This window comes from Oncorhynchus kisutch, linkage group LG15 (genome assembly GCF_002021735.2).
Source record: "Oncorhynchus kisutch isolate 150728-3 linkage group LG15, Okis_V2, whole genome shotgun sequence".
Lineage (NCBI taxonomy): Eukaryota > Metazoa > Chordata > Actinopteri > Salmoniformes > Salmonidae > Oncorhynchus > Oncorhynchus kisutch.
Window position 1 is genome coordinate 33,619,519 of NC_034188.2, and position 70,089 is coordinate 33,689,607.

General features: G+C 44.7%; 5 protein-coding genes across 18 annotated transcripts; 4 read left to right on the top strand and 1 right to left on the bottom strand.

Annotated features, from left to right (window-relative positions):
• Positions 1-7,743: 7,743 nt before the first annotated feature.
• Positions 7,744-11,793, top strand: LOC109905976 (smoothelin-like protein 1). Its single transcript, XM_031791397.1, has 6 exons — positions 7,744-8,097; positions 8,920-9,390; positions 9,966-10,297; positions 10,394-10,508; positions 10,597-10,748; positions 10,941-11,793. Exons 1-6 carry the CDS (start codon positions 8,017-8,019, stop codon positions 11,317-11,319), a joined length of 1,530 nt encoding a protein of 509 aa, XP_031647257.1. The 5' UTR covers positions 7,744-8,016; the 3' UTR covers positions 11,320-11,793.
• Positions 11,794-13,627: 1,834 nt separating this feature from the next.
• Positions 13,628-15,970, top strand: LOC109905211 (zinc finger protein 135). The gene is made up of 4 exons (XM_020502466.2): positions 13,628-14,027; positions 14,128-14,222; positions 14,315-14,402; positions 14,504-15,970. The coding sequence occupies exons 1-4, from the start codon at positions 13,739-13,741 to the stop codon at positions 15,340-15,342; spliced, it is 1,311 nt and encodes a 436-aa protein (XP_020358055.1). The 5' UTR covers positions 13,628-13,738; the 3' UTR covers positions 15,343-15,970.
• Positions 15,971-16,947: 977 nt separating this feature from the next.
• On the top strand, positions 16,948-46,325 carry LOC109905210 (catenin delta-1). Of its 14 annotated transcripts, none has more exons than XM_020502461.2 (23): positions 16,955-17,074; positions 20,800-20,899; positions 34,822-34,973; positions 35,139-35,303; positions 36,681-36,749; positions 36,834-36,956; positions 37,078-37,343; positions 37,469-37,765; positions 38,827-39,067; positions 39,208-39,430; positions 40,712-40,904; positions 41,030-41,147; positions 41,281-41,437; positions 41,774-41,791; positions 42,066-42,134; positions 42,213-42,340; positions 42,523-42,673; positions 42,819-43,011; positions 43,146-43,345; positions 43,490-43,531; positions 43,637-43,713; positions 43,876-43,930; positions 44,360-46,322. In XM_020502461.2, the coding sequence occupies exons 4-23, from the start codon at positions 35,157-35,159 to the stop codon at positions 44,413-44,415; spliced, it is 2,823 nt and encodes a 940-aa protein (XP_020358050.1). In that variant the 5' UTR covers positions 16,955-17,074; positions 20,800-20,899; positions 34,822-34,973; positions 35,139-35,156; the 3' UTR covers positions 44,416-46,322. The 14 variants fall into 14 exon arrangements, with proteins under 14 accessions (XP_020358054.1, XP_020358050.1, XP_020358048.1 ...); XM_020502459.2 differs by having other exon boundaries at positions 20,821-20,899; XM_020502460.2 differs by having other exon boundaries at positions 20,821-20,899; positions 35,152-35,303.
• Positions 46,326-61,958: 15,633 nt separating this feature from the next.
• Positions 61,959-65,456, bottom strand: LOC109906138 (beta-crystallin A1-2-like). The gene is made up of 6 exons (XM_020503796.2): positions 65,229-65,456; positions 64,503-64,585; positions 64,248-64,366; positions 63,187-63,328; positions 62,873-63,015; positions 61,959-62,605 (listed from the first exon to the last, which is right to left on the bottom strand). The coding sequence occupies exons 1-6, from the start codon at positions 65,404-65,406 to the stop codon at positions 62,458-62,460; spliced, it is 813 nt and encodes a 270-aa protein (XP_020359385.2). The 5' UTR covers positions 65,407-65,456; the 3' UTR covers positions 61,959-62,457.
• A 1,218-nt stretch (positions 65,457-66,674) lies between these two features.
• LOC109906018 (beta-crystallin B1-like) lies at positions 66,675-68,739 on the top strand. The gene is made up of 6 exons (XM_031790179.1): positions 66,675-66,759; positions 67,036-67,130; positions 67,275-67,393; positions 67,580-67,712; positions 67,916-68,058; positions 68,215-68,739. The coding sequence occupies exons 2-6, from the start codon at positions 67,041-67,043 to the stop codon at positions 68,384-68,386; spliced, it is 657 nt and encodes a 218-aa protein (XP_031646039.1). The 5' UTR covers positions 66,675-66,759; positions 67,036-67,040; the 3' UTR covers positions 68,387-68,739.
• Positions 68,740-70,089: the final 1,350 nt, after the last annotated feature.

Here is a 70,089-nt window from a genome sequence, read left to right on the forward strand (position 1 = left end):
CATAGTTCAAGGGGGCCGAATACTTTCGCAAGGCACTGTATGTACATGTGTAGTGCTGTTAGTGTAGCTCCCTGTGCATACAGTAGCCTACATAGCCTATACCACGTCACGGTTGGAGATATGGCTTGCGCCAGCCCAGGCCCTCTAGCAGCGATAGGGCGGCAGAGTAGCCTAGTGGTTAGAGCGTTGGACTAGTAACCGAAAGGTTGCAAGTTTAACTCCCCGAGCTGACGAATTACAAATCTGTTGTTCTGCCCCTGAATCAAGGCAGTTAACCCACTGTTCCTAGGCCGTCATTGAAAGTAAGAATTTGTTCTTAACTGATTTGCCCAGTTAAATTAAGGTAAAATATATAATACAGGACCGTTGTTCAAGCCTTTGCTTTTGTATCTCTTCATCTGTTAAACTTGAGCCAAGTCAATCTCGTAATGAGGTTGTTTAGCAACTGTGTGAAACATGGCACTAACCTTGCGCTCAACTAAAGCATTACCTTTATATTGTCATTTGGGAGACTTGTTACAACAGCGCATTTGGAAAGTATTTAGACCCCTTGACCTTTTCCCACATTTTGTTACGTTACAGCCTTATCCTATTGATGAGGATTTAAAAAAAAAATCCATCTACACACAATACCCCAATATAACAAAGCGAAAACAGGTTTTTAGAAATAACATATTTACATAAGTATTCAGACCCTTTACTCAGTACTTTGTTGAAGCACCTTTGGCAGTGATTAAAGCCTCGAGTCTTCTTGGGTATGACGCTACAAGCGTGGCACCCTTGTATTTGGGGAGCTTTTCCCATTCTTCTCTGCAGATCCTGGTCTGAGAGTCCTTTAACTGCCTTTTGGCAAACTCCAAGCGGACTGTCATGTGCCTTTTACTGAGGAGTGGCTTCCGTCTTGCCACTGTACCATAAAGGCCTGATTGGTGGAGTGCTGCAGAGATGGTTGTCCTTCTGGAAGGTTCTCCCATCTCCACAGAGGAACTCTGGAGCTCTGTCAGAGTGATCATCAGGTTCCCTGACCAAGGCCCTCTGGAGCTCTGTCAGAGTGATCATCGGGTTCCCTGACCAAGGCCCTCTGGAGCTCTGTCAGAGTGACCATCGGGTTCCCTGACCAAGGTCCTTCTCCCCTGATTGCTAAGTTTGGCCAGGCGGTCAGCTTTAGGAAGAGTCTTGGTGGTTACAAACTTCTTCCATTTAATAATGATGGAGGCCACTGTGTTCTTGGGGACCTTCAATGCTGCAAACATGTTTTGGTACCCTTCACCAGATCTGTGTCTCGACACAATCCTGTCTCGGAGCTCTACGGACAATTCTTTCGACCTCATGGCTTGGTTAAGACAAAAATGTCTAAAAACCTGTTTTGATTTGTCATTATGGGGTATTGTGTGTAGATTGATGAGGAACATTTTATTCAAATGTAATACATTTTAGAATAAGGCTGTAATGTAACAAAATGTGGAAAAGGGGAGGGGGTCTGAATACTTTCTCGAATGCACTGTAGCTAGCCCCCCAAAAAATATACCAACCAATTGCGACATTATCTGTATTGTTGCCTAGGCACAGTATTCTTTTAAACCAGCAAGCGTTACAAAAGTGTGGCCTGCTAGGGTACCAGTCTGTTTGTGCCATCATGCCACTCCTTGTAATGCCAAACAATGTATGGCAAGGAGAGGAGTTGGAACGACAGCACAAACAGATAACCGACCAGTCTAACAGAAGTAATCCCTCCTACCATGTTCATTGTAAATGTTTCACCATGCGTTTTTACTAGCAAAAACTAGGTTGTGGTCTGTTGATATTATAAGCATTGGTCTGTTATTGTTAAAAGGGAGAAAAATAGGCCTCACCCAATCCGAGGGGTAACGTTACATTACAAACTTCTGTGGCTTGCACAATTAAATATGCAACTGGAGTGGCTTGACAGATAAGATCATAAAGGACGAAGACTGACAAACGTTAATGAGGCTGGAAACATGTTTCAATGAACAAAAAAATATTGATAACGTTAATTATTACTAGCTACCCAGCTAGCCAATGTTAGTTCACACTAACATTTGCGTGTTGCATGCTGGTTAGACACCAGTCAGACACTATACATCTTTCTATACATCTTTCTTGCTGCTTGGCAAGCTTTTTCACACCCATGGTGTAATTTAGCTAGTTGACTCGCTGCAAATAACGACAATCATGAGTGATATCTACATTTTTTTCATAAAGGTTCATAACTGTTTCTATTCCTAAACATGTCAAACATCATTTGTGGAACTAGACCTAGATAGCTAGCTGCAGGTCTAATTTACCTAGCTACCCCTCCTCAACTCACCAATTTGTATTTATTTAATTAACGTCTCAGATTTTAGCTAGCTAGTGGAACATTCTAGCTCAGGCATTCCATTGGTTTTTGCGGGATTTTTGACATGTGAGTGGATGGATGTTCAAAATGTGTTTGGCCAGAGATATTTTAGAAATACCGCCTTTGGTTTTAACTTTGACGTTGGATATCCAGTTCACACGTTTTGAGGTGAAACGTTTAGGCAGGGAGAGACAAAAGACGTTCCTCCATAACCTATGGCATGACTTTTGGTAATGAGAGAAACAGTCAACGGCTGTCTCCAAATCTGACAGCGCCCTCCAGTGGTCTTTCACTCCTGGTTTTATGGAGAAGTGAGATTACTATCTGATTATGATGGATTATTCCTGGATGTAAACTGGGTATATAATGTGGTGGTCAACAAGGATACTATATTCACTTATGTTATTTAGGAGGCAATATAGTAATGTGCATTGAGATAAACAAAGGGCATCTACTGAATATGTGGACAATGACCAGTGGTCTAAAGTACTCAAGTACAAATACTTTAAAGTACTACTTAAGTTGTTTTTTGGGGTATCTGTACTTTAGTTTACTATTTATATTTTTGACAACTTTTAATTTTACTTCACTACATTAAGAAATAAAATATTGTACTTTTTACTCCATACATTTTCCCTGACAACCCAAACTACGTGTTACATTTTGAATGCTTAGCAGGACAGGAACATTGTGAAATTTACACACGTATCAAGAGAACACGTGGTCATCCCTACTGCCTATGGTCTGGTGGAATCACTAAACACAAATGCATCTTTTGTAAATAATTGGAGTGTTGGAGTGTGCCCCTGGCAAAACATACATTTAAAAAAAAGGCAAATGGTGCCGTCTGCTTTGCTTAATATGAGGAATTTGAAATGATTTATACTTTTACTTTTAATACTTAAATATATTTGACCAAATACTTTTAGACTTTTACTCAAGTTGTATTTTACTGGGTGACTTTCACTTTTACTTGAGTCATTTTCTATTAACGTATTTATACTTTTACTCCAGTATGACAATTGGGTACTTTTTTCCACCACTGACAATGACCACCTTCACTGAAGACAAACCTCTCAAACCTGTTCAGATGAGAAGGTGATGAAAACATGACACTCAAAATCAGGTGCAGTGTGTGTTATAATCCCACAACAGCGACAGAGATAACACTGGAGCTCACTAATTTCTCTTTCTCTCTCACGCACATGCACACTGACACACACAGGCACACAGACACAAACACACACAAACAAACTCTTAGTTGCTAACACACTCTTTGGAATCAGCTCTGTCAACTGTAAAAAGAAAAACTGAAAGAATAATTTCCCTCTTAAGTCAGGTAATTACAGCTTTACTACCACATTTACATTGTGCGTCTTTAATTTCAGTGACAGCGGGCTGATAGATGTCCACCAGAGAATGAATCGGAGAGAGGGAGATACTCCAGAAGGTGTTGACTTATTTTTAGCCACTGAAATGTGGAGAAGAGAAGAGAGGGTTGGGGAGGCATCAGGGGAAGATAATGACGGGGAGAGAAAGAGAAGAAAGAAAGATAGACGTTTATTTTTAAAAGCCAACTGTTTTGCGTTGAATGAAAAGATACACTGTTAAGTGGGCAGGGAGTTGGAGAGTGGAGAAAGGCCGAGGGGACGTACATTTGATGGGACATCAGGGGTATATGTATATATATAGAGAGTTGCTTAGATTGGCATTGGATGATGTCATAAAACTGAAGAACAGAGTTATGAATATTATGTTTTGTCTTTGGGATTCTGTGTTATTCCATATATTGATGACTATTTTTCCATATTACTGTAAGGTGCACAAAGTTTGAGAGAAATATGCCTTTTGTGCGTATGGAACATTTCTGGGATCTTTTATTTCACTTCACAAATCATGGGACCAACACTTTACATGTTGCGTTTATATTTTTCTTCAGTATATACAGTTGAAGTCGGAAGTTTACATACACCTTAGCCAACTACATTTCAACTCAGGTTTTCACAATTCCTGACATTTAATCATAGTAAAAATAGGATCACCACTTTATATTAAGAATGGGAAATGTCAGAATAATTGTAGAGAGAATTATTTATTTCAGCTTTTATTTCTTTCACCCAGTGGGTCAGAAGTTTACATACACTCAATTAGTATTTGGTAGCATTGCCTTTAAATTGTTTAACTTAAGTCAAATGTTTCGGGTAGCCTTCCACAAGCTTCCCACAATAAATTGGGTGAATTTTGGCCCATTCCTCCTGACAGAGCTGGTGTAACTGAGTCAGGTTTGTAGGCCTCCTTGCTCGCACACGCTTTTTCAGTTCTGCCCACAAATTTTCTATGGGATTGAGGTCAGGGCTTTGTGATGGCCACTCCAATACCTTGACTTTGTTGTCCTTAAGCCATTTTGCCACAACTTTGGAAGTATGCTTGGGGTCATTGTTAATTTGGAAGACCCATTTGCGACCAAACTTTAACTTCCTGACTGATGTCCTGAGATGTTGCTCCAATATATCCACATAATTTTCCATCCTCATGTTGCCATCTATTTTGTGAAGAGCACCAGTCCCTCCTGCAGCAAGCACGCCCACAACATGATGCTGCCACCCCCGTGCTTCACGGTTGGGATGGTGTTCTTCGGCTTGCAAGTCTCCCCCTTTTTCCTCCAAACATAATGATGGTCATTATGGCCAATCAGTTCTATTTTTGTTTCATCAGACCAGAGAACATTTCTCCAAAAAGTATTATCTTTGTCTCCATGTACAGTTGCAAACCGTAGTCTGGCTTTTTTATGGCGGTTTTGGAGCAGTGGCTTCTCCTTGCTGAGCGGCCTTTCAGGTTATGTTTGATATAGGACTCGTTTTACTGTGGATATAGATACTTTGCACCAAAGTATGTTCATCTCTAGGAGACAGAACGCGTCTCCTTCCTGAGCGGTATGACGGCTGTGTGGTTCCATGGTGTTTATACTTGCGTACTATTGTTTGTACAGATGAAAGTGCTACCTTTAGGAATTCGGAAATTGATCCCAAGGATGAACCAGACAATTTTTTTCGGAGTTCTTGGCTGATTTCTTTTGATTTTCCCATGATGTCAAGCAAAGAGACACTGAGTTTGAAGGTCGGCCTTCAAATGCATCCACAGGTACACCTCTATCAGAAGCTTCTAAAGCCATGACATAATTTTCTGTAATTTTCCAAGCTATTTAAAGGCACAGTCAACTTAGTGTATGTAAACTTCTGACCCACTGGAATTGTGATGCAGTGAATTATAAGTGAAGTAATCTGTCTGTAAACAATTGTTGAAAAAATTCCTTGTGTCATGCACAAAGTAGATATCCTAACCGAAACTATAGTTTGTTAACATGACATTTTTGGAGTGGTCGAAAAACAAGTTTTAATGACTCCAACCTAAGTGTATGTAAACCTCCGACTTCAACTGTATATATAGTGGACATTTTATATATAGTGAGCCTTTGTCATGATAATCCATCCACCTGACAGGTGTGGCATATCAAGAAGCTGATTAAACAACATGATCATTACACAGGTGCAGCTTGTGCTGGGGACAATAAAAGGCCACTCTAAAATGTACAATTTGTCACAGAACACAATGCCACAGATGTCTCAAGTTTTGAGGAAGCATGCAATTGTCAAGATGACTGCAGGATTGTCCATCAGAGCCGTTGCCAGAGAATTCAATGTTCATTTCTCTACCCTAAGTCATTTTAGAGAATTTGACAGTACGTCCAACTGGCCTCACAACCGCAGACCACGCGTAAGCACTCCAGCCCAGGACTTATAAATACATAAATAAATACAATAAATACATCCAGCTTCTTCTCCTGTGGGATCGTCTGAGGATAGGGGGGGCAGGGTGCTGAGGAGTATTTATGTATGTAATTAAGCTCTTTTGTGGGGCAAAACTCATTCTGATTGGCTGGGGCTCGGTCCCCGTTGAGTGTGCCTGGCCCCAAAGTGGGTGGGCCTATACCCTCCCAAGCCCACCCATGGCTGCACATCTGCCCAGTCATTTAGAAATCATAGATTAGGGCTCAATGAGATTATTTCAATTGACTAATTTCCTTTTATGAACTGTAACTCAGCAAAATCTTTGAAATTGTTGCATTGTTGTACAGTATATTTTTTGCAGGACTTAACGGAAAGGGAAAGGGGGGATACCTTGTCAGTTGTACAACTGAATGCATTCAACTGAAATGTGTCTTCTGCATTTAACCCAAACCCTCTGAACACTGCTGTGATAAAAAATAAACCCTTCTCTCGCTTTCTAAAACTTTTTGAGTGAAATGGTTACTGATTAATTCAAATGTTTTTTGGCTGATGTTGTTTTGTGTCTTCTCACTTTTGTTTACTGTGTATTTCACTTGTTTTGGCAATGTAAACATCCTTCCCATGCCAATAAAGCCCCTTTGAATGGAATTGAGAGAGAGAAAGAAAGAGAGACTAACGGAGGAAAGAGAGACAGATTCACACCAACTGACTCACTGGTCACTTCAGTTTAGAAAGAGAGAGAGAGAGACCGAGTGAGAGAAAGCAGGACACGGTGACCAGAGTGAACCCAGAGGGCTACATGTACCACACAAGGTAAGGGCTGCACCTCTTCTACCACACAACTTACACTCTTTTGGCAGCATCAAAGAGTATCCGCATGAGTACATGGAAGTGTTGTCTCTGTATGTCTTGGACTCCATGTATATGCTTGTTGAAAGAGTGTCGGTTGGTGTGTGTGTGAAGTGCATTGATTGTTACTACATCTGTTAAAGATGGAATCCGCAGCAAGGGAAACAGCGCCACTCTCCACTCCGCGGCTGTTGTTATTGTTTTTTTGTTTTGTTGGTGGTGATTATTATTTTATTTTTTACATATGCTCTTTTTCTATCATGTGTGCATTGATGTCAGAGGGGGAAAAACAGTGTTCGTTGTTTGCAGTAACTTCGTTCCTGTTGTAATATCGAAAACAGACATTGCAGGTCCACCATTAAGGATTCAAGCTTTAACTCTTATGTCTGAATGAGTGTATTTACTTAGAGATGAAGTAGGTCATTGGGGTCATCGGGGTCAGGGTAAGAATTCAGTTTAATTCGACTACTGAGTCCTGACTATGCAAATCTGTTTGCTAGGGCTTGACTTGAGAGTGTGTGTGTGTGTGTGTGTGTGCCTGTCTGTCTATCTGTCTGTCTATGTAGGTGTGTATTCAGGTGTGTATGTATGCATATGTGTGTTTGAGTGTGTGTGTGTATATGTCTGTGTACCCATGGTTTCCAGAGCAGATGCAGCTGTCCTGGCTGTTGGACTGTTCCGATGTCACTAGCTCTATTTCTGGAACCTGTGTTGTTCTGAAGGTCAGATAAAGTGGCTCGGAATCCTCACAAGGAGGGTGGCAGGGGGCACTCACTAAACAACACACACCAGACAGCACTTTCAGAGAGAGAGAGACAGAGAGGTAGAAAGAGAGAGAGAGTGCAAGGGAGAAATCGGCCTCGAACAGAACATTGAGTCTAAACTGATTGCATGAAAGTTGGACCTTTAATGAACTTAGATATTGAGCGTTCAATCCAATAACCTTGGAGAGGAAGAGTCTGAATTGACTTTATGTTTCAAAGGAAGTTGGACTGACAAACACAGAAAGTCCACGGAACCATGGACGATGTATCACTCTGCCAGGACGATTCTGGGAAAGACGCAACAGCCAACCAGACGGAGGACAACAAAAACAATCAGGTATGTGTGTGTTGATGATGAAAGAAATAGACCCATAAACAGATACAGAAGACGAAATGCATACAGAGGCTAACCTCAACCACATACAGACAAACCAATACACACTTATTGGTATTGAGACAACGTCATGTAGCCTTACAATGAGGTGGCAGGCTTGTTAGATGTATTTGCGCTGTAGTCAGATGTAGTATACGGAGTGAAGATAGTGGGAGGGCTTGGTGGGTGTTGTGGCTGCCTGCGTATAACCTAAGCGCTGGGCTACACCTGTTCCTGTGGCAAACTCTGGCACAGGAATGTTTATCCCTTTCTCACTCTCAACACACACACACACGGACACACACACACATGTGCGTCTATCTTATTTCCACTGATGAGTCACCACTCTGAGTCACGACTTGATGTGACACCTGGGACAGTTCACTTACCTAACATAATTCCAACATACTATGCTATCTGCAACTTTATACATCTCAATGCATAACATAAAAACAACATAAACATGTCATATGTTTGAATCGTAATTAAAGCCATAAAACGTTATAAAAATGCGTGTGTAATATTACAGCCATAAACAACTCTACAGCCGGAGGTATGTTTTTTGAGTACCAACGTAACGTGGAGTGAAGTGGAGCAGACACATTTTCTCATTTAGTTTTGAACTAGTCATAATGTCACTTTACATCGTCTCTCCCCTAAACAACTGATTTAGAATCAGGTCTATGACAACAGTCCTGTACCATTTTGCTTTGTCCCTAACCCTAACCAAAACTACCTCAACTGCTCAGAATAACCGATTGTAATCTTATCTGGTTTGTCTCTCAGACAGAGAGAGAGGCTTCAGTGCAGGAGTGTGACCCCCCTAAGAGAGACCACCTGGCGGAGGACACAGTGGAAGGTCATGTGGTTAAGTCTGGGGCTAATACGGGGAAAGCGCCGGAACAGGCAGCAGGGGCTAGCGTTGGAAATGTAGAGGAGTCTCAGCCAGTAACCGACGCCATTGAGGTTAATGGTGAAGAGGCTTGTAAGGGTGAGGGAACATCTCAAGGTGCAGACGCCGGAGAAACAGAAGACTCCAAAGTGGTGAACGGAGAGAAGAAGGGGGAGGGAGAGAAGGAGGAGGACAAGAATAGAAAGGGTCAAGAGGTGGTCAAGAATGGAGAGATTGAGAAAGAGGGTGTGAAGGAGGACAAAGAGAAGGGGGGAGAAAATATTGCCAGGAAAAAGGAGAAGGGGGAAAAGGGAAAAACAGAAGAGAAGATAAAAGGAGATAAAGGGAAAGACAGAAAAGGGAAGGCAGGGAAGGGAGAGAAGGGAGAGGGAGAGAAGGGAGAGGGCGAGGCAGGGAAGGGAGAGAAGGAAGAGGCAGGGAAGGGAGAGGGTGAGGCAGGGAAGGGAGAGAAGGGAGAGGGAGAGAAGGGAGAGGGAGAGAAGGGAGAGGCAGGGAAGGGAGAGGGAGAGAAGGGAGAGGGAGAGAAGGGAGAGGCAGGGAAGGGAGAGGGAGAGAAGGGAGAGGCAGGGAAGGGAGAGGCAGGGAAGGGAGAGGGAGAGAAGGAGGAGAGACAGGGAATGGAGAGGGAGAGAAGGGAGAGGCAGGGAAGGGAGAGGGAGAGAAGGGAGAGGCAGGGAAGGGAGAGGGAGAGAAAGGAGAGGAAGAGAAGGGAGAGGGAGAGAACGTAGAGGCAGGGAAGGGAGAGGCGGGGAAGGGAGAGGCGGGGAAGGGAGAGGCGGGGAAGGGAGAGGGAGGGAAAGGAGAGGGAGAGGGAGGGGGAGAGGGAGGGAATGGAGAGGGAGAGGGAGGGAAGGGAGAGGGAGAGGGAGACGGAGAGGGAGAGGGAGAGGGAGAGAAGGGAGAGAGAGAGGGAGGGAAGGGAGAGGGAGGGAAGGGAGAGGGAGGGAAGGGAGAGAGAGAGGGAGGGAAGGGAGAGGGAGGGAAGGGAGAGGGAGGGAAGGGAGAGGGAGGGAAGGCACCGGAGAACAAGAGCAAACCAGTAAAAGAAAAGGAAGGGGCAGGGGCAGGGGGGGGGAAGGTTAAAGAGAAAAGCAAGGAGGTGGAGAAGCAAGGAAAGACCAAGAGAAAGAGTGGCGTGAATCACACCGCCTCTACCCCATCCTCTGTGGCCCGACCCCGGAGCTCTGCCCGCTCTGCCCGGCCTTCCACTAAAAAGGACATCATAGCAAAGTTCCAGAAAAATGACTCTGAGTAAGATTCTGAGTTCTGACATGTCCAATATGACAAACTGCAACATGCTCATGTTTATTATGGCAATAATTGCATTGTCTTTTCACTTATTTCCAGGACACCGGTTGTCTGCAACTTCAAACTTCAGAGATCATCTATGGCTGTGGCAAACGGGGGGTCAATCAAACAGAAAGTGCTTTCCTGGTGTCAAAACAAAACACGCAAGTACGAGGTGAGGGGATGTTGATGATCATGTACACCAGAGGTACTGACATTGGAGCACCATAACCCTACTTGACACCATACCCTCTCTTTCCCAGGGTGTTTCCATAGAGAACTTCTCATCATCGTGGTGTGATGGGCTGGCGTTCTGTGCACTCATCCATCGCTTCTTCCCGGACGCTTTCGACTTCTCAGCCCTGAGCTCATCTGAGAGAGCGAAGAATTTCACCCTGGCCTTCAATACAGCAGAGTACAAGGCTGTGTTTGTGTATATATATATATATGTGTGTTTGTGTCTGAGTGTGTGTGTTGTAAATGATTCATCATCCTTTCTCTCTCCCTCCATATCTATTTTTCCCTTTTCTCTCTCTCTCTCTCTCTCTCTCTCTCTCTCTCTCTCTCTCTCTCTCTCTCTCTCTCTCTCTCTCTCTCTCTCTCTAAGGACCATGGCTGACTGCTGCCCCCTGTTGGAGGTTGGTGATATGATCCTGATGGGGAACAGCCCGGACCCTATGTGTGTGTTCACCTATGTCCAGGCACTCTGCCATCACCTCTCCAAAATAGAGAAGGAGAGGAAGGACAAGGAGGAAGAGGAGAAGAAGAGTGAAAAGATGAAAGACGAAGAGGTAGAAACCACTGCAGAGAAGAAAGAGGAGGAGAATGAGGAAACTGGGAAGATAGATGGCCAACAAGAGGAAGGAGATGAGGGAAGGGAGAATGAAGTAAAAGATGGGAAAGAGAATGAGAGTGAGGAGAGCTCAGCGGTAGAGAGAGAGCAAGAGGGAAGAGAAGTTAGAGGGTTAATTGAAGCACAGGCTTAAGCTAATGCTAAAGACATGGAAAAGAGATTCAAATAAGCCACATGATGAAGTATAGTTTTACAGTTTGGAACACGACAAGTGTTTAGCATGTATGAGCATAATTTCTTAAAGAGTGACACATTACTACTGTATATTCAAAAGCTGGCTTTGTTAAGGTTGTGAATTATACTCAGATTCCAACAATGTGTGTAAATTGTAACCTGTTGTGACTTTTTAAACCATGTTTAACACATGCTGTGTTCTTTCCAATTTCATTATCACGTCTGTTGTGGAAGTTTGTGCACAGAAAAATAAAACGTCAATGTATATTATAATGAATTATTTTGATTTCTTTTTTAGAAAGACAACCTATGTATGTTTTTATTATGGGTAAAGTTATTAAGTACGGCTGCACTGCAGCCCAAATAAGGATTCAAAAGGCGCTCTTGGGTTCATGATGATCTATCTTGAATAAAAAAGATTTAAAAAAAGATTTATGACAATTGTGATGATATTCATTAACAGATAGTCTTGGAATACAACAATTACACTCTTATTCCATTCACTGAGCGTTATTGTGAGTTATGAGACTTGCCATCAAGGCATGACATTCCAACATCACATAAATCAGATATTCCTTTTGCTTGTCAGAGGAGGGCGATATTAACTTTCCATGACAGAATGCTTGCAACAACAAAAAGCAAGAGATTGAAGAGGGGCCTGTCCATACAAATTGCACTCGTTGACTGATTACATTTTGCTGTTACAATTAGTTCACGATCATGAATTCCAATTTCCAGTCACGAGCAAATATGAGTCTGAAGACACAGTGCCTTCAGAAAGTATTCACACCCCTTGACTTTTTCCACATTTTGTTGTGTTACAAAGTGGGATAAAAAATATATATTACATCGTCATTTTTTATTCAATAATTTACACAAAATACTCTGTAATGTCAAAGTGGAAGAAAAATGTTAGCATTTGTCTAAAATGTATTTCTGCCCTGCTAGAGCTGCCCCGGTCCATTGTAAGCTCTGTTATTGTGAAATGGAAACAACTAGGAGCAACAACGGTTCAGCCGTGAAGTGGTAGGCCACACAAACTCACAGAACGGGACTGCCAAGTGCTGAAGCACGTCTGTCTTCGGTTGCAACACTCACGACTGTGTTCCAAACTGCCTCTGGAAGCAACGTCAGCACAAGAACTGTTCGCCGGGAGCTTCATGAAATGGGTTTCCATGGCCGAGCAGCTGCACACAAGCCTAAGATCACCATGCGCCTGCTGGAGTGGTGTAAAGCTCGCCGCCATTGGACTCTGAAGCAGTAGAAACACCTTCTCTGGAGTGATGAATCACGCATCATCATCTGGCAGTCCGACAGACTAATCTGGGTTTGGCGGATGCCAGGAGATGCTACCTTTCCGAATGCATAGTGCCAACAATAAAGTTTGGTGGAGGAGGAATAATGGTCTGGTGCTGTTTTTCATGGTTTGGGCTAGGCCCCTTAGTTCCAGTGAAGGGAACTCTTAACGCTAGAGCATACAATGACATTCTAGATTATTCTGTGCTTCCAACTTTGTGGCATCCACCACCATGGAGAGTATATGAAGAATTATACTTAGTGATGGGTTGTTTTGGATTTCCTCAAACATAACACTTTGTAGTTAAAACAGTTCATTTTTTTTACCACGTTGCTTGCAATTTTACTTTAGTTCCTCATTTCAAGCAGGATTCGTTTTTTTGAATATTTTTATTCTGTACAGGCTTCCTTCTTTTTACTCTGTAATTTAGGTTAGTATTGTGGAGTAACTACGATGTTGTTGATCCATCCTCAGTTTTCTCCTATCACAGCTATTAAACTGTTTTAAAGTCACCATTGGCCAGATGGTGAAATCCCTGAAATCCTCTCCAGCAAAAGAGTAAGGAACGACGCCTGTATGTTTGTAGTGACTGATGCACCATCCAAAGCGTAATTAATAACTTCTCCATGCTCAAAGAGATATTCAATGTCTGCTTTTTAAAATGTGTTTATTTATCTACCAATAGGTGCCCTTCTTTGTGAGTCACTGGAAAACCTCCCTGGTCTTTGTGGTTGAATCTGTTGTTGAAATTCAAGGCTCACTTTGACATTATGGGATATTGTGTGTAGGCCAGTGGGAAAAAAAATCTACATTTAATCTATGTTAAATTCAGGCTGTAACAGAAACAAATGTGGAAAAAGTCAAGGGGTGTGAATTCTTTCTGAAGGCACTGTACGCATTCATCTGTGGCGCTCGTCCTCCCCAAAAAATCTGCGGAGGTCTTCTTATAATTACGGTCAGCACTGCTTTCATTCACCGGAAGTAGTTTTGTGTACACTGACAATAGCGTCACAGCTTGTCTGATCAATGATCTGATTTTTTCCAATTTCTCCCTCTGTCTTTTATCTCGCCACTGGAATCGATGTCAACAAAAATGCAGGCTCATTTGTCTTTACAGACCCAACTCGCTTCCATAATGGACGTGCTTGCTAGAGCGGCCGTTGTCGAGATCAGTCAACTCTTTTCCGAGAGCTCGGCTGATTTACACTTGGAGATTTCTCGCAGCTACAAAGACAACGAAGCGCTGAAGATGAAGATGAAAGGGATGAAGAGCGAGCTTTTCTCCCTGCGGCTACAACGGGCGAGTACACCGCGGGGCAGTCGTTTTTCTTTTGGCAGAACTTTGTGCAAGCCTCGGGCAAAACTCACAGGTTGGTTCAGGTTCTCGAAATGCTGCTAGCTGGGCGACCAGTCAATTGATCATAGTATGTTGGGAGTGGAACGGTTTTTGACCTATGCTCTTACTCATAGATAAGACACCTGAGCGCCACGCGGCTGTTAACAACAGGGATGACGCTTCTATTACAATAGGGGAAGAGGAGAGTCCATCCACAGTCAAAAAAGAGGTTTGGCAATAATAGCTCCTCACACATTACTGACATAGGCTACTACTACTCTAGAAATATGTACATATCTGACTGAATATGTGTGTTTTCAGTGTGCAGTTGTGGACAGTCCAGATGTCATCTTGATAAAGGAGGAGGAGGGAGCTGAGGATGACTTTGGAGGATGTTGGCCAGATGCAGGTGTGTGGAGGAGGAGGAAGAAGAAGAAGATGATGGACTGGTATATAGACAATTGACAGCCAGATAACAAACAGATGATTTAATAATTTTCTTTCCTGTAGGTCAAGACAATATTGATGGTGAGACTATTACTATGGCGACTCCACAGCTGGAACATGCCAGCCAGAGACTAGGTCACGATGAAGGGCCTTACAGCATGAGCGCTCATAGTCGAGGTGAAGGAGCTCTGTGCAGCGTGAGCAGTACTGAGAACTACCCTTTCTTCAGAACCCCAGAACAGCCCCAGAGATTGCCCTCACACTCTGGTCTGCTGCCGGACCACACAATCAGCCATCAGATACAGCTGAACACTCATTCTATTGGGGGACCACTGCCAGGCAGCCCTCCAATGAGGGGGGTGCAAAGTGACAGAGGGGGTCAGCCGACAGGGGATGCAGGAGGACGGGGTCTGAAAATCGTCGAGGTAGCTTCCCTAGAAAACACCCCAAAGACCCCAACAACAACCTTGGCAACAGGGGGTGCGACTGTGAGGCGCCCTGGTCTTGTAAACCAGTTCCAGCGCCACCACGTACCCCACGGTACCAAGCCGTTGCTCTGTAGCGACTGTGGGAAGCGCTTCTCTCGCCGGTTTGACTTGATCCGCCACCGGGCGGTCCACACAGGAGAGACGCCTGTCATATGCAACCTGTGCGGGAACTCGTTTGTCAACAAGACAACTCTGAGGGTCCATATGCGCATCCACACAGGGGAGAAACCGTACATGTGTTCCCTGTGTGGGAAGGGCTTCACCCAGAAAGGCAGTCTGACCATCCACCTGAGGACCCACTCTGGGGAGAAACCCTACAGCTGCTCCCACTGTGGCGCCTCGTTCAACAACCACAGCAACCTGCGCAGACACATGGTCACACACCTAGAGCAGGCAGGGACGCTGACACTCTGACACATACACACTACCTCCCCGGTGGAGGTTTAGGTTATTTCTTTCTTCAGCTCTCTCATTCTCTCTCTGACTGTCTTCCTCTTGATGTCTCACTTAGCCCCAGACTCTTCTCTCCTTGTCTCCCATCTTCTTCTCCCTTTCTCTGGTCCACTGTTGCCCCCCTCTCTGTTGTTTATGTCTCTGATCTAGATGCACATACTACTTAAAGGGGCAATCAGCTGTTGAAACAATAACCAAGCGGACTCCCCACCCTTGTTTCATGAAAAAGCTGAGGGATGGGGCTGGAGAAATGGAACCACTCTAAAATTCATAGCTATGACTGACCATGCATCAAATCAAAATTTGACCATGTTTTGAGGATGTATAGTGTTAGTTTACATTTACTTTGTTTACAAACATTGGAGTAAAACAAGCTTGTATTTTGCGTGTCTTATGGGGTGGACAGTTGAACTAAGCTCATGGGGCATTTGTAAGTTATATACTTCAAGAATCAATGGGTACATATCATTCATTTATAAGTAAAACATGTATGTAGCAACTGCAGAGATCCCCTTGAAAGTTACTGTGTGAATATTTTCAGTAAGTTTCCTACTCTGGCCCAAACTAATAAACAGTGTTTTGATATGAAGGAATGAATGAACAAATGTAGTTTTTTTCTAACTCACTGGCTGCACCATAGTTATTTATCATTTTTTCCCCTCGAGTGCGTCATTACCTTCTCTTTGTAATCTTGTACAGTGTGGGTTTTAAACCTAGAGATTCTTCACCATCGCGGGGGTCTCTTCAGGAAATTGGCCATTCGACTTAAAGCTTCCAGAGGCCTTTTAAGGCAAATAGCAGAGCATGAAGCAGACTTTGCCAGCTGTTTGATCTAAACGCTTGTCTAAAGTATCAGAAGGATATAAAGTATAATTTGGACCACATAATTGCTGCTTATTATCCTACTAGGAGGCAGACAGTGCCAGCACCAGACAGCCTACTGATGCAGTCATCCACTTATACAGGGAGACTTAGACAAATACTGTATTGGCAGCATTTGATTAAACTCCAGTTTTATGGTTTTCTGTTTGCATGTGCTAATGCGTTCTTGGGGGATACTGTTCAACTTCTATTTAGTTTTCTAAGACAATCAATGGGATGACATCAGAGGTATGTGTGTGGGGGACTGGGGGGAGAAGCCAGGGACATAACCTTCAACATTTATTTTATTTTGTTTAACCTTTATTTGACGAGGCAAATCAGTTAAGAACAAACTATTATTTACAATGACGGACAAACTCGGAAGACGCTGGATCAATTGTACGCTGCCCTATGGGACTCACAATCACGGCCGGATGTGATACCCCTTGAACCAACCCAATTGAATATATATATATATATATATATATATATATATATATATATATATATATATATATATATATAAATTAAATGTTAATTCAGTTGGATATTTGTGGAGAAGTTAATTTATATTGAGCTGTGTGATGCGGAATGTTCATTCTGCAACTGAAGACACACCATTACGGGAATTTTGTTCGGCTAACGCTTATCCGTAATTACGGTAAAATCCATCCGTTATGCCCGCCCTCTACCCCCCCCCCCCCCGCATATCTATTCATCTTTGCTCCCACCGAGCTTGACCGAGAAACCAGAAAGAACAAGGAGGAGAAAAGGTGGATAAAGCGAAGAAAAGAAATACGTTGGGAAGGGACAGGGAATACGAGACATATAGGTAAGTAAAAGTAAAGATACAAGCGGATTGATGAGATCATTTGACAGTTTTACTTTATTTCGCAAACCGCAGCGTCGGCAAGGAGTGGTCAACTGGGGCACAGATCACGACTTTTCCACTGCCCGTGAGTGAGTGGGGTTAAAACGCCCAAATGTCGCTCAGCACGGATAGCCAGTTTTAAGCCTGTCTAGTAGGCCAGTGTCTCCACCACAAGTGGAGATGGACGACCTGTTATCTAGCGAGCAAATATTTTAACAAGCGCAGAAGGTTTGTTTAAATGGAAACACAAGACTCGTCGCTGTGTTAGCAACTACCATTAGCTAGTTTGTGCTAATCTAGCCACGTCAAGCTAACTGTTAGCGCGGCTACGCGCAAAGAAATTGTTAGCCATACAAGCTAGCTAACTGGTCAAGCAACCAAAACTATCTCGACAGTTTTAGGAACATGCTGCACCCTTGCAACTCATAATTGGCTAACTATATAGCTAACGATTCCATTGTTTTGTTAGCTTGCTGAACATTTCAGCTAAATTAGCTAGGTAGCCATCGTTTGCTGAATATGCCATGCACCGATTGATCTGTTGTTCGAATTTTTCATTATTCTGGCCTCAATCGACCTCAGTCCACTTACAATTTTAGCAAGATAACATGTTTAGCTAGTATTTTAGCATGATTCGTAAGAATATGCTTTCTGGTTAATGTTAGGGAGGGTAAAATTAACATTACTTTTAGAACTACCCAATAATACAACATACTCCCAGAAGCACTTTGTTTAATATGTGTAGTAGGCCTTACCATTGCTGACATTACAATTTGTGTGTCTGATTTCTGGGTCAAAGGGTCGCGGGAGATAATTCACAGGTCACGATGGCAAAGCCTTTTCCAAAAATGTAACCAAAATGACAGGTGGACTCATGAATAACCAGAAACTCAAATATCTCAAGATAGCAATGTCCTATAAACATGACATTTTCCAGGGGTCATACAATAATGGGGATGTTCAAATTAAATATAATTGTGTGTATGTAATATGCATATTATATTTGAATTTATTTGCATATTTCATGTTGTACGCAATAAATTATTGAACAATTTAATATTTGACGTACTAATGCAACTATCTGTGGTCATGTCGGAAAATCGGAAGAGTCGGATCCCGAGTTTCCCAACTGCATTCATTTTAACTCTGAGGTCCCGAGTTTCTGACATGGTGATAATACTTTTAGTGTGCTTGTAACGTCAACACTTATGTATGTTCGACTTGAGATTCTCATTATTATTTTTCTACTGCCCACTCCTAAAACCTATGAGCTAAAGACACCAAACGAACATTAGACAGCTTCAGACTAGATTACCAGAGAATCCTTTTGACACTTTCTACATACACCATAGCAATACAATTCAATGCATTCCAATGGCCAAAGGCCTATTTGCAAATTCTCCCACAACTTATAGGGCTCCCGAGTGGCACAGCAGTCTAAGGCACTGCATCTCAGTGCTCGAGGCGTCACTACAGACACCCTGGTTCGAATCCAGGCTGTATCACAACCGGCCGTGATTTTCCGGGTTAGGGTATAGCCGGGGTTGGCTGTCATTTAAAACAATAATTTGTTCTTAACTGACTTGCCTAGTTAAATAAATGTAAAAAATATATGCTAGACTCAACACATTTTTACCCCCCCTTAGACTACACAGTGTGTTTGGTGGCAGCTAGCCATCCTGGATGCTCCTCTGGTAAAGGTGAGATTACAAGTGTTCATAAATGTGTGCACAACAAACCACTTTCCATTCAGATTCTTGGTGGGTCTTTTGTCATTTATTAGCAGCAACGGCAGATGTCATTACAGTAGGTGCGTATCTTAAGTTCCATAGTGAACATGCAAATAATACAGGCCTATTAATGTTAAACAAAAACAGAATGCGCATCTGTACTTTTCATACAACCAATAAACTGTAACATTATATCCAGACTGATTGGTCAGAAGAGGTAGACGAGGCCATCCAGACAAGCTTCGTACGTGTTAAAGGGAAATAAAGTTTAAAAAACGTTTTCATATTCATCATCTCCAGTAGAACATCAACATGTGAAAATGGCAAGTTTCTATGTTTTGTAGTAAGACAGAGGAAGATGAGTGTTTCCAATGACATCAAGTAGGCAATGCCTACTCATAATTGGTTAAAATCACACAATGCACACCAACGTCATTGTACACTTATGTGCCTCTTTTGTTTTTACTACAAAACATAGTAACTCACACTTCACGTGTTTGTGTTAGGCTGGTGCTAGAGATGAATATGAAGCTGACCTTGTTTTGAAACGTCCCTTTAAACAGGGGGAGAAGATGAAACAAAACAGAATGAGCATCTAATGTCACACAACCAATAAAGTGTGTGAGCGATGACATTTGATGGTTCCAATGTAGATGAGTTTAACCTCTGAACATAATGATCATGGGCTCACATTACCTTGATATCTGTCCCACTTTTTACCCCTACCTCACCTAGACTTGGACAACTGCGTGTGTGTACTTACAGTATAACAGATGAATTGGTCAAAAGAGGGGGTGATGAACAAGATTTCTGTAAACATGGGGAGCATAAAGGCCTGTTAATATCGAACAACCAAAAACAGAATGAGCCTCTGTAATTTAGTTTATGTGCACTGCAGCCTGGCAGTGCTTGCTGAGGGCATTTATCAGCCAGTAGTCTCATTTCTCCCTTTCTCCTCATCCCTCCCTGCCTACTAGTTTACCTCTCTCCCTACTCTCTTTACTTTCTCTCGCATGTGTGTGTGTGAGAGACATACACATGAGGGACAGGTGCCAAGCAACATTCCTCTCTCTCTTCCCCCCCAACTACATGGCTACCTAGTATACTTGCTAAAAACAGTTAAATCTTTTTTTTTTTTTTTTAACTTGCCATGATATTGAGTATCGCGATTCTGGAATCATCCCGGTCCTAGTGTACATGTTCAAACAATAGGTGAAAGCATGCTTACCTTCTCATTTTTGTGCTTGCCCCACAAAAACTCTTTCCGGACGTCAATCAACTTGTATACCTCTCGAGTTGATAGTCGCCTCGTTTATGATTGGAGAAGACGACATTCCAAAAGGGTAGAATGTGAAAGCAGTATTTTCAGGAGAGCGCTGAAAGTGGTTGTCGTCTTCTGTTCTGGCCCCACTCATACGTTATTCAGAACATTTTTAAGGAACATATTGATGTTTTTATTTCTGGATCAAAAAGGGGCTTAGGTGGTGGGCATGGCAGAGGATGTGTCAATGAGTGCGGGCAGATGTTGGCGCAGCCTTCAAATTTGTGTTTTTTTTCCCACTGTTTGGACTTAAACTCCCCCCAAAAAGAAAAAAAAACCTAGGCGGTTTGGGCTTAAGCGAACCCAAAAAACACTTGGGCGTGCCGCCTAAGGATTACAATGGCAGAAAAATCCCTAGTATTTATGCAAACGTATTTCAATTTAATTCACTTCATCAAAATATCATGATTTATAAAGGAAGCACCATTGTCAAACAGTAGAATTCTCACTCAGTGTCCAGGTTTTGTCACGTGACCTAACACAAGTGTTTTTTTATTTTTCTTAGTACAGGTTTTTTTGGGGCTTGTGCTTCCAGGGCAACTCATTTGTTTGACGAGCCACTCTGCAAGACTGAACTGTTTCACTCAGCCAGCTAATTACATGCTTCATTGACACTTTTGCTCATTAACTGGTAGCTTCTGTGTTTGTGTCTTTAGTACCTGAAGGGTGGTGACAACGTGTCTATTTCAAGTGAGGGGACCAACAAGCATACAGTGCTGACCACACCTGACACAGGTAAGGGTATTGCTGGTTGAGTTGTCCCAAGTTTTCTCCCCGTGTGAAAGATAAGTACAAGTTCTCCCTCTATCATTTTTAGTTCGAAGTGTTGGCAATGACCTTTTCTTTTGCAATAACCAGTTAGACAAAGAGGGTATATGTGTTTGTATATGTGTGGGGGATTGGAAATTACATAGATTGTGACTTCCATCAATCTGCAATGTTGAAGCTTTTTCCCTGTCAGCTAACCTGTTGGGTGGGTCCTGAGTGAACTTGTTTTGTTAGGGAAAAGGTTGGGTGGGGTTAAATGTCGACATGTGACTTGAATAAGAAGGATTCAATCTGCTACTGGACTGTAAATATTGGCATTTGTATTTAATATCTAGCCGAGGAAGCCAGTTAAGTCACTGTTTGTTGATTGTTCACGTGGTGGGAGGTTGGCTGTAATTTGGGTATCTGTCGCCTGTGTGTGGGGTGCAGGTGTTCCTTGGCCTGTACAGTCCGTAAACAAGGGATCTCCTTGAGAGCTTCACTGTGATGCAGTGCAGGTGAAACAGGTGCTGCCTCTAACCCTGTGATAAACAGGGCTTCTGTATTTTTATGTGTGGAGTTCACCTCAGTGGCTGCGTGTACACTAACAAACTGTTTTAGTTGATGTGAAGGTACTGAGATTGTTGATCTGCTACATGTTGCGTTTGTCTGTCCAGGTGAGGTGGGTAGTTAAGCTGTGCCTCAGGATAAGTTTGTGTATGTACACTGCAGTGATTTTGGGAGGTTCAGTTTGTGTATGTACACTGCACAGTGATTTTGGGAGGTTCAGTTTGTGTATGTACACTGCACAGTGATTTTGGGAGGTTCAGTTTGTGTATGTACACTGCACAGTGATTTTGGGAGGTTCAGTTTGTGTATGTACACTGCACAGTGATTTTGGGAGGTTCAGTTTGTGTATGTACACTGCACAGTGATTTTGGGAGGTTCAGTTTGTGTATGTACACTGCACAGTGATTTTGGGAGGTTCAGTTTGTGTATGTACACTGCACAGTGATTTTGGGAGGTTCAGTTTGTGTATGTACACTGCACAGTGATTTTGGGAGGTTCCGTTTGTGTATGTACACTGCACAGTGATTTTGGGAGGTTCCGTTTGTGTATGTACACTGCGCAGTGATTTTGGGAGGTTCCGTTTGTGTATGTACACTGCGCAGTGATTTTGGGAGGTTCCGTTTGTGTATGTACACTGCGCAGTGATTTTGGGAGGTAAGTGGATTAGAAATCTAATGCCCAGATCTCATTACCAGCCATGCTCAATTAAACCAACGCAAATGACCTTACCCCGACTTATTGGCAAACACAGGTGCAAATGACAGACGTGTATTGTTTTCTTATAATGTCCCACCACTCAATCACTCTTTGTTCCTGGTCACTTGCTGAAATAGTACAGTAGAGAAGACAGTTTCAAATGTCACATAGGGCTGTATTGTTTTAGATGGTGTGTACAGCCCAGTGGAGGCTGATGAGGGGACAAAGGCTCATAGTAATGGCTGGAATCAAACATCAAACGCATGGAAAAACTGCTGTCAGTGATTCCGCTCCAGCCTTTACCACGAGCCCGTTCTCCCCAATTTTGGTGCCACCAACCTCCTGTGGTACAGCGTGCTGATGCTTGAAAGGGAAGCTCTTTTCTCCAGACTAGGGTGAGTCACACTGACTGACTGCTGCAGAATCAGACAGGACGATATGACTTGTGGTGTACGAGCGCACAGATATTCTGTGTCATTGACCCTAACACTGCGTTCAAACAACTGGGAACTTGGCGGGGGGGGGGGTCTGGGTCTGGCTTCTTTCTAGAGCTCCGACCTGAAGATCACTTGTGTCATGATTTGACCTCGTATTTTTCTGAGTTCCCCTTTGTTTTGAACCTGGCACAATGCACTCGGCTTTAGTGTCTGCTGACCTGGAGATGACATCATAACGCGGTCGGAGTAATGGTTGGCTGTTGCGGTCTCATGATATTTTCCTTCGTCTTATGGGTTTTATAGATTTAGTTAACTTCCTCAACACTTGTGCGAGGCAGGTTAGGGGTTGAAGGTGGAAGCCTCAAAAGCATAAATGGAAGTGAAAGAACAGTGACTGGAAGATGTGGCAGTGAGCGAGCAAGGGAAAAACTATACCTCATAGAACAAAACAAAATGGGTTCTTGTGGTTTACCATACAGTGTGGTGCTGTAGCCTTGTCCTCACTCATCCCTAATGGAGTATCCATAACATCCTGTTTTTCAGGAAGGGCCTGTGAAGGGAAAAGGGGGGTCAGACATGTTTTCATTGTTCACCGAAACTCGCAGCTGACTTCCGATAGGCTTCAAGGCTAAAATATCTGACTCTTTACTTGGAGAGTTGAATGCAGTGGTAGCCATGGTCTGAGTTTTAGTGGGGTCCCCCCACCCAACCAAGGAATGTTAGGAGTTAAGCCAATTTACTGCACTTCTATACAATTTAAAAACTGTAAAATGCTACTTGGAGAACCGCATAAACCGACATGATCACATGGGTTCCTGTAGCTTCAGTCACCTCAGTCGATCTACAAACTCATAGCCTATTGGATATACAATTAACCACGACATTAACTCACATTAAAGGAGAACTGATTTGGCCTCCTTTTTTTTGGCTTGCTCTTCAGGAAATGCTGGTGGCCATGACAGAAGCCAAATGTGAGTTGGCTTGGGGGGGTTTTGATGTGGGTGTTTTTTGTCTGTTGTTGCCACCAAGACACACCCGTCTGTCAGAACCTTGCCTGCAGCTGTCTTGCCCCTGCAGCTGTCTTTGAAGTTTAAACAGGTCAGATAAAACCTCCCCAGTTATGGTCAAACTACTGAGGCTGCCGTCTGCCCACTTCTACAGATGGACTGGAGATGCTTTAGCCGGAGTTCGTCAGTGACACATGGAATGAAAAGGGTGTTGCGATTACTGGACATTTGTGCCGTACCGTATTATTAATAATAGTCTCGTTGAGGATGTGTCGAGTTCCAGGTCTCTCCTGAATCTGTGAACACTTAGTCACTGTTCTATTATCAATGCCAGGATAGGTGATATCTGACAAACCTATACTATGTTGAAGTTTGAACAAGTCAGACTTAGCCTGTTTCTCCTCCATCGATGACCGTTGGTGAGCAGGCAAGAGGTAGTGATGATGGGAATAGCAGCATAGATCAGCTCCTGGCCCCTCATCAAATATACTGGTCGGTCACACACACAGAGAGCGCACTGATTGCATTATCAATGGCGGTAATGATTAGCCTGGTGCAACCAACCTGATCGCTGTGTTCAGCTTTCAATTTCACTTCAGAAATCCTCAAATGAAGTGAAATGATGACCGCTGGACATATGTATCGAAGAAATAGAAAATAACCAACAAAATGTCAGTTTACATATTGTTTTACAATTGGTAATCAAATGTATCAAAGTAATGAAGTGGGTTACCTTCTGTATTTGTACAAAGGATGACCCTGTGAAAGCTGTTCCCGCTGTACAGGTGATTTGTTTCTGGCTGGATACATGTGGCTGACTGTTCCATTCATAGAAATTGAATATTTCATTTTCACATTTAACACACACTACTTGTTGTAGCTGTAGCCGGTCTGTGTAATCATTGCAGTTACTCAGGTCAATATCAGAGGCCTCATGAAGGCATCAACGGAGGAGGTGTCACAAGTGTACTTGTCTCATGACACTTATACTGAAATCTTGCTGACGAGCTGTGGAAAATGGCAAGTGGATAAATGATTTTTGGGGGTCGCTAAACCATTGCGATCACATTGCTGGGCATGTTATGCTCCTTCTGGTATGTTCCAGCATCCGTTCATAACAGGGGATCAGTCTGGCACCCAACTGTGCGGGAATGCCGAGAAATAGGGTCAATGATGGTCATCATCCCTCAATTATAAACACAGCTCGAGCAATAGCGTAATGTCGTTTGGAAGCTAACTCTATCCGTTAGATGTAGACAGACTGGCTCCAGATTGGATTTGTGGTTGTGGTTTGAGAATGATCTGTCAGACCGGATACAGTGATTTTAATTTATAGCGAATGACCGGATACAGTACTTTTAATTTATAGCGAATGATCACGGTGCATAAAATAATAACCAAATTGTAACAACAGGGTAACTGACAAAGAACCCATTGGTTATTATTTTATGCACCGTGATCATTCGCTATACATTAAAAGTACTTTACAAAAGTAAATCATTTTCATTAGAACTCACTGTATCCGGTCTGACAGATCATTCTCAAACCACATGCAAGAAGCCTACTTAATTGCTAACCAATTTTACCCCCCCAAAAAGGCTGCATTGAGCCTGTAAATTACAGTTTTTAAAATCGCTGTGCCGAGTTAGAGTAACTGGCCCTAAAAAACAACAAATCCCTATAAAACGGCCCGTGGCATTGATGAGTCAGAAACGCCAATTATAGTGTCAAAATTGTGTAAATAGGATAGTTTTGGTCATCAAGTCAGTCTGATCTAAAACGAAGTGAGTCACGAGTAAATAAAATAAAAAGATTGGTTTGAATTGCAATCGTCAACAACTCAAGCCTCCTTTTGCCAAGATCCACATTCAAATCGCCCCCTCCCACCCACCCACCCACCCACGTCGCTTCCCTTCATTCAAATGGGGCTCCATTGTTTCGTCGCCCCCAACCCGTTCAAAGGATCACGGCCATTTGAGACTGAAAAGCCCTATACGGATTGACCACGCCAATGCACGCTTCCGGCAAGATGCCTTCCCAACAACGGACCGTAACATGCAGAATAGGTGGTCGGAGTCCACAGTGGTGGAGAGAATGCTGGTAGCTAGACCATAGACCGCTGGTTACGTGTATTTTAATCATTGTCATCAATAGCATAGCTGACGTTATCCGAGTTGTATCGAGGCAGGCTTTGACTTGGAAACACGGTAACGTTTCAAAAGGCGGCAAATAATTTGTAGGAAAACCTTTAGTCATGATTGTGATGTTGCCAGATTGACTTTAGATGCAGTATAACTTCAGCCAGCTAACTACGATTTATGAGACCTCCATATTTTAGCTAGCCAACATTAGCATTGCTACCTATGTTTGACAAACTTTGATAGGAAACTAATGGCAATATTGCCATCTCTAAAGTAAATTTTAACGACATAGCAAAATTGTTAGGGAGGAGCACACAGCTATCAACAAAAATCCTTCCTAAAGAGAGGTCTTTGGGCCTGTTTTTAAAGGAGCCCAGAGTCTGTGGTGCCTTCGTGTGGTCCGGGAGGGCATTTGAGGCAGGAGGCGGTCGAGCTAAAAAAAAATTGGCTTGATAACTACAATTGTTTTTCTATGCTGTCAGTTCCATTGGAACAAAATGTTTTACACTTTTTGTGTGAAACTTCATCTACTTTTTAAGTAAATACCTCCAGTCAACTTGTGCAATACGTTAGGAGGTAAAACAGATTGCGTTCTTAATTTCACCTGTCACATTATTTTACATTATGAAGTTTACCGTAGTTCCCCAGAACAGTTGAGCCAGTCACGTGTTTAAGTAAATAGCACAACGGGAGAAAGCGGGAGCAGGGGTAAGATAACATTTTGGGGCTTCAATAGTGATCAGGAACGTGCAACTATAGTTTTCTTTCACATAAAATACATTAGTGCAACACATTTAGGCAGAAAATAGCTTTGTCATCAATGACAAAAGAGGTGCAACGCTGTTTGGCTGGCAGCCACACAAGGGAGTTCACAATGACAAAGCAAGGTATTTTTTTCAAAACGATGCAAGGCCATTTCTGTTTATCATAGAAAAAATGTAGGCAGCTACATTCCCTAATGTTTATTCTTGCATTTTACTAGAGAAGGGGGGGGGGGGGGCGTGAAAAATGAAGAATTATGCGTTAACGTGACAAGTTTAACTTGCTAGTTGTCTAAGTAGCTGAATTAATAAAGTGACGGGGCATCATTGTTTTAGCTTCCTGATGTGTTTGAGAAGTCAAACCCCTTTTGGATGAGTTATCTATACAGCTGCCACTGCCTTCGTGATTTCTTTTGCGTTCTTTTTCTCCTCTCCGTTTACTGCAGTCAGCTCCTCCCGTCTTCTCTGAGCATGGCAGGCCAGTTGTCCTAATCGACTCGACACAGTGTATACACATGATGCTCCAGACCCAGTACGGTTCTTCCTTCAGACAAGCATGGTTCAAAACTTTGTTCATTTGCACAATGTCTTCAGTTCACATTCACTTGTAAATGTCCAAACTCACCAAAAATTGCTTTCCTTATTTTTTACCTATATACAGTACCAGTAAAAAGTTTGGGCACGCCTACTCATTCAAGGGTTTTTCTTTATGAGTTTTTTTTTCTACATTGTAGAAAAATAGTGAAGACAGCAAAACTATGAAATAACACATGGAATCATGTGGTAACCAAAAAAGTGTTTTAACAAATCTAAGTAGATTTGAGATTCTTCAAAGTAGTCACCTTTTGCCAAGACAGCTTGGCACACTCTTGGCATTCTCTTAACTAGCTTCATGAGGAATGCTTTTCCAACAGTCTTGGAGTTCCCATATATGCTGAGCACTTGTTGGCTGCTTTTTCTTCAGCACTCTGCAGTCCAACTCAACCCAAACCATCTCAATTAGGTTGAGGTTGGGTGACTGTGGAGGCCAGGTCATCTGATACAGCACTCCATCACTCCTCCTTGGTCAAATAGTCCTTACACAGCCTGGAGGTGTGTTTTGGGTCATTGTCCTGTTGAAAAACAAAGATAGTCCCACAAAGTCCATTGCTTGTGTTTCTTGGCCCAGGCAAGTCTCTTCTTATTGGTGTCCTTTAGTAGTGGTCTCTGCAGCAATTTGACCATGAAGGCCAAATTCACGCAGTCTCCTCTGAACAGTTGATGTCTGTTATTACTGAAAATAAAGGAGAGTCGTACACTCTAGGAGCTCAGATGCAAAATTGTAATATCCAACGTTTCGACAGCCAAGCTGTCTTCATTAGGCTGTCAACATTGGATATTACGTTTTTGCATCTGAGCTCCTAGTGTGCGGCTCGGCTCTCCTTTTATTTTCAAGTTTTCTACTTTGCTAGCCTCGCCTAGGTGTGCGTTTCTTCTAGATTGTTACTTGAACTGAAGCATTTATTTGGACCATTCTGTTAATGGGTGTTTTTTTCCCCGGGTTTCTTTGGTGCCCCTTAGTACACAAAGCCAGCAATATTGTAAATCCTGGGATTTGTGAAGAATGGAATGAAAGTCTAGAGACCACCCATCCCTACTTTGCAACTCAGATTGGGCACTGAGAGGGAAGAGGGATGTTCTGTCTTGCAATGGTGATGTCTGATGGTGTGAAGTCTAGTTTCCTGGATATTACGAAAGGTGTACCGCAAGGTCGGTATTGGGACCTGTTCTATTTTAATATTATATGAATAATATCGGACTATTAAAATGTATAATCATCTGTATGCAGATACGGTTACATATGCCATTACCCCAACTGTAGAGCAGGCATTGTTTGAGCTGCAATCTGACTTTGTGCCTTTTATTAAAAAGATCTGGTTGGTTTGAAACTTGTAATTAATGTGGGCAAGATTAAATATGATCTCTAATTCTCACCAAAAAAATTCAGATGGACAACATATAGTCATTGAATGGTTCTCCCATCGATCGGGTTCCTGCCTATAAATACCAGGGCATTTGGATTGACATGGATTTAATGTTTTTTTGAATGTTTTAAATACTGATGACCTAGTTAAAAAGCTAAGATTTTAAAGTGGGCTTCTATTTTAGAAAGAAATCCTGCCTCCCTAAACAGCAGGAAACAATTTGTACAGTCAACTTTACTTCCAGTTTTCGACTGGTGACACCAGAATGCAGTAGCCACTACTCTTAAACCTTTGGATGCTGTCTACCTTGGCACCTTTGGCTTTATCACAGGTGACTGTTTTAATACTCATCACTGCATCCTGTATCAAAAGGTTGGCTGGTCATCATTAAAGTCCCGAGATCACTTCACTGTTGTTTGCAAAGCTCTACAACACATGCTTCCAATTTACTTAACTTCATTGCTGAAGTATAAATACCTGAGTTACCAAACCTGTTCAGTGTTGGTTAACTCTGAGGTTACTCAGGTCTCCACCAAATTAGGTAAATCTGCTTTTACTTTTTAATGCACCTCACTGCTGGAACAATTTACTAAACTCCTTACAATTGGATGTTTTTGTGATGCTCTGGCAATTTTTTAAAGTGAGAACCTAGTAGCTGAGGAATCTCTTAATTTGTGTTGTATTTTCTTTATATTGATTTGCTGTTTTGTTTCACATTTGTATTTGATTGTTGTATTACTGCAATCAGGGCACCCTTGAGAATGAGACCCTGTTCAAAATGAAAAACCCACTAACTAATTTGTAGTTTTGCAGAACGTGTTTGCGCTCGTAAATGTAACTATGACATGGCCAATGACTGTATAGCACCACTTTTGGATTTCACCATGTCTAGGAAACAAATGGTTTAGATCGTTTTGACGGACTCTAAGTGAGCTTCTCTGCTTCAACCATACGAAAGTGGTTGCTGTCCTGTTATACAGGGTAAAGTTGATCATTTCATATCAGAATAAAAATCGAATGTAAGCCCCGATCAGCATGTAACCTACCTATAGCCAGACGAGAGTTGTCTCTGGCGGTAGTTAAACTCCAATTTTCGAACATTTGAATGCTGAAGGTGACGCCCAGATGTGCCAGATCAGGAATAGGCCTACCTCTCGCTGGTCAGCGCGCGAAGCAGCGCGCAGTTTGACTCCCCTACTGATTTCGCCTGGAGTTGTTCTGCATGCAAAGTGACTTGTAGATCAATGACTGGCAACTTGCCTGAAAGCCCGACATTGCATTGAATTCTACACCGGGTAGGAGTTTCCTCTCACGACCTTTTACAGTACAATGTTGAATAAAGATATTTGAATGTACTTTACCAGTTGTCTGTACAGTTGGTCCTTTTGGCGTTAAGAATGTGAGACAATCTATCCACAGGAAAGGATAATTACAATCTTTTCAAAGCGCTGGTAGTGCGTTCAGATTTCTAGCAGCTGATGCATGTGCACAAGATACAAATGCATGCAGGAGACTCTTACTTGCTGAGCTCGTGTTTACATGGTTCCGCACATGCTTCAGCCGATAGAAACCTGAACACCATTACCAGCAGCTTTGAAAAGTTGATGTAATTATCATTTCTTGTGTCTATTGTTGGAGACGCACACATTTCATACCCTCAAGACATGCTAACTGCTCACCGTCACAATAACAGGGAAGGTTACCTGTTGGGGACAGGGTTGTTATATGTGCGTCTAACTTTCTCAGACGTCATTTACGGTTGATTATCCGTAATGGTACATAATTGGTCTAGCCTAGGGCTGTATTGTTATGCATACTGGATGGACTGGTTACTTTGCTACTTTCCAAATGTTCTCTCCATGAGTCTGGGCGAGAACGTTTTGGCCTTGGCCAGGGATTTCTAAACTCGGTCACGTACACACACTTAGCGGATGTTTATTGCAGGTGTAGCGACAGTGCAGTAGTATCTAACAATACACAAATCTAAAAGAATGGAATTAAGTAATATATAAATATTTGGACAAGCAATGTCGGCGTGGCATTGACTAAATAGAATAGTGTGAAATGAGTAAAGCAGTATGTAAACATTTTATTTAAATTGCCAGTGATTACATGTCTATGTACAGTGGGGCAAAAAAGTATTTAGTCAGCCACCAATTGTGCAAGTTCTCCCACTTGAAAATTACATGCCTCATATTTTTATCATAGGTACACTTCAACTATGACAGACGAAATGAAAAAAAATCCAGAAAATCACATTGTAGGATTTTAAATGAATTTATTTGCAAATTATGGTGGAAAATAAGTATTTGGTCAATAACAAAAGTTGATCTCAATACTTTGTCATTGCCAACAAAGGGTATATAAGAGGTCAAACGTCTTCACAAGGTTTTCACACACTGTTGCTGGTATTTTGGCCCATTCCTCCATGCAGTTCTCCTCTAGAGCAATGATGTTTTGGGGCTGTTGCTGGGCAACACGGACTTTCAACTCCCTCCAAAGATTTTCTATGGGGTTGAGATCTGGAGACTGGCTAGGCCACTCCAGGACCTTGAAATGCTTCTTACGAGGCCACTCCTTCGTTGCCCGGGCAGTGTGTTTGGGATCATTGTCATGCTGAAAGACCCAGCCACGTTTCATCTTCAATGCCCTTGCTGATGGAAGGAGGTTTTCACTCAAAATCTCACGATACATGGCCCCCATTCATTCTTTCCTTTACATGGATCAGTTGTCCTGGTCCCTTTGCAGAAAAACAGCCCCAAAGCATAATGTTTCCACCCCCATGCTTCACAGTAGGTATGGTGTTCTTTGGATGCAACTCAGCATTCTTTGTCCTCCAAACACGACAAGTTGAGTTTTTACCAAAAAGTTATATTTTGGCTTCATCTGACCATATGACATTCTCCCAATCTTCTTCTGGATCATCCAAATGCTCTCTAGCAAACTTCAGACTGGCCTGGACATGTGTCCCCCTGCTTAAGCCAGTACGTCTGGCACTGCAGGATTTGAGTCCCTGGCAGCGTAGTGTGTTACTGATGGTAGACTTTGGTCCCCCCGTGTGGTTCTGGGATTTTTGCTCACCGTTCTTGTGATCATTTTGACCGCACGGGGTGAGACTTGCGTGGAGCCCCAGATCGAGGGAGATTATCAGTGGTCTTGTATGTCTTCCATTTCCTAATAATTGCTCCCACAGTTGATTTCTTCAAACCAAGCTGCTTACCTATTGCAGATTCAGTCTTCTCAGCCTGGTGCAGGTCTACAAGACCTATTAGGGTTAGAGTTGAATACCGCTGGTGTAGGGTGTATTCAATTGGGTTGGGTCAATGTGAGCTATGCTTTTAGTCATCTTTCTCTCTTACTCCTCACCCTCATTAACCCTCCTCATTCCAACCGTAAGGTAGTTAACAGTTCTGTGCTGCTGTCCTGAGTTTGCCCATATAAGGGCATGTGTTACTGGACAGGTGTTTGTGCAGGTGGACAGTGGCTTTTGTCTGTGTGTGTGTTTTGAAATGTCATCAGTCCTCATAAATTCCCTTCACGTTTCCTGTCCACTTCTATTCCAAAATAAAGCAACCCGCTTGAGAAATATTCCTCCGCCAGTCATCCTCCCTAACTCCTTTTCTTTTTCTTCTCACACCCACATACATCGCTGAGCGGGAAGGGGGGGGGGACCGGCTTGTACTAGACGACAACGTGGTTGGAGGAGGTGCGTGTGAGTCACCAGATGAGGCAGCTAGAGGTCCTATTTCTACTGTTTAATGGGCAGTCCTACTCATCAAGTTCCAGTCTGTCCTCATCTCTGCCTCTGTCTTTTTCTTTCTCTCACTCATTCACACACTCACTGACCTCCACAGGTGAAACTGTGAGTCAGCCCCCTCCCCCGCTTCCCATGTCACAATACACCTCTGTTCCTCCTTATTACCCCTTGTCGACACGTCCCCATCGCGGTGTAGATCTTATCTTTTTCACACACCTGCTGCACAAAGTGTATATGCGGGTCCTTGTTTGGGGTGACTGTTCGGTTCGGTTTCAGTACAGCTGGAAAATAAAATGCCAGCCGTAACTGCTAGTTAATTTTTGTTTAGGTGTTCCTCATTGTGAAAACACACGATTTACTCATCAAAAACACGAAAATAAAGTGCATTATGCGTGTGAAATCGATATATAATCACGGCGAAGACATTGTTTAGGTCTATACTATAATGTTTTTCTTACAAAGAGAAAAATATGCATACGTGTGACTCATAAACGGGGCAGGTCTGTAGCGCGATGCTTCTCATCTCCCACTCCGGGGTAATGTGATGGTCTGTCACTATTAAGTAGCTCTCTGAAGCGCTGGAGGTACATCCATCTGTAGTGAGCGCAACACAGGGTGTATTGGCCAACTCATTGATAACTTCAGTTTGGCTTGCTTGTATAGAGAAGGCACTACCTATTTGCTGGAATGGGTGCGAGAGAAGTTCGCAACGTGGCTCGAGCACTTTCAGGAGGTACTGCCTGACCCCCCCCCCCCACGGGGGAATGGGTGCATATCCGCGGCAATAAACACCTATTGTGTTTAAACACCTAGGCTACTCTAGTTGAGTAATGGCGACGCACTGTTTCAACGTTCTATCCAGAACACACTGGCCATCGACATTGCAATCTCCTGGGAAGTCAAAATGTTCCCAAACTGGAAATTTAACGATGATTGAGGATCCTCCTGGTCAATCTGCCCCCACCTCTCGCCATCGTACAGAACTGGGCCCCCGGCTGCGCCTCACAAAAGTACCGTTTGAAATGCGGCAGTTAAGATTAACATTTTTATTATAATGCGCGCATAGGCATAGCCTATTTTTTTTGTGTGTTATTTTTAGGTATTCATTTGCCTTGATAGTGTGGACCGAACAAAGGTCCCCATACCGAACGGTTCGGTACAAACAAAGGTTCGGTATGTGTACCGTTACATATCACTTCGACTGCAAGTAACGTTTTGTAAAAATAAGTAGCTAAGTAGCATTAGCTAGCAGATTTATAGTGAGCAATATGTTTGGAACATCAAATCGCAATACATATCGTATTCGCACTTAAGGATCGTGATAATATTGTGAGGTCCCTGGCAATTCCCAGCTCTAGCAGTGATGTAGCAAGAGTTGTCTGTATCAAGATGGTGAAATGTGTCCCTCCTTACCCAAACCAGTTTGACAGGTGTTTGTCTGTGCTTGTTTGAATTCAAAGGCGCCACACACAATCATTTTTTGACGGTATCCCTTTTGATTTAAACACAACTTTTCCATGCATGTTTGCCAATGGAAGAAGTTGTCAGAAAGTAAGGGGCTTTATGGAACTGAATGCCAAAACATTTGCGAGATAAAGGTGCTCTTAAGTCGACCCATTTTGCACACCCCAACTTACCATGTCTTCATCACTGGAAAAGAAACAGTTTGCTATCATCTCAAAGTTTACAAGCAGGGTTGTCAAACTTATTTTTAAATGACGTTTTGTAACCACTGATCTAAAGCCCTATTTGACATAATCTGAGATTTTATTTGTTTTGCCCTCCATCGGTTGAGACCAGATTCTCTTGAATGCAGGGTGGGTGTCGTGTTTTGGCTAATAGTCACTTTCTGACAACTTAAAGGAATTCTGAATGGAAGGTTTTGTTCAAATCAAATGGGGTGCTGTCAAAAAGTGACTGGATTTACCCCATAGTAACTTTTTAAACCACGAACCAGGTGGTGCTTGATATGTTCTGTCAGCAGATGAGAGGAATTACTACTGCCTGCCTGAGCCTGTCTGCCTCTGGACTAGATGTCATGAAGTCTAATCATTCTATTGTATGCTCTGAACAGAGGCTGGCAATAGAATGAAACTGACACAGAGATGGAGAGGGGACATTTGCAGAGGGGGTGGGGGGGATTGGAGAGAAAAGGGCTGATGGGGAGGTTTTGGAGAGTGAGTGAGAAATAGGCTGGGGGAGAGACGGGCGAGCAGTACTGGAGGGCATCAAACAAAGGAAAGGAGAGGAGAGGAGGCTCCTGGGAGTTGGTGTTCTCGTCTCTCTGCTGACTGTGTGTTTCGTCTGGCCCAGAAAAGCGCTGCAGCCTCAGCTGAGCCACAGCTACTGTGCAATATAGGTGTGTCCGTTGCTTTGTGTCTGGAGGGATAGCCAATGCACACACAGGTAGTATTCGCATAACTGTTTTTTTTTTTTTAGGAGTGCGTTTTCTTTTCACAGTAGAGTGTAACGTCATACTCAAGTGTTGTTTAGCAACCCTCTTACTGCAATATTCAACTGTAAATATGAGATTTTCACTCTTTACTTCTCTTTCTCTCCGTCTCTGTCCCTCTGCAGTTTATTTATCCCTGTACATCCTCTTCTTTCTGGGCCTTGTGGTTTGGTGACCTACATCTACTCTACCCATGAGCCCCTGCAACTAGGGCTCAACCGTTTGACCTTGGCCTGACCTCTCACCTCTTCTCCAAAGCCACACCCCCCTGGTGAAGGTCTGTATCTCTGTTCTTCTGTCTTTGACAGCTGGTCAATTTGAGGCGTCCTGCACTTTGCTTTAGAGCTGTATGCTATGGAGGAGCCTGTCGTTTTCTCTCTGTAGTGTATGGCGTGTCCATGTGCAACGTCTCACTGTAGTGGGCGCGTCCGTGTGTGTAAAGCTGTTCTCTCTAGAGTGTATGGAGCAGTGTGAGAGCGCCGCGGCTCTGCTGGAGTCGGTGAGGGAGCAGGAGGTGCAGTTTGAGCAGCTGACCAGAGCGCTGGAAGAGGAGAGGAGGAGGGTACGCCTCACCAGCCCCCCGTCCCACACCCTCCCACACACACAGGTAACACCCCATTTCCCCAGGGGAAATTTCCTCCCAGCCCCAAATACACTTTGTTAGTGGCCTGCGCCTTTCCTAAGCCTCTTTCTAGATTCAGGCGAAAGACCAGTCATCCATCTGTTCACATATCCCTCATCTGTCCTTCTATCCCATCCCTCCATCATCCAGTGATTACCGTTATCACCCTCCTCCACCCATCACACCCTCCACCCGCTCCTCCACCTCAACCAGCACTCTGGATTGTTTGGTTTAACTGCGTGTGTTGCAATTCAGCCCTTGTCCTTTAACACACTGTTTAGATATCGCTACAGCTTTAACATTACCGTGCGTTATACATCTCGCACCTCTGCATATCTCCAACATCACTTGCCGTACCCGCAACCCAAAGCCTTCATACCACCCTTACATACCATGGAATTCAAGCTATCGTCATCTTCGCTCCAGCATGTTGTCCAAACTGTACCTGGAAGGATGCTGTCAGTTGTCATGCATGCAGCCTTGTTCCACCACCTAAAATGTTGTGGAAGATGATGTCGTTTTAAGCCAGTACACAGTATCAACTCGATGCGGTGCCTCCTAATGTGATTCTCATAGGTGACCATGTTGATCATATGCTCGTATGCTTTACCATGCTATTAGAGCCCTGAAGAGACATGGAGAAGTGTTTTTACTGAGTACACATCAGGGAAGATGAATGGGGTTGCTGTTTTGCTTTTATAATCCTAGCAGGGCTAATTGACATGTTTTAGGTTGTCAGTCTCCTCTCCCATTTTTAGTCTCGCAGCGTGCTAAGCAATGTCTCATGACTAACGTTGGGTGTGTGTTGCCTCTCTCGGTGTAAGTGTCCCTTGTTTATAACAATGTATCATTCCAAGGTTAGACGCCAAAACACGCATACACAGCTCTCTCGACACTTAAGACATTTGCTGTTGTTAACTTGTTACCGTAACGGCTTTAGAATTTGAAGGGAAATATTCCTTTTCTCCCCGGTTCCTATATTGTGGTGGAACTGGCCTGACCCCTTGTGGACAGAGCAGGCATTACACCCAGCCACACATCTAAAGTGTGCAGCACATGCCCAGCATTTTTGCCTGTATCCTCCTGCCTTCATTAAAGTGATCTAACATAAAATGAGTGGTGAAAGGCAATGGTGGGGTCATTGATTACCTCAAAGAAGGCAGAAGGATGCATTATCAACATTTTCAGATATGGCCCATGACGGTGAGGTACTGAGAAACGGGGTCAGTTTGGTTAATGTGTCATGATGTCAGCAGTGTTGGGGTGGTTGTAAGGCGACAGCCCAGTTAGATCCTCTGTCTTTGAAGACGCCTGTGAATTTGATTGTGTTCTCTCGGTTGACTGTTGCTCTCTCCTACTCAGAACGGGCGCCTGGGGGAGGCAGACATAGAACGACTGAAACTGAGTGAGGGATACATCAACGGGACACAGGTGAGTGTATGTGTGTGCTGGTTGGGTGTGAGATGTTCTGTGTGTGTGTGTGTGTGTGTGTGTAACATTGTGTGTGTTTTACAGTACAGGATGGTGGACCCAGTGCATGGCTTTCTAGACGAGAGCTGCACACCAGAAGATGATTCACAGGACGTACAGTCTGTCTTCTCAGACGATGGAACAAATGGACGGAGGGCAGGGAACGCGGTATGAACACACACACACTTTCTACTGTAACTAACATGGAACTGAAAATAACTTCCTCCATGGCGAACAAAATATTATCTACAACTTCCTGTCTCATTGTGATGTACTTCCTCTTCTTCAGATGAAGAAGGTGATCGCCTCGCGTACCGTCCTTCCCTCTGATTCGATGTCCATCGACGGAGGACTCTCCGTCTCAGGTATGGGTGGTTACAGTGCCACTCTGGACCGTACCTACAGGCAGGCTGGAGGGGGGGACTACCCCACAGCCACGGTCCCCAGGAACTACCACTACGGCCCCGCGGGGGGATACGATGACTACAGGAGCGCCCCGCCCTCCGAGGCCTACGCCAGCCTGAGCAGAGGCACACGCATGGACGACCGCTACAGGTCAGACAGACTGTAAAGTTTGTAGACGTGCTAAAGAGCACTAAAGAAAGGCTTCTTGATAAGTATTCCTTTGTGAAGATTACCTTCTCTTTGGGATAAATTGATCTTCTCCCCCTTTTCTCCAGACCTGCGGATGGGTACAGGACCCTGGACTCTGGGTACCGCGCCCCCAGCAGACAGCAGCTGGACCCCTACGCAGCCCAGCCCCAGGTGGGGCGAGGGGTGAGGGGTGTGGGCAGTGCCCTGGAGCTGGGGGGCATGCGCTACGCCCACCAGGCCCACTTTGGTGTGGAGGATGACCAGAGGAGTCTGGGATATGATGATATGGAGTATAGTATGGCTCCTCCTCCCATGCACCCAGGGTACGGCACCATGCCACGACTAGGACCAGGCCCTGGAGGACTGGACAGACGCAGGCTCCGGTACAAACACAAACATACACACGGACAGAGACACACTCATGATCCCTGGGTAACAGCACACACCCAAATCACTCTGTGTGCATGTATGCAATACTCGGGTACCGACACACACACTAAACTATTACACACCACACACTCTCACTAAACCATTACACACCACACACTCCCACTAAACCATTACACACCGCACACTCCCACTAAACCATTACACACCGCACACTCCCACTAAACCATTACACACCGCACACTCCCACTAAACCATTACACACCGCACACTCCCACTAAACCATTACACACCGCACACTCCCACTAAACCATTACACACCGCACGCTCTCACTAAACCATTACACACCGCACGCTCCCACTAAACCATTACACACCGCACGCTCCCACTAAACCATTACACACCGCACGCTCCCACTAAACCATTACACACCGCACGCTCCCACTAAACCATTACACACCGCACGCTCCCACTAAACCATTACACACCGCACACTCCCACTAAACCATTACACACCGCACACTCCCACTAAACCATTACACACCGCACACTCCCACTAAACCATTACACACCGCACACTCCCACTAAACCATTACACACCGCACACTCCCACTAAACCATTACACACCGCACACTCCCACTAAACCATTACACACCGCACACTCCCACTAAACCATTACACACCGCACACTCCCACTAAACCATTACACACCGCACACTCCCACTAAACCATTACACACCGCACACTCCCACTAAACCATTACACACCGCACACTCCCACTAAACCATTACACACCGCACACTCCCACTAAACCATTACACACCGCACACTCCCACTAAACCATTACACACCGCACACTCCCACTAAACCATTACACACCGCACACTCCCACTAAACCATTACACACCGCACACTCCCACTAAACCATTACACACCGCACACTCCCACTAAACCATTACACACCGCACACTCTCACTAAACCACTACACACCACACACTCTCACTAAACCACTACACACCACACACTCCCGTCTGAACTTCCATTGGTCCCTTAGGAGTTGCGAGGACACTTTGGACGGGGACATGGGAGGAGTCGACCCCTACACCTGGGGCGTCAACATGGCGATGGAGAGGGGAAGCATGGCGTCATTGGACAGCACCCTGAGGAAGGGCCCGCCCACTTCCTGGAGACAACCGGAGCTTCCGGAGGTCATCGCCATGTTGAACTACCGACTGGACCCGGTCAAAACCAACGCCGCTGCCTTCCTCCAGCACCTCACCTTCAAGAACGACAAGGTAAAACGCAATGCTTTGTATACCTGCAAACACCGATTTGTTTTGAAATGATGAATATTGCGAGTGTTACAGCACTGCTGTCAGCGTGTGTTTTTAAAATGGGTTTGGTGTGTGACCATGCTGGTGGCGTGTGTCTGTAGGTGAAGTCGGAGGTGCGTCGTTTAAAGGGGATCCCCTCTCTGGTCTCGTTGCTGGACAACCCCAAGAAGGACGTGCACCACTCGGCCTGCGGGGCGCTCAAGAACATCTCATACGGACGAGACCACGACAACAAGATCGCCATCAAGAACTGTGACGGCATCCCAGCCTTAGTCAGGCTACTGAGGAAGGCCAGAGAGCAGGACCTCACAGACACCATTACAGGTAGTACTACCGTTATGTCTTATCATTTGCTCTACAGGTTTCTCCCCAGGTTTCTTTTCTCTAACGAGGTGGTGCTTATGAGTAAGGCAGGGGGAAGGCCCAGAAGGGCTTCTGTTTTTGAACATGTGTAACTGCCATTTCCTGCAATCTAGAGCCTTAAATGATAACAAATAGTGTTTTTAAAATGTATTTTTACGTAGTGGCGCAGCCTGTCCACAAGGTGGCGCAGCACCCAGTTTACGTTTCGGGGAGAATCCTGCCTTTCTATTCCTGTACTACTTGTGGGACAGAGACACCAGTACGATCATGTAGCATTCCTAGTCTACTTCAACTCTAGAACCTACACTGAGTATACCAAACATTAAGAACACCTTCCTAATATTGAGCCTCAATTCATCAGGGCATGGACTCCACCAGGTGTTGAAAGCGTTCCACAGGGATGCCATGTTGACTCGATGCTTCTCACAGTTGTCAAGTTGGCTGGATGTCCTTTGGGTGGTGGACCGTTCTTGATACACACGGGAAACGGTTGAGCTTAAACGCAGCTGCGTTGCAGTTCTTGACACCTTCAAACCGGTGTACCTGGCACCTGCTACCCCATTCAAAGTCACTTAAATCTTTTGTCTTGCCCATTCACCCTCTGACTGGCACACACACACAATCCATGTCTCAATTGTATCGAGGCTTCAAAATCCTTCTTTAACCTGTTTCCTCCCCTTCATCTACACTGATTGTAGTGGATTTAACAAGTGACCTCAATAAGGGATCATAGTGTTCACCTGGTCAGTCTGTCATGAAAAGAGCTGGTGTTTTTTAATGTTTTCTATACATAAGTAACTGCCAAAATAATGGCAACTACACGAGCCAGAACAGAATATATTCTACATGTCTGGAGACTCTATTGCAGTATTGCGCCATTTTTCCACAAAATTCCATCATTTGGTGTTTTGCTGATGGTGGAAAGGTTTCAGGCGCCGTTCCAGAATTGGTTTGAGATCTAGTGACCTGAGACGGCCGTGGCATATGGTTTACGTCATTTTCATGCTCCTCAAACCATTGTGACCACTCATGCCCTGTGGATGGGGGCATTATCATCCGATGGGAGCATAGACACGGTGGCCAAAATAATGGCCTGCCCATCATTTTATACATGACCATGACCCATTTTTAGAGATGCTGGCCTTGTTGACATTGTTTTGGCAGTTACCTGTACTTTGTGATTGGACTCCGAGAACAGAGAGTCATGAAACTGGCTCAAGAATGCGTTCTCTTCTTCCTCAGGCACACTGTGGAACCTTTCGTCTCACGACTCGGTGAAGATGGAGATCGTGGACCACGCGTTACACGCCCTCTCTGACGAGGTGATGGTGCCGCACTCTGGCTGGGAGAGAGGGCGTGACGGAGGAGAAGAGAGCCTCAAACCACGCCACCTGGAGTGGGAGACGGCCCTCACCAACACGGCTGGCTGTCTGAGGCACGTGGATGGAGAGGAAATGGAGGGCTGGCGATCAGCGGAGGAGATGAAGGCAACGGGAATAGCTGTTGGATCTGAGGGGAAATATAAACTATTTTAATGTCACATTTTCTTTTCTTGTTCAGGAACGTGAGCTCAGAACGTAGCGAGGCCAGGCGGAAGCTGAGAGAGTGCACGGGATTGGTGGACTCGCTCATGTACATTGTCCAATCACAGATCAACCGCAAAGATGTGGACAACAAGGTAATTTATTGCTTAGATCTGATTATGTAATTTTTGGGGTGGTACATAAAATAAAATAAAATGTATTTTGCAATATACATGATTGAATAAAGATGCTTTTAAACCTCCACTCTCCATCTCTCTCTGTGTGTAGTTGGTGGAGAACAGTGTGTGTCTGCTGAGAAATCTGTCCTATCAGGTTCACCGGGAGGTTCCTGGCTGCGAGCGCTACCTGGAGGCCGCGCCCCTAAACCAGGGCCCTGTCCCCGGATCCAACAAGGCCAGCTGCTTCGGCTCACGGAAGGGCAAAGGTCAGTAACCCGCCTGTTTTAAGGTGTATAGTATACACCCTGTGTGTTCTGTGGCTAGAGGTAGAACGTTTCCCTTAACCCAAGATCTAGGATCAGATTACCGTTGCCCCTGTCCTGACTCATTAACAGGGGATGAATCTGTGGTTAGTGGAAACGTAACCCTACTCAGTGTGCTTTTTTTTTTTTTTGATGCCCGGGGCTGAGTTTAAAAAATGTTTTGCTTTTGTGGATCTGACTGGTTTTGTTTTTGCTTGTTGGTGGCTGGGATTCATGTTTTTCACACTCCGTCCCTCCCTCTCCCTCTGTCCTCCTCCTTTTGTTCCCGTCCTGTTTTAGATGAGTGGTTTTCCACAGGTAAGATTCTCTTCTTAGTGTCCTATTGCGCTATGGCTGAACAAGGGCTTTTCCTAACGCTGGCTGGCCTTAACATTGCCTTTCCTTTAGTCCGTAGGTTTTGCAGGTGGGACTTGTCATACTGAGTGCATGCTGTTCAACTAGTGGCCACGTTTGCATGATACCATAATGTCATTGAGGGGAATTTGTATTTATTAAAAATGGCTAAGGTGGAACCGATTCAAATGTATTTTTTAAATCAGAATGATCTCTAGATGGTTGTGTTTCTCTCCAGGTCAGAAAGATGCGGATGACGGGAGTGCGGACCAGGTCGATATCCCAAAGAGGACGACGCCTGCCAAAGGTGAGTCAAAACGCCATATGAAAGCACAGCGTACATGCGACACACACAATCCGTTCCTAAAATCCCTCTTCCTACCAGGCTATGAGCTGTTGTTCCAGCCTGAGGTGGTGCGTGTCTACACTTCCCTGCTGAGAGAGAGCAAGAACCCCTCAGTGCTCGAGGCAGCAGCCGGAGCCATACAGAACCTGTGTGCCGGACGCTGGACTGTGAGTGGACAGCCTCTGATCTCTCTCACCTTTCACTGAAATCTCCACCATCTCTCGCGTCTCATTGTCTGCTTTCATCGCATTACCCCAATGGTGTTGGTTGCTGCTTTCTCCTCAGGATGACTTCTCTGTTCAGAATGGTAATGGTTCTAACCATCTCGCTCTCGCGCTCTCTCAATCAGTATGGCCGGTATATCCGGGCCACGGTACGTCTGGAGAAGGGCCTACCTATGATGGCAGAGCTGCTGGCTCATGGGAACGACCGTGTGGTCAGAGCCATGTCCGGGGCCCTGAGGAACCTGGCCATCGACAACCGCAACCGCGAGCTGCTCGGTAAGTTGGCGTTTGCATCAGTCGCCTGTTATCACAATGAGGAAAGACTGCTTCATTATCATATAGAAAGGTCTTTCCTTCCTGGATTGCTTCAGAGCCACTCTTTCGTCTGTGTTGTTGCTCATCTGAGCCGTCCTGTCCTCAGGTAAGCACGCCGTGCCCCACCTGGTGGCAGACCTGCCGTGTGGCCAGAGCCAGTCTGCACGACCTCTGTCTGAGGAGACGGTGGTGTCTGTGCTGAGCACGCTCACTGAGGTGCTGGGCAACAGCCTGGAGGCCGCCAAGACCCTCAGGGCCTCCCAAGGCATCGAGAGACTGGTGCTCATCAATAAGGACGGGTAAGAGTGTGTGTGTGTGTGTTGAACTGAAGCTCATTAACAAGCATGTTCTGTGTGTACGTTTGTTGAGACGGATAGGTCAAAGTGTGTCCATACAGCGCGTCTAACCGAGTGCATGTCTATTGGTCCTGCAGTAAGCGGTCCGAGCGGGAGGTGCGCGGGGCAGGCCAGGTGTTGCAGCTGGTGTGGGGGCATAAGGATCTGCGGCGCCCCCTGGAGAAGGACGGCTGGAAGAAGACTGACTTCACGGTGAACCTCAACACATCCGCCAACGGCCCCTCCGCACGCACCAACGGGACCTACGAGGAAACGACCATGCCAATGCTAGACAAAGGTGAGACTGGGAATAGTTTTATTCCATTTTTTTCTGCGTCAGACTTGCTTCTTTGACAGAAAGTTGAAGTTAGACATAAAATATACCGTATGTAGGAGTTGTAGGGAAGCAAGCGGGATGTAATGGCTTTTATTATTTCCACAGGGGCGAAGAGAGACATGATTCCACTGAATGACTTAGGCCCTGGTGAGTATCCATGGAAACACTGTCAAAGCTGAACCCGAAGATTAGATTTTTGTTATTTTTTTAATTTTTTTAAATCAATGTTGATTTCATGCTCTTCCACTTTAGAAGCCTACTCTACACTGGACCAGCGGGAGAGGAGACGCTCTCTGGACAACTCCCTCGACACCACAGACACTTTACAGGTAACACCCCCCCGCCGCCCAGTACACATGGTTTCTTTAACTTAAACACTCTTCCCTTTATTAACCTTCACACCTTTTTTGGGTTGACGACCGTCACCTCTACTCACGGTATCTCTTCCACCACCTCTCTCTTTCTCTCTTCTCTCTCTCATGCCGTCTCAGCGTGGGGTGTACGGGGGCAGAAAGGGTTCCCTGCCTCTGTTGGACTCCTACGATGGTTAGCCCCCCCTCCCCTCTCCCCCCTGCATGTAACAGCATGGTACGTTTCACCTCTTGTCCTGCATGGACTCTAAATCGCCATCCGTTCTCTTATAACTTATAACTTATGACCTTTTCTCTTGTAACTCTGTCTGTATTGTATTATTCCAGTACCTTGCTTTTGTACCCAGTATAATGCGCAGTGAAAACTGATTGAAGGCTTTCACACCGGTTTAGTATGCTGTGTGGACTTGTACTTGTGCACTGCGGTGTATCATAAACCCTAAAACTAACAGTATTCCATAGGCACTTGCATTTTGGCATATTGTGTATAGACTGACATACTCGTACCACAAAATCGGCTTGTGTGCGGTTTGTTTTACTCTTTTTTTTAAATATTACCACATGCACTGATAACATAGTATTTATCATCGTCTTCTTCCTCCAGAAGAACTGATGGTGTGCATTACCCAGGGTGAGCTGCCCCAACCCTGCCACTGCTGAGCAGAGAACACTAGAGACCCATGGACTTGCTCTCTCTCATCCCCCTCTTTCTCTCCTTCCATCGCAAGGCTATGAGGGTTGGCATCCAAAGAAAGTGGTTGTGTTGCAATCAGAGTGATATTAAACACTCAAACTGAACACACACACACACACACACCATAGTAGCGTCAGAAATATATTCCCTGTTATTTAAATTATATTGATATACCCTTTTCTCAAGGCAATCGTCTTTGTTTGACAATCATTGTTTATTTCTGTTTTCTGGTTACTTACATCCAACATTTGGCTCAATGAGTGTTTCCTGTCGTTTGTTAGAATCCTCATACTCATCCAAGTGTTGTTATTTTCATCGTCGTGAATCGGATTACTGCCATCTGCATCCTGAGATGAATTTATTTTTAATATCTGTAGGGTATGTGTTTGTATATAAAAAGAGGAAATGTTTTGATTGGGGAGGAAGGTGTCTATACCTTTTTTTAGGGTTGATTTTAATTTAAGTGGTACCCAGATTGGGATTGGTGAGCGGAAAGGTCATGCGTGGGTGCTGGACCAATGGGGCTCGGTCCTCATAGGTTCAGAATGTTTGTATAGGAGTTATTTTCACCTTTTTCTAGGTATATTACAGGCTGGTTGGTTTTGGGGTAGTTGGGAGGAGCGTGTGAGGTCGGTGTGTAAGTGAGGGCCATACAGGAGACCTGAGACCTGTGTGTGTGCATGAGTGGTTTTATTTAACAAACAAACAACCCATATGAGCCTGTTTTTATTTTTAAGGACTTCATATTGTGTGCTTTCATGTTTTGTTTTTTTTACTCCTTTTGCAAATATCATTTTTGTCTCGGTTCTTTTCAATTGTGGATTTTACAGATGTACCAAATGCCTCTTTCTTTTGTTGTGATACCTTATTTAATATTTTTTTACCTTGCTATTTTTTTGGAACCCTCCTGAGTCTGTGGTTAACGATGGCTGTGAGAGTGCGATCTCATACACCTATTGGAGTGTGGGTTTTTGCTGCTGCTGTGCCGGTAGCAGGAATACTACTGTTCACGCACGGTTAACAAGCACCACAGCTCTTAGTCCTACATTTTGCTCATACGCTCGATAACATTCCAACACTAAACTGTAACACTAGGGACGCATTCCCCACACTATTATACAGAACCCCACTACAGACCCAGGGCCTGTTCCCTAGGGTGGATTGTTTTGGAACACTTCCGTGATCAATCTTTTGCATAGAGCTGGCAGATTCTTGGTTCCGCATGTTAAACATTAATCGTCTGTTCTATCAGCAATGCTCTGAACCTCCTATACCACTAACAATAACACTAGTTCAGTCAGTACTTGCTGTTACACTAGCCAGAACAATGTGCTGTACGTATGGACCCAAAAGGCATTGGTTGAAAAAGAGGGGTTGGTTTTCTGTAGAAATTACACTTATGTTTCGGGAGAATTGGATTCCTCAGAGGTAACTCAAGTATAAACAGACGGTAGGACCAGACTTGAGCATAGACTAGGGGGGGAAATGAAAAGCACATTTTGTGAGCATTTTTTTGTAAAATTTTATTTTATTTTATATATACTATGACTTCATTTTGTGTCTGTTTTGTGTTTTTAATATTGTTTTCTGATTTGGGAATGGTTGTTGGGAGTGGTGGGTGAAGCATTATGCAGTCTCTATTCTACTTTTTTATTTTCTGCTTTTGTAACTTTTCTTTAATAGCAAAGGAGACTACTCAACTTTTTTGTTTGTATTTTTTTTATATCGTTGCCACATGTGTCGTTTCTCTGTAGCATTGCCTATTCATGTACAAATATGATGAACTTGCCTTTGCTCTGAAAAGTTTCATTTTCTTCAGTAAGAGTATGTAACTGGCAATGCTGTTTTTATAAAATAAAGATCTTTTCTCAGATCAGATTTGATGTTTTTAAAGGGCTATTTCGGGATTTTTGGCAATATGGCCCTTAATCTACTTCCCCAGAGTCGGAGGAACTTGTGGGTACTGTTTTTATGTATCTGTGTTCAGTATGAAGGAAGTTTTGAGGTAGTTTCGTGAGCCAATGCTAACTAGCGTTAGCACACTGACGAGGTCTATCGGTATCAGGTAGCATGTTTTGTGTGCGTGTGACAGCTGGAGATGTGCTCTTGGGGATAAACACATCTAATTAAAGGGGTACAGCTTAGTCTGTCTGGGTAACCAGACTCCCTCTCTTCAAACACACATTCACACCTTTAATATTCATGAAGGCTTTTAAGCTGTGGTCTGCTCAGTCTTGTGCCTCCCCAAAGTATGCTTCTACAACATTTGAGATGCCTAAAATAGTTTCTTTAGCCCTCCGAATTTGCTTTTGAGTCTGTACCTTGGCCAATATTATAGCCCGAACCCAAGCCATTGCTATTGCGCTGTCTCTAAAGCCAGGATAAGCTTTCTAAAAGGCTAACATGACCCTGGGGAACATTTGACCACAGATTAATGTTTAGTGATGATGTGCTCAGTCAACTTTTGTCTCATGTCTCACGCTGTGAGAAGATTACCAGGGTGGGTGGGAGGGGGGGGGGGGTACACAAGGTATTGTGTGTTGGTGAGTTGGATGAATATAAGGGCTTTAAAGGCCCACTATAGTCAAAAATGTGAGGTTGGAAAAATATTGTGAATGATAATGCCTTTAGTGTAAAAGCTGTTTGAAAAGCGCCTGAAATTTCTGCCTGTTTTGGCAGGATGGAGTTTTTGCCTGCCTGGTGGCGGCACCAGGCGGTAAATTGGTTAATAGACCAATAAGAAAGGTTTCCAAACCTCTCAGCCAATAACAGCTCATTTTCAGTTTCCCCCTGCCCACTCCCAGACAGTCCTAGCAAAATTCTTGCTTAAGAAATTGTTCTTTGTTAAGAAGCTATTTTTAATTAGAAACAAAATCACTAAGGTACTTAATTGTTAACCAGAAATTATTTTGAGGGAAAACAATTGCTGCATTGAACCTTATTAAAGTGCCTCGATGTCTGCTTGTAAAACCCTTTGAGGCATCTCTTCATCTTATAGCCTAGGTCAGTGTTTCCTAACTCCAGTCCTCCAGTACCCCCAACAGCACACATTTTCAATGTTGCGATTCAACTTGTCATGGGCTTGATGATTAGAGACGCATCGAATGTGCTGGTCCGGGGCCACAACAAAAATATATACTGTTGGGGGTACTTGAGGACTGGAGTTGGGGAAACACTGGCCTATGCAATTAAACTACAGCTGTTGGATGGATCACTACGACTTTTGGGGGTGTGAGAGCGAATAGTGTGTGTCTGTAAGAGAGAATAGGTGTTTTAATAGAATGCATGCAAGCGTGTGTACGGTATGCATGTGGCCTGTGTCCCTCTCCCCAGCAGATTCTTTCTCCTGGCTCCCTTGTTACTGGTACTACATCTATTTAAAGAATCCACTCTCCTTCATTTGCTCTCTCAATCATGCGCAGTGTCATGTTCCTCCAGAATCAACACAGCAAGGCAGGAGAAGGACAATTTTAAAGAACTGATTGAGACCAAGACAATGGCATTTTAGTGAGGATTTAATCACGTTGACTCGTGATGATTCAACTCTTCAGGTCAAACTCTGACCATTAAGAGCCATGGACCATTCACAAGCCCTGGGGGTAACTAGTGACTGTCTGTGAGCGACAGCAACATCGTACCCAGGCTATTGCGCACAGGAATTGTCTGGACCACGCGATTAGAGTGCCAAGACACTGGAACTACAGAATTAGAGAATGTTCCCTGCATATTTTTTCCCCCATGGATTATTAGCCTAATTGAGGACATTCGGCTGTAAAATAACTGAACTATTCAGACAGTTTTGCAATACTGTTCATTCTACTACTCCAGTATGGATTACCTCTCTCCCCCGCCTTCCAACACGCGGGGTGCGCGGGATGGGTCTCCCACCCTGTTCCCAGGCTCGTCTCGCCACACTTCTCACACTGGTAACCAAGGTGGTTTTGGATCGTTGTCATATGAGGTGGGGGTCGTGTGGGCTTACCTGCGACCGCTCATACCATTCTTTCTGATCAGTGCAATGGTCGTGGCAATCATGTATCTGATTCAGCACATAATCTACTCCGGGCCATTCACCGATCCACTCTTCTTTGAGAAATTCGAGGAACGTTGGCCAAGACCCAAACCGCACAAGGATACGGCACCCTCAAACCCGGTCCTTTACCCTGATCCTTTTGAACACACAGGGAATGGAACCCGTTGAACTGGAGGCGTGGAATTCGGATGCTTCTACCTGTGCCATTAGATTCTATTTGAAGGTGGATCAAAGGTTTTTAGAATCTCCCTGTGGAATTTACGATGGAATTCCTAATCAGATCATGATTAGATCAGCACGCCGACTCCCCGAGGGTTCTTTCTGTCTTTGATTGCCTCAATTGTGTCCCTACGTCTGTTCAACAGCCCCTTGGGCTATGTATAACGTGCAGATTAGGAGTCTGGACCATAACTAAGCAATAATTAGACTGCACTGCTCTGTCTTAAACTAGATTTATTAGCCCTGTATAACTGTCTGTGTGACGGTGATTTAAATTCCCGTAGGCCTTTTAAACTGTTTCAGATGAATACAATTCATGAAAGAGGGGAATAATTGTTTTTATTTTGGGAGAAAAATGCAAATTGATGGTGAATAAAGTTTGGGTTTGAACAAATTTACTTGTCTGTACATTTTACAGTCCATACTACACACATTTTTTGTGCAGGATTTTCACATAGACATAGATTTATTACAGGTGCGCACACACATGGCAACCCATTTAGTGTTCGGTGACCAGTCAATCACCTCACCAAATTGAACGTGACAAGCAGGCTAGCTTTCAGTCAATTCAGAGTTAAATACAGAAAAACACGTTCTGTTTAAAAGAATAATAATGATTTCAACTATGATGCACTTAGCATTTTCGATGCTTTTGGAGTTTGGGTTTTTATTTTGAGAAAAGGACATATCAAGGGATTTGAAGAAAGGTGAGTAAAAGCGATCCGTGATTTTGTTCTGTCAACTAGCTAGCCTAGCAAACAGCAGCTGTTGGTGCAAGATGTCTGTGAATTTACGTTTACTGGCTAGCTATCTAATTACACGGTTAAACAAATGAGTTATTTCTAGAATGCTAATACAGAGTGCACTTCACCAAACTATTTGCATCTTCCGCCACTTCAAATATTATCCGTATACTCATTGGTTGAGTCAAGTGTTTGTAGCTGGTGCACATCACCACAGCTAGCTAGCTGACGTGCTAATTTGGCTGTGATTATGTAGCTGTCTGTCAATTCACCGCCCCTGTCACCAAAGTCTGCAATACCCCGATTGCAATTTAGATGACATAAAGGATGATGTGATTATGCCCTACATTTTAAACTCTCATGAAGTCATTTTGCCTTGCCTCTAGTCTAAACTCATAACTAAATGCTTTTAACAGATGGGCTGATTAGCCAATGTGTCATCTGATGTAGCCAAAATAGCAAATTCAAGCCCACAGTTGAATCCTATCTGCCCAGAGCCCCCAGCTGTCTTGTGCTCTGTCCATCTCCCTCTGGGCAGAACCACCTACTGGAGCTCCAGGCTTTGGTGGCCTGCACCCTGCTGAGGTTGGTGGGCCTGCTGTACTCTGGGAAGATGGTGGGGGAGGTGGAGAGGCAGGAAGTGACCGCTGCTGCTGCTGTTGCCAGGCTGGGTATCCAAGGACTGGTGAAGGTCGGAACGAGAGATGACAAGGAAGAGAGGGAGGTGGGAGATTTGGTCCAGCAGTCAAGGAAGAGTGGGTCAAAACTTGGTGGAGGAGGATAGACAGAGGGACGTGTGGGTGCAGACAGACCCCCTGCAGAGCAGTGAAGCTCAGGCAGTGAGAAAGATGGGAGGGAGAAGTGAAGAGCAGAAGCTCTCACCAGGAAGCTCAGAGAGAAAGTGAAACCAACTCGGTATGAAAAAGACTCCAGGACTCAGACCTGTGAGTTAAAGGGGAGTGTGACCGATACAGGGGACTTCAATGGTGTCTTCTCCCCTGGGCCCATCTGTCCGTTCTGGACATCCAGGGAATGGAGGCCTCTGGTTCTATTGTCCCTGTTCCCCTCTCCGTACCGCTCCCTCCCTCCTAATATTCCTTACACCCCCCTGTCTCACCTGCTAAACTGCCCGCTAGCTGAGAATCAAACCCCTAACAATCCCAATTCTACCATCCTCATGCCTTCTGGTGAATCTGCACCTGTTTACATCCTCCCCCCATTCCTCTCATCCCTCCATCCATCCCCCCCCTGTGTTCCTGTCTGCCATGAGCATGTCAACGAGGGGCTCCCTTCACCTCAAATCCCCCCAGACATGAGGGGACGGGGCTACCAGGAGGGGGAGGACTTGGACAAGGGGGAGGGAGAGGGAGAGACAGAATGGTTCTTTTGAGGGAAACCTCGCTGGATTCATCAGATCTCACCCAACCACAGGAGGAGAACCTGAGAGGGAGGGGGGTCAGGGGGAGGTGGGCGGGAGGAGCCAGGAGAGGAGGGACAGGGCCGAGAGGAGGAGGAGGTGGTGGTGAAGGGAGGGGGAAGGGAAGCAGCGAGGATGAAAGGGCTCTGAAGTTGAGCAGGCGATGGTGGAGGTGTCCCAGAGAGGAAGACTGTGGAGGTGGGGAGTCTGAGCCTGCAGGACGGGGAGGGGCGCAGGCGTGGTCGGCAGGAAACTACCTGAAGCCCCGGGAGCTGATGCAGCCAATCAAGATCCGTCGAAAGAAGCGAGGGCAGAGCGAGGGGTAGGAGATCACTGGTGTGGGGAGAGGGGTGGAGCCTCGCTGCAGGGCAGAAGAGGAGGGAGGGGCCAACAGAATGCATGGCAGCAGCTTACCCCGGTAAGTGACATCTTTCTGACACACAGTCACACACACCTCAGTCATTACATACACCTTAGCCAAGTACATTTAAGCTCAGTTTTTCACAATTCCTGACATTTAATCCTATTAAAAATGCCCTGTCTTAGGTCAGTTAGGATCACCACTTTATTTTAAGAATGTGAAATGTAAGAATAATAGTAGAGAGAATGATTTATTTCAGCTTTGATTTCTTTCATCACATTCCCAGAGGGTCAGAAGTTTTACATACACTCAATTAGTATTTGGTAGCATTTCCTTCTAAATTGTTTAACTTGGGTCAAACATTCCGGGTAGCCTTCCACAAGCTTCCCACAATAAGTTGGGTGAATTTTGGCCCATTCCTCCTGACAGAGCTGATGTAACTGAGTCAGGTTGGTAGGCCTCCTTGCTCACACACCCTTTTTTAGTTCTACCCACACATTTTCTATGGGATTGAGGTTTGGGCTTTGTGATGGCCACTCCAATACCTTGACTTTGTTGTCCTTAAGCCATTTTGCCACAACTTTGGAAGTATGCTTGGGGTCATTGTCCATATGGAAGACCCATTTGCGACCAAGCTTTAACTTCCTGACTGATGTCTTGAGATGCTGCTTCAATATATCCACATAATTTTCCTCCCTCATGATGCCATATATTTTGTGAAGTACACCAGTCCCTCCTGCAGCAAAGCACCCCCACAACATGATGCTGCCAACCGCAAGCTCCACGGTTGGGATGGTGTTCTTTGGCTTGCAAGCCTCCCCCTTTTTGCTCCAAACATAACGATGGTTATTATGGCCAAACAGTTCTATTTTTGTTTCATCAGACCAGAGGACATTTCTCCAAATAGTATGATCTTTGTCCCCATGTGCAGTTTGAAAATGTAGTCTGGCTTTTTTAATGGTGGTTTTGGAGCAGTGGCTTCTTCCTTGCTGAGTGGCCTTTCAGGTTATGTCGATATTGGACCGGTTTTACTGTGGATATAGATACTTTGCACCTGTTTCCTCCAGCATCTTCACAAGGTTCTTTGCTGTTTTTCTATGATTGATTTGCACTTTTCCCACCAAAGTACGTTCACCTCTAGGAGACAGAACGCGTCTCCTTCCTGAGCGGTATGACGGCTGCGTGGTCCCATGGTGTTTATACTTGCGTACTATTTTTTGTATAGATGAACGTGGTACCTTCAGGCATTTGGAAATTGCTCCCAAGGATGAACCAGACTTGTGGAGGTCTACAATTGTTTTCTGAGGTCTTGGCTGATTTCTTTAGATTTTCCCATGATGTCAAGCAAAGAGGCACTGAGTTCGAAGGTAGACCTTGAAATACATCCACAGGTACACCTCCAATTGACTCCAATGATGTCAATTACCCTATCAGAAGCTTCTAAAGCCATTACATCATTTTCTGGAATTTTCCAAGTTGGAAATATTACGTGTCATGCACAAAGGAGATGTCCTCACCGACTTGCCAAAACTATAGTTTGTTAAAAAGAAATTAGTGTGTATGTAAACTTCTGACTTCAACTGTATCTATTTGGTTTTAGAACTATGTGTTTGTGCATTCTTCACTTGCCAATGCTGTAAATTCTAATAAGTGTATTATGTGTTTGGTGAAGTCCTCTGCCTCAGGATGGCTTCCCAGTGATAAAGTGGCAGAGAGGTCAGGTCAAACCCATCCCCTTCCATGTCCTACCCATGTAATTCTACTAGGCTCTGACCTACAACTCATCACCATTCAACCCCCCCCCCAACACACCTCTAATCCTGGGCAGAGTAACACACACCTTGCCCAGGTATACACACCTCAACCAGAACACAGCAACAAACCTCAAACCCTGGGCAGAGTAACACACACCTGGCCCAGGTATACACACCTCAACCAGAACACAGCAACAAACCTCTAACCCTGGGCAGAGTAACAAACACCTGGCCCAGGTATACACACCTCAACCAGAACACAGCTACACACCTCTAACCCTGGGCAGAGTAACACACACCTGGCCCAGGTATACACACCTCAACCAGAACACAGCTACACACCTCTAACCCTGGGCAGAGTAACACACCTGGCCTAGGTATACACACCTCAACCAGAACACAGCTACACACCTCTAACCCTGGGCAGAGTAACACACCTGGCCCAGGTATACACACCTCAACCAGAACACAGCAACACACCTCTAACCCTTAGACTGGAGAAGAAAGACTAAGGCGTTACCAGGGGTGGAGTCTCGAAGGGCAACGGCCCAATCAGGTCGGCTGAAAAGATCAAAGCTCATTCCTCAACATTTTCTCTTATGAAACATCTATTACTATTTACTCGGGGTACTTCATGTATTCTTCAGTAAATTGTTAGCAGTGTATAATTTGTATAGATGTGTTATGGCTGAGTGGTCTAATTATAGTCATCTCTCTTAGACCAAAGCCCGGCCAGCAGCAGAGTCTGACACTACCCAGAAATCCCCACCCCTACCCAATCCCCCAATCAGAACCCCCGAGAAGCTCAGACGTGAGAGTGCTAAGCCAATCAGACAGAGCGAGAAGAATGTGAGGGGACTGTCTGGGGCAGTGGCCATCGTGAAGAGAGGCAGACCGAAGGTTACTAGCTCTCCAGCTCCACCTCAACAGACCAGCCTTGCAGAACAGATCAGCCTAGAGGGAGAAACAAGGAGGAGGAAGAAAAAGAGGAGAGTAGAAGCCTCAGCTGGGGTGGGAGAAAGGACCAGAGCCAGGGAGGACAAGCAAGAAACAGAGCCAGCGAGGACAAGCGAGAAACAGCCAGCGAGGACAAGCGAGAAACAGAGCCAGCGAGGACAAGCGAGAAACAGAGCCAGCGAGGACAAGCGAGAAACAGAGCCAGCGAGGACAAGCGAGAAACAGAGCCAGCGAGGACAAGCGAGAAACAGAGCCAGCGAGGACAAGCGAGAAACAGAGCCAGCGAGGACAAGCGAGAAACAGAGCCAGCGAGGACAAGCGAGAAACAGAGCCAGCGAGGACAAGCGAGAAACAGAGCCAGCGAGGACAAGCGAGAAACAGAGCCAGCGAGGACAAGCGAGAAACTGAGCCAGCGAGGACAAGCGAGAAACTGAGCCAGCGAGGACAAGCGAGAAACTGAGCCAGCGAGGACAAGCGAGAAACTGAGCCAGCGAGGACAAGCGAGAAACTGAGCCAGCGAGGACAAGCGAGAAACTGAGCCAGCGAGGACAAGCGAGAAACTGAGCCAGCGAGGACAAGCGAGAAACTGAGCCAGCGAGGACAAGCGAGAAACAGAGCCAGCGAGGACAAGCGAGAAACAGAGCCAGCAAGGAGGAGAGGGGAGGAGGAGATGACGAAGGGAGGGGAGGAGTGAGAGCCAGCGAGGACAAGTCCAGAAGTAGAGCTAGTCCCGCCGGCCCATACGCTCACAGGTCCAGAACCCCCAGCCTGTTGAGTAGGTACAGGAAGTGACCACAGAGGAGGAGGGTGTCGATGTCACTCAGGTAACTGCCTCCTCAACCTTCCAGAAAAACAGGGTGGTCCTGCAGACACAGAGCTGAGTGAGAGATGGAGAGGGGGAATGAGATGGACAAGGAGAGGAAACAGGATGGACAGAGCTCAAACCACGAAGGACCGATCATACAGAAGAGAGGGAGAAACGTATGTATGGATGAAGAGATGGAAAAAAGGGAAGAAGAAATGGATGTGGAGGATATCGGAGCGATTGAAGAGAATCTAGAAGAATGGATGACAGACAGCGCAGATAAACAGACAACAGAACTCCACAACCCAGCAATCCAAATAGCAGAGTGGAAGGTCCCAGTTCAGATGCATTCTGGGATAGTAAAGCCTCCAGTCTCCCATCCTTTGATGTCCACAACAGGTGGACATCAAAGGGTCAACAGGAAGCTGGGAGCAAGAGGAAGTGGATGTGTTTGGGGGCTTTAGCGGAGCTTGGTTCAGAGGAAGATATCAATGTCATTGGAGGAGAGTTGGACCCACGCCCCTTCTATCGGATCTGTCATCTCTGCTCTGACTGAGGGGACTGCAGACACACGGTAGCCTACATGATCAAGACTGAGCAGTCAGATTATCACACTCAACTCTAATCAGTTTTTTTAACATACCCGTCCTATCCCTGCTTCCCTACAGAGTGACCAACCTGCTTCTCCCTCCCTGCTAGGTGACAGGAGGTATGGACAAATCTCCAAGTACAAACTCAGAGGGCTACCACATAGACAGCCATCGCAAAACAACGAGGAATGTACAGGTTCCTGCTTGATGGAGAAGCAGGAATGTTTACATAAAAGAGGATTTGGGTGTTTGTGAAAGTTGGGTGATTGAGTTCATCCAATTTACCAATTGTTAAACAAAAGAGGACGAATGGAGGTAAAAAAAATACAAAAATAAGAGGAATTATTTTTTATTTTTTTATTTTATTTTTTATTTCACCTTTATTTAACCAGGTAGGCAAGTTGAGAACAAGTTCTCATTTACAAATGAGACCTGGCCAAGATAAAGCAAAGCAGTTCGACACATACAACGACACAGAGTTACACATGGAGTAAAACAAACATACAGTCAATAATACAGTATAAACAAGTCTATATACGATGTGAGCAAATAAGGTGAGAAGGGAGCTAAAGGCAAAAAAAAGGCCATGGTGGCAAAGTAAATACAATATAGCAAGTAAAACACTGGAATGGTAGTTTTGCAATGGAAGAATGTGCAAAGTAGAAATAAAAATAATGGGGTACAAAGGAGCAAAATAAATTAATTAATTAAATACAGTTGGGAAAGAGGTAGTTGTTTGGGCTAAATTATAGGTGGGCTATGTACAGGTGCAGTAATCTGTGAGCTGCTCTGACAGTTGGTGCTTAAAGCTAGTGAGGGAGATAAGTGTTTCCAGTTTCAGAGATTTTTGTAGTTCGTTCCAGTCATTGGCAGCAGAGAACTGGAAGGAGAGGCGGCCAAAGAAAGAATTGTTTTTTGGGGGTGACTAGAGAGATATACCTGCTGGAGCGTGTGCTACAGGTGGGAGATGCTATGGTGACCAGCGAGCTGAGATAAAGGGGGACTTTACCTAGCAGGGTCTTATAGATGACATGGAGCCAGTGGGTTTGGCGACGAGTATGAAGCGAGGGCCAGCCAACGAGAGCGTACAGGTCACAATGGTGGGTAGTATATGGGGCTTTGGTGACAAAACGGATTGCACTGTGATAGACTGCATCCAATTTGTTGAGTAGGGTATTGGAGGCTATTTTGTAAATGACATCGCCAAAGTCGAGGATTGGTAGGATGGTCAGTTTTACAAGGGTATGTTTGGCAGCATGAGTGAAGGATGCTTTGTTGCGAAATAGGAAGCCAATTCTAGATTTAACTTTGGATTGGAGATGTTTGATATGGGTCTGGAAGGAGAGTTTACAGTCTAACCAGACACCTAAGTATTTGGATCAGAGACTCACCAGCAGCAAGAGCGACCTCATTGATGTATACAGAGAAGAGAGTCGGTCCAATAATTGAACCCTGTGGCACCCCCATAGAGACTGCCAGAGGTCCGGACAGCAGACCCTCCGATTTGACACACTGAACTCTATCAGAGAAGTAGTTGGTGAACCAGGCGAGGCAATCATTTGAGAAACCAATGCTGTCGAGTCTGCCGATGAGGATGCGGTGATTGACAGAGTCGAAAGCCTTGGCCCGATCAATGAATACGGCTGCACAGTAATGTTTCTTATCGATGGCGGTTAAGATATCGTTTAGGACCTTGAGCGTGGCTGAGGTGCACCCATGACCAGCTCTGAAACCAGATTGCATAGCAGAGAAGGTATGGTGAGATTCGAAATGGTCGGTAATCTGTTTGTTGACTTGGCTTTCGAAGACCTTAGAAAGGCACGGTAGGATAGATATAGGTCTGTAGCAGTTTGGGTCAAGAGTGTCCCCCCCTTTGAAGAGGGGGATGACCGTAGCTGCTTTCCAATCTTTGGGAATCTCAGACGACACGAAAGAGAGGTTGAACAGGCTAGTAATAGGGGTGGCAACAATTTCGGCAGATAATTTTAGAAAGAAAGGGTCCAGATTGTCTAGCCCGGCTGATTTGTAGGGGTCCAGATTTTGCAGCTCTTTCAGAACATCAGCTGAATGGATTTGGGAGAAGGAGAAATGGGGAAGGCTTGGGCGAGTTGCTGTTGGGGGTGCAGTGCTGTTGACCGGGGTAGGAGTAGCCAGGTGGAAAGCATGGCCAGCCGTAGAAAAATGCTTATTGAAATTCTCAATTATGGTGGATTTATCAGTGGTGACAGTATTTCCTATCTTCAGTGCAGTGGGCAGCTGGGAGGAGGTGTTCTTATTCTCCATGGACTTTACAGTGTCCCAGAACTTTTTTTGAGTTAGTGTTGCAGGAAGCAAATTTCTGCTTGAAAAAGCTAGCCTTGGCTTTTCTAACTGCCTGTGTATAATGGTTTCTAGCTTCCCTGAACAGCTGCATATCACGGGGGCTGTTCGATGCTAATGCAGAACGCCATAGGATGTTTTTGTGTTGGTTAAGGGCAGTCAGGTCTGGGGAGAACCAAGGGCTATATCTGTTCCTGGTTCTAAATTTCTTGAATGGGGCATGTTTATTTAAGATGGTTAGGAAGGCATTTAAAAAAAATATCCAGGCATCCTCTACTGACGGGATGAGATCAATATCCTTCCAGGATACCCCGGCCAGGTCGATTAGAAAGGCCTGCTCGCTGAAGTGTTTCAGGGAGCGTTTTACAGTGATGAGTGGAGGTCGTTTGACCGCTGACCCATTACGGATGCAGGCAATGAGGCAGTGATCGCTGAGATCTTGGTTGAAGACAGCAGAGGTGTATTTAGAAGGGAAGTTGGTTAGGATGATATCTATGAGGGTGCCTGTGTTTAAGGCTTTGGGGAGGTACCTGGTAGGTTCATTGATCATTTGTGTGAGATTGAGGGCATAAAGTTTAGATTGTAGGACGGCTGGGGTGTTAAGCATGTTCCAGTTTAGGTCGCCTAGCAGCACGAGCTCTGAAGATAGATGGGGGGCAATCAGTTCACATATGGTGTCCAGAGCACAGCTGGGGGCAGAGGGTGGTCTATAGCAGGCGGCAACGGTGAGAGACTTGCTTTTAGAGAGGTGGATTTTTAAAAGTAGAAGTTCAAATTGTTTGGGTACAGACCTGGATAGTAGACAGAACTCTGCAGGCTATCTTTGCAGTAGATTGCAACACAGCCCCCTTTGGCAGTTCTGAAAATGTTGTAGTTTGGAATTAAAATTTTTGCATTTTTGGTGGTCTTCCTAAGCCAGGATTCAGACACAGCTAGAACATCCGGGTTGGCAGAGTGTGCTAAAGCAGTGAATAGAACAAACTTAGGGAGGAGGCTTCTAATGTTAACATGCATGAAACCAAGGCTATTACGGTTACAGAAGTCGTCAAAAGAGAGCGCCTGGGGAGTAGGAGTGGAGCTAGGCACTGCAGGGCCTGGATTCACCTCTACATCGCCAGAGGAACATAGGAGGAGTAGAATAAGGGTGCGGCTAAAAGCAATAAGAATTGGTCGTCTAGAACGTCTGGAACAGAGAGTAAAAGGAGGTTTCTGGGGGCGATAAAATAGCATCAAGGTATAATGTACAGACAAAGGTATGGTAGGATGTGAATACAGTGGAGGTAAACCTAGGTATTGAGTGATGAAGAGAGAGATATTGTCTCTAGAAACATCATTGAAACCAGGAGATGTCATTGCATGTGTGGGTGGTGGAACTAATAGGTTGGATAAGGTATAGTGAGCAGGACTAGAGGCTCTACAGTGAAATAAGCCAATAAACACTAACCAGAACAGCAATGGACAAGACATATTGACATTAAGGAGAGGCGATTTAGACAGCTAGCCAGGCCATCGGTAGCAAGCTAGCATAGGATGGAGGTCTGTTGTTAGCCACCTCTTGCGTTCCGTCAGTAGATTAGTGGGGTTCCGTGTGGTAGAGGGGATTAATCCAAATCACACAACAACAACAAAAATAAAAACAATAGATATAGTTATAGAGGCCCAAGAAGAAAACATAATAAAAATAAATAAATTGTCCGATTGTCTATTCAGATAGCAGCCGGTAAGACGGCTAACGGTTAGCAGGCCGCAGATGGGCGTTCAGGTAACGTCGCGACGGAGGAGTCAGCCGGATCTCCTTCGGGTAGATAACGTCGGCAGTCCAGTTGTGAAGGCCCGGTGGGGCTCCGCGTAGGCAGTAAAACGGGTCCGGATAGGTGACTGCAGCCCAGGAGTGATTGATGGAACTCAGGAGTGATTGACAGAGCTGGCTAGCTCCGGAATAATTGATGTTTGCTCCGGAATCGACGAAAGCCGATAGTCACACGGATAGCAGCTAGCTAGCTGTGAGATCTGGGTATGAATGTCCAGAGAGCAGTTGAAATCCAGGGACATGGAGAGAAAAATTGGTCCGGTATGTTCCGTTCCGAGCCGCGCTGCGCCGTACAAAACTGGCGATAGATTTTCGAGCTAAAGGATAGCTGATGACCACAAACCGTGGTTAGCTGAATACTAACGATTTGCCAGTAAAGAAGCGAACTAGCTTCTGAACTAGCTTCTGATTAGCTTCTGGATTAGCTTCTGGGCTAGCTTCTGGCTAGCTCCTGGCTAGTTTCAGGCTAGCTTCTTTGAGTTTCTGGCTAGCTTCTTGGAGGATTACAGATTTGAGGTAAATAACACTTTTTTTATAAATATAAATTGGTGAGGCGGGTTGCAGGAGAGTGTTTTGAAGATGAGTTGATGGAAAATAAAATAAAATGTATGACAAAAGTTGTAAATATATATATATATATATACAGGACACGACAAGACGAGGACATAAGACGTCTGAACTGCTATGCCATCTTGGTTATGATGATACGTTGCTGTACCTATTTCTACCTCACCCAGCTTATAGGGCTCTGTGCATGAGTTCTAGTTTTCAGCACATAGATTGTCAGTTTTGAATGTGTGTGTCAATTCTGTTTCTTTGTCTACACCTCACTGCCCAGACGTTTTAACACATCATTGTGTTTAGGTTTTCAATGACCCGTGTAGAAAAACACAAGCTTTACTAGCCTCTTGTAGAGAGGAGTTTGGGTTCATATAGCAAATGTTTGTTTTTTTGTGAGTTGCCACCAAATCGGGTTTTACACGGCTGTTAGTTTAGTTTCGCAGGAATTGAGGGCTCTGGTTGGTTGAGTGTCAATCATCACAGGCCTACCATCATCCGATTCTGCTTCTGACTGTTCTAGAATGAAATCACTTCGCCTCATGGGTCTTGTTGTCATCATTGTTCTTGCTGTTGCTTCTCATTATTACTGTTCTCCCCAGCAGTTTGACTGTTTTCAGTTTTATAACCAGATTACGAGATTAAAGATGTTTTTAATACCTGTGTGTCCTTGTGTGAATCTATTTTAAGTGCAGCCTAAATAGCTTGAATGTCTGTCACGACGTTGTAGTGTCTTTAAGTGGTCAGCAGGTGGTGACGGTGATCTCTATGACTGACACAAGGGTATTCATTTTTTGTAAAACGCAACAGGTGCATTTGTGGAGTCGTTTTTCAGTTATTCCCATGTTTATTAGAGGGTTTGACATGCAGTATGTAAGCCCTTGACTTATTACGTTAGAACCAAATATCACATTTTAAGATGCTTATTATGCTGACCATTACAAAGTTGCCTCCCGTATGGCATGTGTTATAGATTTCCTACACCAGAGGTCCCCAACAGGTCGATCGCGAGTTACCAGTAGCTCGCAGCCCACCTGAAACTACATGCAATTTTCATAGGTTCCACCGCAAACGGTCATAAACAAATCTAACAAGTATCAGACACCGCAAGCTCCCAGCTGCTATCTAATCAACATAGCATTGACATTAATCCAGCCCTGGTTAGCCGCTATTGGGTTAAAAAGCCAAACCTAACACACTATATGCCAATTAATTTCCAGCAATATTGCCCCTGTCTGTGTGGTGCGCGCGTTTGTCTATCACTCAGTACTTTCCCCGAAATATTCTCAATTAAATGTTAACTGCAAAGTAGGCAAACCTGGCAAAAGTATATCATATGTAAGTATATCATTTGTATCTATTATTTGTTATTTGCAAACTTTGCCATAAAATGAGCAGCAGCGGTACAGAACCATCGATATACCAGCACATTAGATGGCACATTCTTCACTTGCTAAATTTGCAATTATAGGGCCAGATACACAATTAAAGGGGAATTACACAAAAACATCTACATTTGTTAGTTTTCTTCCAGATGTGATTTAAGCATGGACTCAAAACATCCAATTTTGTTGTCGTGAACAATTGTAATTTTGAGAGTGAAAACCCCCCAAAATTCAAAAACCAGGAAAAATACAACAGAGAACATAATTTGGTAAAATATATAACTGAATTTGTTTGTTTTTTAAATCACATATTTTATAGGGCCCCCTTTAAAGTTGTTTATGAACCATTATGTTACCAGGTATGTTGACAAAACTGCACTACTTTCTCTTGTACACCAAGGACCTGGGGAAGAGAAGAATATGCCTATTTAAAAGCTTTAAAAAAGGAATAGCTTGTGACATATGTTTAATTTTTTCAAAGTAGCTCTCATGCTTGATAAGGTTGGAGACCCCTGTCCTACACTCACACACAACACACAATGATAGGACAGGCCTGAATGACTGAAGTGAACATTAGTTTATTAAGTAACCTGTGGTTCAACCTCCTCTACACACATCACATCAGAGCTGCGCTACAGAGGCAGCCATCTTGAAACTGTTTTCTGAGGATACGTTGACCTCTCCTCTGGTTCGAGCACAGTGTGGGGCTTGGCTCCCTGCTCAACCCAGGTGACCTGGACAGAGGGGTTTTGGGGGGGGTTCAGGTAGAACAGCGCAGGTGTGTCTGTGTGCGGGTGCTTTAACCTGGTAAAAGACACGGTGTGTGTGTTATATCAGTATAGGTACGTCTGTGAGTGTCAGTATGTATGTGTGTGCGTGTTCCTGTGCTTTTACAGTGCGATATAGTCTGTTATCGTACCTCGGCGCGGCTGTGAGTGTCAGTGGTACGTGGTGAATCGGTAGTTAGGGGCAACTGCTCTTCCTGTCAGGGTAAGGCAGGGTGGGGGGGGGGGGGTATGGGGTGGCTGTCCGTGGGCCTCTCAGCTTCTAGCCCCTCTTAATGCTGGATACGGCGGATAGACTGGATCTGGGGGGTCTGACAGTGGGAACCCCAGTTCTTCCAGTGCTGGTAGTCTCCACTGTGTCTCTCACACTCCATGATGTACTGCTGGCCCCTGTAGCCGGGGAACTGGTAGCACACAAAGCTGAGGGAAAAGATAGGGGATATTAAGTAACACTGCGTTTTGGTGTCTCTGGCATGTGTATCAATGGTGTGCGCAAAGGATGAATCCACAGCTTCCACAGCTGTTTGCTCACCCGCTGTGTGTGTGTGTGTGTGTGTGTGTGTGTGTGTGTGTGTGTGTGTGTGTGTGTGTGTGTGTGTGTGTGTGTGTGTGTGTGTGTGTGTGTGTGTGTGTGTGTGTGTGTGTGTGTGTGTGTGTGTGTGTGGTGAATAATAGAGGCTAACATACGCGCCACACTGCACGTGCATGGACCCGACCTCGGGCATGGACCAGCCCATGGCCTGCAGGGAGGGGTAGTCGTCACACAGCTCAACACTGCGGCCCATGAAGTTCTCTCTCTCAAAAATCATCATACGACTGCTCATGTGGGACTGAGAGAGAGAGAGGACTGTTACATACACACACACAAAGATGAACATATTCCAATATTTTTGGGGGAGTTTCTCAAGGAGAAGAATGAATTGGTTTGGCCCAAAAAATGCATTGATACACATTCACATTTTCTCTCTTTCTCGCTCTCTCTCCTCTCACACTTTACTCACAGCACAATAGATGGGACGCAGGGACATGAGACGCTCCACGTGGTAGGACAGAGAGCCGCTGTAGGCGTCCCAGTGGGGGTACTCTCCTCTCTCCAGGATGAACTGCTGGCCCTGGAAATCATGGTGCTCAAAGCCCACCCAGCTAGAGGGGAGAGAGAGAGTTAAACACATTGTACTAGCATCTTAAACACACACATTGAACCAGCCACTATACTATAAACCAAAACACCCACAGTCTACACATTCACTCATTCATCAGGTGAAGAGCTTCAAGATCATCTGTGTCCACATCACCAAGGACTTAATGTGGTCCTATCACACCAGCACAGTCGCAAAGGTGCGACAGCGCGTCTCCCCACTCAGGAGGTTGAAAAGATTTGTCATGGCCCCACAGATCCTCCAAAACTTCTACAGCTGCACCATTGAGAGCATCTTGCCTGGTTGCATCGCCCTCGATCGCAAGCGCTACAGAGGGTGGTGTGGATGGCCTAGTACATCACTGCGGCCGAGCTCCCTGCCATCCAGGACCTCTATAACAGGCGGTGCCAGAGGAAGGCCCGGGAAAATTGTCAAAGACCCCAGTCACCCAAGCCACAGACTGTTCTCTCTGCTTCTGCACGGCAAGCGGTACTGGAGCGCCATGTCTGGGACCAAAAGACTCCTTAACAGCTTCTACCCGCAGGCCATAAGACTGCTGAACAATTGAATCAAATGGCTACTGCATTGTCCCTGTTTTACACTGGCCCTCTTACAATGACTCCACACACTCACACATGCTTACACTGACAGTCCAACACACACATACACACAAAACACACACATGCATATTGATGACACACACACACGTTCACATTCTAGAGCCCCGTTATTGTTATTTATAGTGTTACTATTTTTCATTTTTATTTGCAAATGTTCTTACTTTTTAACATTGTTGGGAAAGGACTCGTAAGTAAGCAATTCACAGTAAAGTCTATTACACACACACACACACACACACACACGTATTCCTCTATCCCTAATCAATCATACACACTAAACAGACGGAACAGTGTGAGACTCACGCGCCACTCTCCACTCTGATGGAGCGGATGATGTCCAGACCACACTCGTGGATGTTACAGCACTCAGAGGTGAACTCCTGGCACTTGCCCTGGAAGTGCTCCTGCTCAAACACAGTCACCTACAGAGAGAGAGAGAGGGAGAGGGGGAAGAAATGGAAGATGAGGTAGAGAAAGGGACATTTAAGGTGACAGGGCCCATTCCACGCATGCAAAGGTGTGTGCCCCTGCATGTGTCTCAATTTAAAGGTGTGTTACCTTGAAGAAAGGAGCTATGCCCATTCCCGAGTTGACCAGGGTTTGCATCATTGGGGATCTAGTTGTTCTGTGCATCTTTACACCTAAAAGACAGGGGCAGACATTCAGTTACACAATCTCCCCAACTCTCTAACACTCGGTCACCTCAACACCAACAGTACACACATACGGAGTAAACATTATTTTATTTTTATTATATTCTATGTTATTCCGTAATCAAAGCTTCACACTGTTATTCAAGTGTACACGAATAAGTATCAATTTCACACCAAAACCTATTCCTTTAACACTTTAACACGTCACAAATGTCACTAAACAGTCTTGGATGAACGACCTGTCCCCTAAACTAAATTGTATACTAATAATGCCGATCAATGAATCTATAATTAAGCAACATTACTTTGTTTTATCTAACAAGCTTGCTCCCTAGTATAGCCAGTCGTATAAGACTAGCGATAAGACAGCACATCGTTTATTGTCCATTCAAGTTAGTAGGCTACACCCACATACAACAGCGCAATATGGAAACCAGGATCAGTTAAACGAGTTCATACATTATGTAGCCAATCTATGCAATGTGCAATGCAGGTTAACGTGTTGTTACATGGTTAGTGCTTTTTGGTGAGTTTTAAATGAATGTGTAAAAGCGTCTTGAATAAACCCATTATAATATATCTTACTGACCCTATAATTTTCATTAAATTCGTAACGGAGTTGGCACCTTACCTAGTTTGGCACTTATTCGTGATGAGCTCGGGAGTGACACGCGCTTAACGCTATCTCGCGAAGAGCTTTTGAGAGATCCTGGCGCTTCAGTTTTATATGGACTGACGAGAAGCGCGCCTCTTGGAGCGCGTCCATTGTGTAGGACTTTGGTGCGCGCACAATAACTTTTTCCCCACATGGAACACTGGACCACAGCGTACTCCTGTTCTTGTTGGTCGTTCCATCGAAACCGCGCGACACGCCAGCTCAGCACATGTTATGGAACGCCAGTCCTTTCTGTGCACGTCCATCGGAGTTTGCCCAGAATGGGAAAAGAACAATAGTAACCCGGTCAATTCGTGCTGGTCAGCAGTCTGGCGTGTGGCGGTCACAAAGACCGGGATAGAAGTGGGGATTAATGGCGGAAAAAAGGGTCAGTATACACATATGCATAAAATATAAAATGGACAGGATGGAAAAGTTTGAGTATGAGAACGTTTTTGACATATCTTCAATAGTATTACTTCAGTCTCCAAACACACACACAAACAAACACATGCCTGAATCATGCCACACATCCATCCTTGAGTTATATACTGCCCATAATATCCTGGGCCCTCCAAACACAGAAACTTATCAAGGCAAAAATAAAATAATTTGTAAACACAGCACCACTCAACGTCACTCCTCATACTTTGTTTTTAATCCATGTGTAACTCTGTGTCGTTTTATCTGTCGAACTGCTTTGCTTTATCTTGGCCAGGTCGCAATTGTAAATGAGAACTTGTTCTCAACTTGCCTACCTGGTTAAATAAAGGTAAAATAAATAAATAAATAAAATACTTCACCTAAATCATACTGACACCTTATAGACATTATACTATCTTAATCAAAACCCTGTAGTCTGATAATGTGAGTTCCAATAATGCATCAATTAAACAGTATTTATTAATGACGGCTTCAGGCCTGAGCTCGGATTCAACTGTCTCAAAACGAATTGCGACTAGACGACCAGAAATGTTCATTTTCTAACGTAAACTGGTGACTGATTACAATCATGATCAGATAATATATCACAATGCACATGTCCTCTCCTAGTGTAAATAGGGAGCCTATTCAGTAAATATCATGGACACAATTAATTAAACAAATATCCCACATGATAGCAATGTACATACAGGTATTTGTAACTGGTTATAAAAACTTCATTTTGTGTGCTTGCTTATAACATATACTTTTACTGTGTTCTGTCTCTATCTCTCAGATACTTGATCTGTTTGTGGTCGACCCTATCACCAGTGTTCCACTATCAACCCCCCTCCAATCCTTCTCAATGAACTATGGATCTCATTGGTCCCTGTGGCTGGCACCCTCTCCTCTGGCTGTCCCTCTCTGATGATGCGGTGGTTCTATTGTCCCGTGGTTCTGACCTCAGCAGGTTTGTTTCTCTGTGTCTAATCCCCCTCCTCTGGGCGCCAGCGTATAAAAGGGAGGGGCACGCTCCGAGCCACACACACTCTCCGAGTGAGGCAGATCACACACACACACACAGGTAAGAGCAGCAGACAAACATACATCATACACATGCTGGTCGCTGCATACACAGGTAAAGGGAGGAGGGTGGGAGACAGAACAGTGTTTCATTTTCAAATCAGTAATTACAAGTAGCTAGTTATAATAATACATGTCACATTGATAGTACACATCACTATATTAAAACACATAGACTGTGTCCCCAACCCCATCCTTTCCCCAAATATCCCTCTATTCCCATGATACCGTCCATTCCATTCACTCCATGCTCATCCCCCTCTCTCTCTCCCTCCAGTCATCATGTCCAGTGATAAGTCCAAGGCTGCCTCCCAGACCGACGGGAAGGCTACCCAGAGCAAGAAGTCCGAGATGGGCATGATGTCCTACAAGGCAAGTAGCCCCCAACTGACAGGACTTCTCCTGGATCCAATCTAATGGAATACCAGTGGATTACTGATACAGTCAGACATCATCAGTGTTTACGTTGTACTCATCTATCTGTCTCTTCACCCCCCCCCCCCCCCCCCCCCTCAGATGTTTGTGTTCGACCAGGAGAACTTCCAGGGTCGCATGGTTGAGATCAGCAACGAGTGCATGAACGTGTGTGAGATGGGCATGGACCGCGTCCGCTCCCTCCGCGTTGAGTGTGGACCGTAAGTCAACCGCTCCAGTTGCTTTAACTATATGTTAGTTGCTAGTAATGTAATATTGTCCTGCTATCTCTGTAGCTTCGTGGGATAATGGTAAAAGTGGCTGTATATTTACATGTCTTTTATTCATAATTAGATATGTCAACGTGGCTGTGCAGTCATGTGACACTGCCTTTCTCTCCTGTGTAGCTTCGTGGGCTTCGAGCAGATGAACTTGTGTGGTGAGCACTACATCCTAGAGAAGGGAGAGTACCCCCGTTGGGACTCTTGGAGCAACTGCCAGAAGAACGACTACCTGCTGTCCTTCAGGCCCGTCCGCATGGTGGGTACACTCCTCTCGCCTTCCACCATTCCTCTCTCTCTTTGTCATCTGTCAATTCTGTTCTCAAATTTTTCTCTCTGACTTTTCTCTCTCTCTCTCTGCTCTATAACTCTCTCTCCATTTTTGTCTCTCCTGTAAAATGTCTCTCCTTTGGAAGACCTCCCTCATAATCACACACCTCTATCCTTTCCCCTCTCTCCCAGGACCCAGAGAAACACAAGATCTGCCTGTACGAGGTTGGAGAGTTCAAGGGTCGTAAGATGGAAATCATGGACGATGACGTTCCCTCTCTGTTCTCCTACGGCTTCACCGACAGGGTCGGCAGCATCATGGTCAGCTGCGGAACGTAAGTGTTGCCAGTTCAACAATTCAGCGAAAGCAATCAGTTTAATTTCACAATTAAGAACACATAGAACTAGAAAGAAAAGACTGTGGGAGAACGGCTGTTATATCAGTGACCTACGTAGTGACATCATTGGTTTTTCTCCACCCACACCCCCAGCTGGGTGGGCTACCAGTTCCCTGGATACCGTGGCTCCCAGTACCTGCTGGAGAAGGGAGACTTCAAACACTTCAACGAGTATGGCGCCCGCCACCCCCAGTTCCAGTCCGTGAGGCGTATCCGCGACATGCAGTGGCACCAGCAGGGATGCTACACTATGGCCAGCAAGTGAGGCTCAGGGAAGGAGAGAAAGAGAAAGAGCAGAAGAGAGGGAGAGGGGCGGAGGAAGAGAGAGAGAGGGGGAGAGATGTCTGAGGCCTTGCCGAACCCCTGGCTGAAGCCAACCATCTGAAACAGCAAGGAAGAGGGACCGCCTGGCAAGAGAACACCTGAAAATCAGACAACCCCTCCATCACTCTCTATCTCTACTCCTCTCTTTCTCTCCTGTGGTCCGACCTTGTACCATGGGAAAAGGATCTTCTATATCCTCCCCCCACTTCCTGACCCTGTGTATCACACACCCTCTCTGCTGTACAGAATCCTGGCCAACTTTTCAATAAAATGGAAAATCTTGATTTCAAAACATTGTCTTTTGTATTGTGACCGATGACTCTCATGACCAAGGTGACACCGTGTGAATAGAAGTGCTAACAGGTCATAACATGAAAATCATATCAGTACAGATTCATCAATGTTGAGGTCAAAGGTAATCAAAATACACATACCGATAAGAGAATATGCAACAACAACAAAAAAAACATGAAAAATATATACAAATGAGACGATTTGAGATGAAGTCAGAGCTGAGCACTGCAGGTCATTTTCAACTCCTCAGTCCTCTCCACTCCTGTGCATTAGGTGGTGCTCATAAATCAACTGTCCACCAACGAAACAGTATAGGCATTTTAATGTCATAGATTTTTCCCGGTGGAAACTTGTGGAATAGACACCGTCTGGAATGCGGTTTAAAACTCTGTTCCATCTGACTGCGCAATCTACTGTCTCATCAGCCCAGCCAGGCAATTTATAAACTTGGTCTCCACTATAAAAATCATCAAGACATTATCTCACATTTCTTTTAGACTAACATTTAGTTTCCAACAGTGGAGATTTGTATAAACCTTGCTGTCTGTCTCTCTGACGTTTGAGAAATTGTTTCAATATTAAAATTCGATCTCCAGCTGTCCCATAGTAATGAACGTGTTGGGAATTAGGACAAGACAGGCAGGCAGGCAGCGTTTCTCAGCCAGTCGAAATCATGAATCACCTGGTATAATTGTTATGGATACAGTATATACAAAGAAATATTAGTTGAAAAAAATGTCAAATGAAACGAAGTGCAGCTAGTTTGCAGTCTTTCCAGCTTCAGTTTGAAGTGATTGGGTTAGCTGTGTTGTTGGCTAGCTCCTCTGAACAACAGTGTCTTGACGAGTGAGCACATTTTCTATGCCAGGCGAAATCACGCCTCATTAGCTCATTGTCCTGGATGTATTCAAATAAATGTCACTAGAAAACAGCTTAAACAAACGTAAATGCAGCTACTGTTGTTGTTCTGGCAGCACTGTTTGACGTGACTGTAAGTTAGCCGTTGTTGGCTAGCTAGCAAGCAAGGGATGGAACGCTGCCTGCCAGTGTGGCAATAGAACATGTAGAACGAACGACTGGGTCGCGTCGATAGATACAGAACAAAAAGACTGAACGACTGGTCGTGTCTCTGGCAATTGAACCCAACCAGCTGGTTTGGGGAGCAACCTTAGATTTGTGTCGGGACTATGTCTTGTGGAAGGATGAAATAGTATGAATAAATTAATCAAAATAATGTCAATCATTATTTGAAAATGTTTGTAACCCGTTGTATAAAAGTGATAATGCCCATACATCCAGCCAATCATGCAAAGACAGAGGAGGAAGTCTGGAGGAGTGCCACGTCCAAAG

What these genes read in the sequence shown, in the direction of transcription:
- LOC109905211 (XM_020502466.2), top strand. Translation starts at nt 13,739, where the DNA reads ATGTCAACAAAAATGCAGGCTCATTTGTCTTTACAGACCCAACTCGCT. An exon ending in GCCTCGGGCAAAACTCACAG is followed by an intron (nt 14,028 to 14,127) that starts GTTGGTTCAGGT and finishes TCTTACTCATAG; the next exon opens with ATAAGACACCTGAGCGCCAC. An exon ending in AGGATGTTGGCCAGATGCAG is followed by an intron (nt 14,403 to 14,503) that starts GTGTGTGGAGGA and finishes TCTTTCCTGTAG; the next exon opens with GTCAAGACAATATTGATGGT.
- LOC109905976 (XM_031791397.1), top strand. Translation starts at nt 8,017, where the DNA reads ATGGACGATGTATCACTCTGCCAGGACGATTCTGGGAAAGACGCAACA. An exon ending in GGAAAGACAGAAAAGGGAAG is followed by an intron (nt 9,391 to 9,965) that starts GCAGGGAAGGGA and finishes GAGGGAGGGAAG; the next exon opens with GGAGAGGGAGGGAAGGGAGA. An exon ending in CTGGCCTTCAATACAGCAGA is followed by an intron (nt 10,749 to 10,940) that starts GTACAAGGCTGT and finishes TCTCTCTCTAAG; the next exon opens with GACCATGGCTGACTGCTGCC.
- LOC109905210 (XM_031790167.1), top strand. Translation starts at nt 35,046, where the DNA reads ATGCTATGGAGGAGCCTGTCGTTTTCTCTCTGTAGTGTATGGCGTGTC. An exon ending in TGTGTGCCGGACGCTGGACT is followed by an intron (nt 42,341 to 42,522) that starts GTGAGTGGACAG and finishes TCTCTCAATCAG; the next exon opens with TATGGCCGGTATATCCGGGC. An exon ending in CATGCCAATGCTAGACAAAG is followed by an intron (nt 43,346 to 43,489) that starts GTGAGACTGGGA and finishes TTATTTCCACAG; the next exon opens with GGGCGAAGAGAGACATGATT.
- LOC109906138 (XM_020503796.2), bottom strand. Translation starts at nt 65,406, where the DNA reads ATGTGGGGAAAAAGTTATTGTGCGCGCACCAAAGTCCTACACAATGGA. An exon ending in ACGAATAAGTGCCAAACTAG is followed by an intron (nt 64,586 to 65,228) that starts GTAAGGTGCCAA and finishes CCTGTCTTTTAG; the next exon opens with GTGTAAAGATGCACAGAACA. An exon ending in ATCAGAGTGGAGAGTGGCGC is followed by an intron (nt 63,329 to 64,247) that starts GTGAGTCTCACA and finishes TCTCCCCTCTAG; the next exon opens with CTGGGTGGGCTTTGAGCACC.
- LOC109906018 (XM_031790179.1), top strand. Translation starts at nt 67,041, where the DNA reads ATGTCCAGTGATAAGTCCAAGGCTGCCTCCCAGACCGACGGGAAGGCT. An exon ending in TGGGCATGATGTCCTACAAG is followed by an intron (nt 67,131 to 67,274) that starts GCAAGTAGCCCC and finishes CCCCCCCCTCAG; the next exon opens with ATGTTTGTGTTCGACCAGGA. An exon ending in CTCCGCGTTGAGTGTGGACC is followed by an intron (nt 67,394 to 67,579) that starts GTAAGTCAACCG and finishes TCTCCTGTGTAG; the next exon opens with CTTCGTGGGCTTCGAGCAGA.